Source organism: Ambystoma mexicanum, chromosome 13 (genome assembly GCF_040938575.1).
Source record: "Ambystoma mexicanum isolate Mex_15411 chromosome 13, UKY_AmexF1_1, whole genome shotgun sequence".
Taxonomy (NCBI): Eukaryota; Metazoa; Chordata; class Amphibia; order Caudata; family Ambystomatidae; genus Ambystoma; species Ambystoma mexicanum.
In genome coordinates, this window is record NC_090938.1 from 532,791,768 (window position 1) to 532,863,856 (window position 72,089).

The following is a 72,089-nucleotide window of genomic DNA, read 5'->3' on the forward strand; positions in this document are numbered from 1 at the left end:
ACCAGGTGCAGTCTCCCTAGGAAACATCCATATTGCTCATCTGTAGTCATCTCAGCCAGTAGTGTGCTGCACAGATTTATCATGCACTGTTAATACAAAAAGAGAGCCTACTGACACACTAATCAACATTTACGATGTGCATCTGTAATTGCTAAGATACACCAACAGTATTCGGAAAAGTAAGGGGTAGGGCAAATGGATACATACACCAGACAATTTGCCCTTTCCACATGTTTATCATGAGGGCAGCCAAGGAATCAGTAACAAACCGTTGTTAACGGGACGTTATGGTTATGTTGCCGTACCAAATACCTAGCCTCTTTACAGAAAACGGTATGCTAAAGGAACGTTGTGCTTACAGTGCCCTACTAAAAACCTATGAAATTCACTAACAAAAACACTGTTAAAGGAACGTTATGGTTAAGTTGCACTAACCAAAACCTATGAAATTCAATGGAAAAACGTTGTAACAGGGACGCTATGGGTATGGGTACAGGTAAAACTGAAAAAAACCCGAAATTTGACAGTCATGATAAGCTAAGCAAACATAACTCTTGCCATCAGTGTGCACTGCAAGGACTCACATCCATGACATCAAAGATGCCATCACAAAACTCTCTGTGTAGGCATTTGGACAAGAAGGGCAGAGTTACCCAAACTCTGAGGTGCAAGGGCTAGCTAGCCGAAGAAACTCCCTGATCTGGTCCCAGGTGAGTCAAACAGCCCTGGTTTTAGAAGTCTTACCATGACCAAATGCAGAAACAGACAAAGCCTCATATCCTGGTCAACAGCTGTGCAAATTGGTATATATGTGTTGCAATTTACAGAATGATTTTGTTAGGGTGAGTATAGTGACCAACTAAAAGAGCAGAATCCAAAGTACTTTACACGCTTAAAAGAGTTTCTTGCTAAATCACTATTACAGACATGATTGAAATTTAAAATTGTGGCAATTCGTATATCTTAAAAAGTTCTTTGCTTTTATGCAAATCATCAGCGCTGGGTTACATGAAGAGAAACTGATTTGCTGACCTGGCCTTTCCATTTCCAGCACTGAGTGAGGGTATTCCTTATTTGGTTCCATTGAATTAGTTGGTGTTGAAATTACTGCAGGGATATGTGCTTGGCGCCACCAGGTGCACCCAGCACAACCATTAGAAAAGTGTGGGAAGCCCCCCGAGAGCCAGCTGCCATCGAAGGGGTTTCAGGTACAGTAGTGGGGGGCAGCTCCAACAAGTTCTTTAGCTCTGCAGAACCAGACAGTTTTCAGGGCAACCGGGGTGCAATTCCTGTCTTATAAAGGGGGGGCAACCCCACTGACAGACCTATGAGGGCAGCAGCCTGCCCACCAGTCTGGGGGATTAGCGAGAACAACCGCTGTTGTTAGCACTGTGGAGGAAGAGATAGGTCAGGTTGCCCCCCAATCATAGCAATAGCACCTGCGCAGCAGCCCGCTCAGCAGTCTGGGGGAGTAGCGGGGGTAACTAGCATGGTTAGCAATGCAGTGGGAGGTGAAGTTGCCCTCCCTCTGGTAACAATTGCACCCTTATTATCTGGCAGATCCACCATAACATGGCATATCTGGATGCATATTAAAGAAAGTATCTGGGCGAGGGAGTATTTTGATATATTCTCACTGTTAGAGACAGGAACAGTGGGCCCTGACATTAATGTTATCAAGGAGGAGGAAAAGAAGAGGCACAGACGGAGCAAGCCTGAGGAGAACATACACAATTGGGAGTTAGCGTTTGGTCTGTTGTCAGCAGTCTGGATGGAAAAGAAATCAAGCCAGGGTCCGGCTTTGTGGAAATATAGCGGGGTGATCATAAGAGAACATAAGAAGTACAGCTCCACGGGATGGATCGATTAAGACAGGGAGTTTAGGACCAAAATGGCCCTGGTACCTGAGATGACATGGGATCAAAAAGATATGGAAGGTTGGGTGTCATCCATGGGAGGTAAGGATAGGGTCAGTAGGCCAAATGGCAAGGTGTACAGAGGTGCAAGGAGACCATGGTATGGTAAGAATGAGCAGAACTAAGAGAGTGATTGGCTGCCCTTTCAGTCAGCACCCTCAGGACAGAGGGAGAATGGCAGAGCACAAAGGTGCTCCATGGCAGGTAAGACATGTAGATCTTTTCACAAAGAGTCATGTATGTGGGGGCCTAGGTGTAGGTTCCCACATCAATGCTCCAAGTGTGGGGGGGGCACCTCATTACAACGTGTTATAAAACTGAAGGGGGCTCTAGGGGCAGAGGCCAGCACAAAGGGGGCCAGTGATGGAGCATGGCCGAAAGGCCCTTCCCTAGTGGACAAGGTAGTGTTGCTGGAGTTCCTGCAGGATTACCCAAGGTTGAAGGATAGGGATTTGTTGTGGGAGGGCTTTAGTGGGGGGTTCAAGATCCCCTACGGGGGGCCACTGACAGGTCGGATGGCCAGGAACCTCCCTTCAGCCCTCCAGCAGCCTCAGGTTGTGAGACAGAAGATAGACAAAGAGGTAGAGCTTGGCAGGGTGGAGGGCCCCTTCCCCTACCCCCTTCCCAATTGCATAGTCTTCCCCCTTGGGGATCGTGCTCAAGAAGGAGAAGGGCACGTTTAGGTTGATTCACCACCTGTCTTACCCTAAAGGTGACTCTGTTAATGATTGCCTGGACCAGGACCGCTGCGCATTATGCCTCATTTGACCAGGCCATGTTGATGATCACTGACACTGGAAGACGGGCTCTCGTGGCTAAAGTGGACATAGAGTCTGCATTCCGACTCTTACCAGTACACCTTGACAGTTTTCACCTTTTGGGGTTTCATTGGGAGGGCAGTTTCTACATTGACAAATGCATGCCAATGGGTTGCTCAGTGTCTTGTGCACTGTTTGAGGCGTTTAGCACATTCTTGGAGTGGGCTGCTCGCAAAGTGGAGCTTCAGGGGGACATCATTCATTATCTGAATGACTTTATGTTCATGGGCCAGGAGGGGTCGAGGGACTGCAGTCTTATGCTGTCTTCCTTTATGAACTTGAGGGCCAGAATGGGTATCCCCCTGGCACCAGAAAAAACTCAAGGACCTACTGAGGTGTTGCCGTTTCTAGGTATTGAGATAGATACTATAAAGGGGACTTGCAGGTTGCCACGAGAGAAGGTGTCTGAATTGATTGGGTAGATAGAGAGTACTCTGTCTTAAGAAAGGACAACGTTGGAAGGAGTGCAACAATTGTTGGGAAAATTGAATTTTGCGGCCAAAGTCATCCGGCCGGCCGGGTGTTCACTCGCAAATTGGCGAGGACAACAGACGGGTTGTCACAGGGCCACCACCACATTCACCTGGGGGTGGGTTTAAGGGATGATTTGCGCATGTGACGGGCATTTCTCTGTGAGTTTAATGGGGTGCTTTTATGGAGAAGCCTGTTGCAGACCAGTGGGGAATTGCAGTTATACTCGTCGCTTCAGGGAGTGAAGGTTTTGAGGTAATACTGGGACAGTGGCATAAGAAGGGCAGGACAAAGAATATCATGGCATTAGAACTGTTTCCTATTGTCTTGGCACTCACATTGTGGCCCGAGGAACTGGGGAACAAGAGGGTGCACCTCTGGTGTAACAACAAGGCTGTTAGTCAGGCCATGAACAGTCAGCCTCATGCCCGGCGGTTCTGAGCCTTTTAAGGAGATTGGTTGCGGTATGCTTGCGAGGGAATTTCAAGTTGCGGGCACATCATTTACAGGGTGTGGAGAATGTGGCCGCTGATGCTCTTTCTCGTTTTCAGTGGTGCAAGTTTCGGGAGCCCATCCGACTGCAAGGAAGGAAGGGGCTTTGTTCAGGATCGAGTGGTGGCATGCGCTCTGGAACTTGGGGGAGCAATCGCTGACACCTGGTGTTAGATCCAGGTACCGGCAGGGCTACGGTAAGTTTTTTGAGCATGACTGAAACACTGCAAATAAAGGGCTGTTCACTTGAAGAGCAGGTAGGTGCATTTGTGGTATGGGCACATGCTATTGGTAAGAGCAGGAGCTGGGCGATGGGACACCTTGCGGCCATAGCATTTCATTGCAAATTGAAGGGGTTGAGGGACCCAACGAAAGAGTTCCTGGTACGCATGGCTTTGAAGGGTTGGGGCCGGGCCGAGGGACCCAAGGGAGACGGCCGGAAACCCATCAGCTTTGAATTATTGTAGAAACTGCTAGGCGCCTTGCCCGGTGTATACTTTAATGGTTGTGAGGTGGCACTATTCGGTGTGGCATTCTCACTTGCATCATTTGGGGCTTTCAGGATCAGTGAATTGGTGGCAGCGGGTAAAGAGGACCTCTTCAGTAGGGCTCTTGCCTTGAGGGATGTGCAGTTCTGTTCAAAAGTCGACAGGAAGGTGTTGACCATTAAACTGTGTCAGTGCAAAACTGATCAAGTGGGCAAAGGGAAGTGGGTGGTGCATCGCCAGTCCACCCACAGTGACCGGTGTCCAGTTGCATTGTTAAAGGTTTAGTTGGCCTTGAGGTCCCAGCAGCCGGACACCCTCCTTATGCATTCTAGCAGAGCCCCACCTACCAACTATCAGTTTATGAAGATTCTGTCAACCACGCTGGGTGTAGTAGGGGTTCAGGGCAGGGGGTGGCCCTACCACAGTTTCCGGATTGGTGCTGCCACATGGGCCTTTTTTGCAGAGAATGCCAGCTCCTGCAATTCAAATAATAGGGAAATGGCAGTCAAACCGCTTTCAACTGTATGCTAGATTACAGAGACCGCCTGAGTCCGGCACAGGGTGTACCTAGTGAGGGATCTCTGCATGTCAAAACGGACGGAATTGATGGTGATGGCGGCTTATGTTTTTTCAATCTGTTTCTCAACCATACCTTTTCTATCAACAGATGAAGCAGATGAATCAGTATGGATTGTGGGCCATTCCTTTATTACTCGGGCTGAGTCCGCGGCTCGCCAATGTCCCCCTGGCCCATGATCTAGGATTGGTTGAAAACAGGGTGGTCTGGATCAGGGCATCAGGTATGAGGTGGCACTCCTTGTTACCAGCAGTGCACAGGCAGCTGCACTGGAGGCCTGTGCCCAGGGTACTTGTGTTACATTTAGGTGGTAACGATCTCGCCATCCTGGGGAGGGGCCGACTATGAGCCCCGATTCAAGTAGGCCTGCGCGCACTTGCGCAAGAGTTACCTGGCATTGACATTATCTGGTCAGAGGTGGTGTCCAGATTACAATCGCGGGACAGCGTCTCATATGGGAATGGAGAAGTCCAGGCGCAGGCTCAACAGAGGGATTGAGAAATTTGATTTGTAAGCGACGCTCCCATCCCATTTTGTGGCAGATTGGGTGCATTTATCGGATAAAAGGAACAACCTGTTGCTCACAGCTATGTTGGGTGCCCTCATTAAGAACGGTTGCAGCTAGAGCAATGGTAAGTCTGAAATGTTGTGTGGGGGCATTGGGGGCAACAGGGGGGCCTCCCCAAAGCATGGCGGAGTTCAGGGCAGTCCTAGCCGGGGAGGAGTTTGATGCAGCGGTCTTGACCCTGGCCGGTTTTCCGATGGCCACATTCGGGCGATGGGCACAGAGTCCCTTAGGGACAGTTGAGACCCCTCGTCAACAAGATTCAGTGGTCCAGAGGAGGAAGTACTGCGTGCAGTTACATTCAGAAGTGTATGTCTGCTACCTTGCTAAGCCGATGCGACAAGTGTCCACTGGAACATTCAGAACTTTGACATTTCCCTGCTCATGGGCAGCCTTAGAAGTCTAAGGTCGTGAACTATGAAGTTGCTTAGGGCTGGGACTGCCCCCATATTGTGGTTATGCTCCAATAAATGTGACCTTTTTGTTTCCAAATGTAAACACTTGTTTGTGTGTATTACTAGGGTAGTAATGGGTAGGATCTGTTGTCCCTCCCACCTCCGCACACCTCTGCCCGGAAAGGGAGAAGGGGGGGGTGCAATAGGGATGGCACCGCTATGCATAAACTGCATCCCGAGTTTACAGACTCTCCACATACCACAACATACCTCTCAAAAGACACAAGAGGGCACGTTCAACAGCCTCACACACAGACCACCACTAGTTCGCTTTGGGAGGAATACTAATTGCCGCAGTTTGCCACTATTTACTCTCCTAATTAGTTCGTTTCTTTGGCAGGTTGAAAACCCGCTGTGGGCCGCGGTGCTGCCCCCACGTTACTTCAGACCTGGCGCACAATATGGCGCAGGCGAGCCACGGCTCGCGAGACCAAGGCAAAGAAAGGGGCCGAGAGTGTGCTGGAATGCGGGGCCTTCCGCGTGGTTACCGATCCGCACGACGCCACAGGCTGCAAGGGGAGCCTGCCCCTCACCCTCAGTACAAAAGTGAGGGGTGATGTGTAGCCTCCCCCTCGCAGCATGGCCGGGGGGAGCTTGGTCCTGAAGTGCCGTCACGCATAGCAATGAATCCCACACACAAAGGACCCGTTTCCTTTCAGCTGGGCCTAGCGGGGGCAGTCCGTCACTCTTATTTTCTTCTACAGAATTGAACGGGACACTGTGAATGGGGGTCGGGGGGGGGCGGGCAATGTCACAAAGGCCTGTGCCCACCCTTCCCTTCCCCCCACACGCTCTCCTCGAAGGGGGTGGGCCCCCCTGTATAAAGAAAAGCTGCAGGAAGGCTGGCAGTTCTCTAACGGCCCTCCTCAAAAGTGGACAGACGGAGTCTTGCGAGGCTGAAGTTGGGAAACTCTGAAAATGTCTTCCTACCGGCGCAGGTTTGGTGGCGAAACCAGCACCACCATATTCGCCAACCAGAGTCCGGCCTACACGCCACGGAGACACCTACGTTCCACTAACCCTAGTCCCCGGGTCTCTCTGACCCGGGTACAGGGCACCACGATGAGCCCCCTGTCCGTCCGCCGCCTGGGGCAGGACAAGGTGGACTTCTCACTGGCCGATGCCCTCAACGCCGACTACAAGGAGACGCGCACGAACGAGAAGGTGGAGATGATGGAGCTAAACGACCGCTTTGCCAGCTATATCGAGAAGGTGCGCTTCTTGGAGCAGCAGAACAAGGTACTGGTGACGGAGCTCAACCAAATCCGTGAGAAGGAGCCCAACCACCTTGGCGACATCTACCAGGAGGAGCTGAGGGACCTACGGCGGCAGCTGGACCAACTGGCCAACACCAAGGCTCGGACGGAGATTGAGAGGGACAACCTGACAGAGGACATAGACAAGCTGAGGCGTAGGTAAGAGATGGGCAGTAGCAGAGGGTGGTCCCATGTAGCTGAATTCGAAATATGGCCAAACTAGGCCGGAACCAAAAGTATCCCAATGGTCCACCCAACCAACCTATGAATAAACTAGGCCAAAGAATTTGTGAACGAGATAATCCCTTCTTCTGGCCTAGCCTGTGCAATGCGTAGGCAGTGTGGTCAGTAAGAGATCCAGAAGAGGTGTCAAGTAGGGATCAGAGTGGGATTAGAGTGGGATATCTGGAGCAGGAGTCTGTCGCTCAAGTTTTAGGCCATTCCTTGACGCTTGACGCGGTGTCTGATTGCGAGTCCCTGTGTCATCCCTTAATTCACCCAAGGAACTGTACATTGAGACCACGTGTACAAGCTTCTCTGTATGATCTGTACACATATATCTACTCACAGACTAGGGCTGTGGAGAGTGTGTTATGGAACAATGTATTTGCTGCTGATACTCCATGTTCTGTATTGTTGAAGTCATTTGTAGAGAAATCGTGGCTCTCAGAGGCAGCTTCATAGCGTTATAAGGAAGGGGGGAGGGGGCTACTTGGTATGTGTTGCCAGTTACTGATGGGTTAAGTTTAATAACTTCATATCTATTTGCTGCTTAATTTCTCAACGGAGGCGCACACAACTCTCAACCTGTTGAGTGAACGTGTTGGGTGAAGTCAGAGGATTTTCAGGGATGTTCCCGTTGAAGTCAATGGGGACGAACATGTTGTTGCTGGGGTTGTCCCGTTGAAGTCATTGGATTTTTGGGAAGGCTGAAATGGACCCAGGAAAGTGGACATCATACACATGAGGTTGAGTTAAGTGGCATAGATGGGCAAAACAGATTCTTAAGATGCGTCTTGTCTGAAAGCCACAACATTTCAAAGAACTTGCCATTACAAAAATATCACCACTTTGAAGCCCCCAATGTGAACAAAAATATGAACCAGGCCTCGGTTTTAGAGCACACCACAGAGAAGGTCGGGCAGGAGGCTGGAACTGGGGTGGGCTCCCTCGGGAGGTAGCGAGCACCCACGTGGGTTCCACAATGATGAATGCAGAACGGAGTTTCAGCATTGCCCCCTGGGCATGGCACGGGAGCTGGCATACGCTTTCTCCATTACTTGGTGCAGACTGCACCAAGAGAGAGCCAGGCCCTGCACTGACATCACTGTTCAGTGCCTTTACTCCTCAGTGTGTGAGCTCAATGCACGGCTTCCTTTCTGCAGGTTTGGGGGCTTCATCTGTGCAAGGGTTCCACAGATTAGAGGGTTCTGTAGCTCCAGCCTGTGGGGTTCGTTTTGTTCGTGTGTGAAACGTATGGGCGTTCTTCGGGGATCTGAAGTTGTGTGTTGGTAGTGCAGCTAGGTGCTGTGCAGTTTTGGGCGTTCGGGGGCTGTAGACTTTGGTGTTAGTGCAAGAAGCCTTTGCGGGTTCTGTGTGGGTATCATTTGCCATTCTATAGGTTCAGTGTTCATGTGCCCAGCTTTTGGGGTTCCGATTTCGAAGTCATTGGGGTTCTATGTGGGTGCATGTGCGTGTGTCTAGTTTGGGGTTTTGAGCTGCAGTCTGTGGAGTTCCACCTGTGCAGACGTTGGGGTCCAGATAATGTAAAGTGCTCTTGCATGGTGCACTTCAGCCTTTTCGAAAGCCTGTTGGTGGATGATTCTGGGTTAGTGGGGTCGCGAGGAAGTTTCGTCAAGTTCCGCGGGAGCAGCCCTGTTGTGCCGGTAGTTGCACTGTTTGTGGTTTGGGGTTCCAAGTCTTCGACTCCGTGTGTGCATTCTTTGGGTGTTTCGAGTTTCCGTCTATGGGGGTTCTGTGTTGCAGTCTTTCGAGTTGCTGCTGCGCATGCTTTGGGGATTACTGTGGGTGCAATCTTTGGGGGTTTTGATTTGCAGTCTTTGGGGTTCTGTGTTGCAGTCTTTCGAGTTGCTGCTGCGCATTCTTTGGGGATTACTGTGGGTGCAATCTTTGGGGTTCTGTGTTGCAGTCTTTCGGGCTCCTGGTGTGCATGCTTTATGGGCATCGCGCCTTGAAACACTTGTGTATAGGCGCTTTACAAATGCCATATCATATCATATTGTGGGTACAATCTTTGTGGGGTTCGAAGTGCAGTCTTTGGGGATTCTGTGTTGCAGTATTTGAGGCTGCTGGTGTGCATGCTTTGGGGTATTTTGGGTGCACTCCTTGGGGGTTTCGAGTTGCAGTCTTTTGGGGGTTCTGTGATGCAGTGTTTGGACTGCTGGTGTGCATGCTTTGGGGTATTGTGGGTGCAATCTTTGGGGGTTTCGAGTTTCAGTCTTTGGGGGTTCTGTGTTGTGGTCTTTGGGGCTGCTGATGTGCATGCTTTGGGGTGTAGTGTGTGCAATCCTTGGGGGTTTCGAGTTGCAGTCTTTTGGGGGTTCTGTGATGCAGTGTTTGGACTGCTGGTGTGCATGCTTTGGGGTATTGTGGGTGCAATCTTTGGGAGTTTTGAGTTGCAGTCTTTTGGGGGTTCTGTGATGCAGTGTTTGGACTGCTGGTGTGCATGCTTTGGGGTATTGTGGGTGCAATCTTTGGGGGTTTCGAGTTTCAGTCTTTGGGGGTTCTGTGTTGTGGTCTTTGGGGCTGCTGATGTGCATGCTTTGGGGTGTAGTGTGTGCAATCCTTGGTGGTTTCGATTTGCAGTCTTTGGGGGTTCTGTGTTGCAGTATTTCGGGGTTCTGTGTTGTAGCTTTCAGGCTGCTGGTGTGCATGCTCAGGGGTAATGTGGGTGCAATCTTTGGGTGTTTCGAGTTGCAGTCTTTGGGGGTTCTGTTTTGTGGTCTTTGGGGCTGCTGGTGTGCATGCTTTGGGGCGTAGTGTGTGCAATCTTTGGTGGTTTCAATTTGCAGTCTTTGGGGGTTCTGTGTTGCAATCTATCGGGCTGCTGGTGTGCATGCTTAGGGGTATTGTGGGTGCAATCTTTGGGAGTTTCGAGGTGTAATTTTTGGGGGTTCTATGTTGCAGTCTTTGGGTCTGATGGTGTGCATGTTTGGGGGATTTGTGTTGCAGTCTTTAGGGGTTGCTGGTGTGCATGCACTGCGGTATTGTGGCTGCATCTTTGGGGGGTTTGAGTTGCAGTCTTTGGGGGTTCTGTGTTGCAGTCTTTGGTGGTTCTGTGTTGCAGTCTTTGGGGGTTCTGTGTTGTAGTATTTGGGGGTTCTGTGTTGCAGTCTTTGGGGGTTCTGTGTTGCAATCTATCGGGCTGCTGGTGTGCATGCTTAGGGGTATTGTGGGTGCAATCTTTGGGTGTTTCGAGGTGTAATTTTTGGGGGTTCTATGTTGCAGTCTTTAGGTCTGATGGTGTGCATGTTTGGGGGATTTGTGTTGCAGTCTTTAGGGGTTGCTGGTGTGCATGCACTGCGGTATTGTGGGTGCATCTTTGGGGGGTTTGAGTTGCAGTCTTTGGGGGTTTGTGTTGCAGTCTTGGTGGCTGCTGTTGTGCATTCTTTGGGGGTTGTGGGTGCATCTTTGGGGTTTTATGTTGCAGTCTTTGCGGTTTGTGTTGCAATCTTTTGGGGCCGCTGGTGAGCATGGTTCGGGGTATTGTGGGTATATCCTTGGGGGTTTTAAGTTGCAGTCTTTGGGGTTCTGTGCTGCAGTCCTTAGGTGCTGCTAGTGTGCGTGCATTGGGGTATTGTGGGTGCATCTTTAGGGGTGTTGAGTTGCAGTCTTTAGGGTTTTGTGTTGCAGTATTTTGGGCTGATCATATGCATGCTTTGGGGTACTGGACGCAATCTCTGGGATTCTGGGTATGAATGCAGTCTTTTGTTCCTTGTTTGCGATCTTTGGGGTAAAGTGTGTCAGAGACGCACTGGGGCATACATTGACTAGGGCACTAATGGAAACATACTTTTCCAGGAGTACTCAATGCGGATTTGTTTTGGTAAAATATGTTACAAACTGTACATTTGACATTGGTCAAAACCAACAGCTGCACAGTGATGTCATTCCTCAACCTGTCCTACTGTGACAAAAAAGGCCTATTTTTTCGATTTAAAAAAGTGACACACACTAGTTTGGAGAGGTCTGCACTTCTGCACTGGCAATCCTTCCCTGCCGGCCAGTCCGAGGCTGCCTTGTGCACAGGTGAACACGGGGCGGTGGTGTATTCGCAGCCCTTGGACCAAGCCTTCACTGCTGCACTGGTTTTCCTGTCACTGCTGGAATCGCTTTCTACCATCTCAGCTGCTTTTCATTGAAACATTGATTTTCAGGTCCAAGCTGTGCTCTACTTCCTGCTCGCGACAAACAACTAATTAGACGACGGGAGCCGGAAAGAAAGCGAGACAGAAAAGGGGGAGGTGGGAGTGGGGGTGCAGAGCGAGAACATTAGGAGAAAGTGTGGGAAAAGGCAAGAGACAGGGATCGAAAGTGAGGGAGGCGGAGGGCGGATCGCCAGAAGGGAGGAGATAGACGGGGGTAGAGGGGGAGGATGGATGGGTGGGTGGGTGGATCGGTGTATGATGGATGGTTGGATGATGGATGAGTAGGTTCAGCTGGATGGATGGATAGGTGTGTGGTGGATAGAAGAATGGTTGGATGGATGATGAATGGGATGATGGATGAATGGATGGGTGGATGGATGAATGATGGATGGGTGGGTGCAGCTGGATGTGTGGGTTGGTTCAGATGGATGGATGGATGTGTGCTGGATGCATGTGTGCTGGATGGATGCTGGAGGATGGATGGATGGATGGATGGATGGATGATGGATGAGTAGGTTAAGCTGGATGGATGGATAGGTGTGTGGTGGATAGAAGAATGGCTGGATGGATGATGAATGGGAGGATGGATGAATGGATGAATGGATGGTGGATGGATGGATGATGGATGGGTGGGTGCAGCTGGATGTGTGGGTGTGTGGGTTGGTTCAGATGGATGGATGGATGTGTGCTGGATGCATGTGTGCTGGATGGATGGATGCTAGATGGATGGATGGATGGATGGGTGGATGGATGTATGCTAGATGGGTGGGTGGATGGATGGATGGATGGATGATGGATGGATGGATGCTAGATGGATGGATGGATGGATGGATGGATGGATGGATGGATGATGGATGGATGGATGCTAGATGGATGGATGGATGGATGGATGGATGGATGGATGGATGGATGGATGTGTGGATGGATGAATGATGGATGGGTGGGTGCAGCTGGATGGGTGGGTGTGTGCTGGATGAATGTGTGCTGGATAGATGGATGATAGATGGGTGGGTGGATGGATGGATGGATGGATGGATGGATGGATGGATGGATGGATGGATGGATGGATGGATGGGTGTATGATGGATGGTTGGATGATGGATGAGTAGGTTCAGCTGGATGGATGGATATGTGTGTGGTGGATAGAAGAATGGCTGGATGGATGATGAATGGGAGGATGGATGAATGGATGGGTGGATGGATGAATGATAGATGGGTGGGTGCAGCTGGATGTGTGGGTGTGTGGGTTGGTTCAGATGGATGGATGGATGTGTGCTGGATGCATGTGTGCTGGATGGATGGATGCTAGATGGATGGATGGATGGATGGATGGATGGATGGATGGATTGGTGGATGGGTGGATGGATGTATGCTAGATGGGTGGGTGGATGGATGGATGATGGATGGGTGGATGGGTGGATGGATGGATAGATGATGGATGAGTAGGTTAAGCTGGACGGATGGATAGGTGTGTGGTGGATAGACGAATGGGTGGATGGATGATGAATGGGAGAATGGATGAATATGGGTGGGTGGATGAATGATGGATGGGTGGGTGCAGCTGGATGGGTGGGTGTGTGGTGGATGGATGAGTCATTTGTCATGTGTTGTGTCGTGAGTATAGAAGGATGGGTCATCGGTGAATAGATGATTAGGTAGGTGTGCCAAGACATATTAGGCCTCATTACAAGTTTGGTAGTATTTTGGTGATAAATCTGCCGAAATACCACCAAATTTGCTGTTACCACCACTTGGTCAGGTGTATTTACAGCCAGATTACAAGTGGTGGTAGGCGGTGTCAGTCCCCATTCATTAGGGTCCATAGGACTCCACGGGGATTTTGGCAGAATTACCACTGGGGGTAATTCCACCGATTGTGCCGATTATTGGCAGTAAGGTGGTGTATTTACCTCCAGCGTGCTGGCAATTGTAGCACGGCGGGGCAGTAATGTGGCAGTAACAGAATTACTACTCCCTTACTGTCGTGTTTTACTGCTACACCGTCCTTGTAATGAGGTGACAGTGTTTGATTGGTTAGTGTTCAGGTATGCTAATCTGGAAATACAGAGAGCAGATCATGCGGGGCACACCCTTCCTCTGTGGCCCGCACTCTTCCCACTGCCTACTCACCGCTAGATTTCCCTGGCATACCTGCCACTTCCACCCTAGAAGTCCCCTTTAAGGTCCACTCAGCTCTACTTTCGTGATACAAAAAGTGCTCAAACTCCACTCATCTCCCACTTTGCCTTTATTGTGGATGTGTGGATACCACTTTCGCCCGTGTCTCCGCCTCTGGCTTGCCATTTGTGCCCAGAGGAGGTACATCCCCGCCCCCCCCTCACTAGACTCCGGTCAGGTGGAGATGGACACCAGGGAAGAAAGGGTGCCTTTTTTTACTCCTGTCCAGCCCCCCAGCCTGGATGGAAATTTTCTTTGATAGTGACGGATGCTTTCTAGTCCATCCAGTTGCGCAAGACAGTGTTTGTATTTTCATGTGTCTTTGCCCAGCAAAAAATAAGGACAGTTGTACTGGCTAAATGGAAAGACCAATGTAGACCAAGGTAACCAATAGCTGCAAGTAGCCAGATACAAGAGGCAACCAGAATCAACAGGAGGTTTCCCCAGAACTCTTGGGGTGATGTGCAAAATCCCATATGCCCACAAATGGATGCAGTGGAAAACATATGAAAGGAGTCCCCTGGCACTCCCGCCAGCTGGCCAAGGGAGCATCTTCTGCAGTCAGGTGATGAACTGCCATGGGCCTGGACCCTTCCCCAGATTCTAGTCCCCCCCATGTATGTTTCCTCTCCCCTCTCGCGGGGTCCTCCCATTGCCGGGTCTCTCAAAACTCAGTCTCAAGATTTATGGGTCTGATTTTTATTTTAATGTTTTTTTTATTTGTTTATAACGCACCGGAGCCCGCAGGCATCAGAGCACACATGTACACAAAAGACACAGGAAGAGAAGGGACAAGGCAGGCCAGAACAGATCAGGGTGGACTAAGCAAAAAGACAGGCTTTCAGTGCCTTCTTAAATGACTTTATGTTTGAGTCAGAGCGCAACGACAAAGGGAGGTCATTCCAGAATCTGGAAGTGCAGTTTGCAAAAGATCTTCCCGATCCTTTCATTTTCTTGAAGGAAGGGCGAGCAACTAGATTGGATACCTTAATGGGTAACTGCTGGACCACAATGGCTTGCTCCATGAAGGCAGCTTGCCCCGGGAGCACGGCCCCGGCAGCAGACGTCTTCATCCACATCTTCATTCTCCATGGCCACCGCCAACCCTAGACTGCTCAGACCCCAACAGCGCTTTCAGGGGTTACATGTGATAATGTCACCCGAAAAAAGACGGCAGCTCAGTGACTTTTTTTCCTGCACACCTAAAAGCCTTCCCCCAACATATTCCAGGGTGGGTATAATATTGTATTATATGCCCCAGTCGTAGAATATTCGGGGAAAGTGCTTGATTTTCTTTGGACTGCACATTTGGGGAAATGTCGCCACCCTGGCAGCCATTTCCCAGGCAACTTTATCACTGGATACCCTTCCAGGCTGCACCTGACACAAGAAGGGTTGATCTCTAATACTTTTGGTCAGAGGCGTAGCCAGGATTGTCTAGCAAATGGGGCCTGATGCTAATGTAGTTGGGCCCACTGCACTGACAAAAATATCTGTAAATTCCCACACAGTGCTGCTGAGTGGGCATTTACAGATTTTGGGTGGGCCTTGCCCCTCAGGCCCAACCCTGCCCCTCAGGCCCTACCCTGCCTACGCCTCTGCTTTTGGTACTGATGGTTCATCCTACCCACCCACTTTCACGTCCTTCTCCATAGTGCTCTGATGCCGCAGCAAAAAAAAGTTTGTGAATTAGATGCCTCTTCCGGAGCTACCTTTAAAAAGCTATTTTAAAGGATCTTTTACAAAATGTGAGCAGATCTTTAAGGATAGGTTTTACACCCCCAAATGGAAATCCACTAGAATGGTCATCACATAAACAAGCTTTGGCAAAGCCAATAAGTGTGGTCTCATAAATGTAGACTATCTTTGCCATGCAGTCCCATTTTTAGATTAAAAAAAACTAAAAGCATAACGATGTAATCCAGCACAAAAGTGAGAACAGCCTGTGTACCAAGCAGCAGGAAAACAAAGCATCTGTAAAAGCATCATTCCGAAATCTCTCTCCCACACTTAACCAACCTTCTACAAAAGGGGTCCCACTAAAACAGACCTTTCACCTGGAAGCAATCATTCTCCATCAAGAAGCAGCTGACTGGCACCAGGACCTCTCTATAATATGTATCTTCACGGGCGGTGGTGGAGAACTAAAGCGCTTCCTGGCCAGACCTAAAACAATTTGGCCCAAATCAGGGATCCATTTTGTTCATATAGAGATCCAATTTCCTCCAAATTACTGACCAGTTGTGTATCACACTATGCGCAATACCAGATCCTCTGCTGAGCTGGTCCTTGAACTATTACGGGTATGTGATATAGCACAGAATGAGCTCTGAGGAGTAGCGGAACCCTACTGCAGCACTACTGTCTCGACCATGAGATGATGTACAGAGAATCTAGGATCTGATGTGAAGGGTGGAAACATGTAATTGGGCCAGTACTGCACAGGTGCTTTCACATTACACATATTTAAAATGTGTCTCATTAAGATTGTGATTTGCCCTGGATCACACAATTTTAGTTTTGGCTAATAGTTGGCATTGTAAGTATTGCCTATAGGCTGACACTATTGCCATGGAAAGTGAAGGTACCAGAGAGATGGGATGTGAGGTGAGACGCAAAGCCTGTGGGATTTTTTTTGTTTAGCTTTTGCTTTTTTACCCATCCATTGACCAGCCGTGGCCATACTAGTTTCACTGGTCATTCCCATCCACCATCTGCCTGCCCAAATACCCCACCCCATGTGATCTCTTTGAGCTAGCTTCGTGCTATTAACGGGATACCAATGTAATGGCTAAAACCTTCTTCTGAAACGTAATGTCTTTATGGCAGCTGTGAACGAGTGCATAGCATATTACAGATATCTTTAACAAGGGTGCCGTCAGCCAGTTGATTTCCAGGCCATATGTGTGACCTTACACCTGTTCCATGCACTGAATTCCTGTTTAAAACATGCATTTGCAAAGCCAACAGTTTTGGATTTTGATATATGCATGTGATGGCAATTTTCAGGCACTGTCATAATATTTGTCAGCTGGTGCCATCTTATGGCCAGGTAGTACTGTTTAAATTTCGACCCCATGCAGTGCATATTTTAATTTACTGCCAAAGCCAGGATTAAAACAAAAATTCCAGACCTGCAATTTAGCCACTAGACCACCTCTTCTAGTATTGTACAAAGCGATAGAGGGCGCAAATCAGAGTCAGCCTTAGGGGGGGCGAGCCGGGCAACCGCCTGGGGTGCCACGCCCCCCAGAGCGCCATTACCCCCCCGCCACGCCAGATCGGGGGAGTCCTTCAAGGGCTTCCCCGAGCTGGCGTAGTGGCAGAAGGCGTGGCAGGCGCCTCATTGTCATTAAATGCACCCGCAGCGGGGGGGGGGGCTCATTTAATGACAATAGGGTGCTGACATGCCCTATTCATATCATTACCTGCTCCCTGAGCGAGGAGGTTAAAAAAAAGTGGCGCATCCTGGCCCCACACCTCATCCACCCCGCCCCCTGTTAACCAGGTGCGCGAGGGGGGACGCCAAGGACAGCCTGTCGCAAATGATATGTGTTTAATCATACAGTTATTTGCATTTTGGCCCTGATTCGTGGAAGTATTTCTGTGAAAAGCGGGGACTTGCGTGCCATTCTGCCCACAAGTCCCTGTTTGCGAATGGGGGTTTGCGGGCAGAATGATAAGCAAATAATTCCATGCATCGAATTCAAACGCGGCGTTCCACGCAGAAAAACTAGAATAACAAGTTCCATTAAAAGTGTCTCTCTTGCGCCCTCTTCAGGTCTACTATTTGCTAACTCTTGGCATTAGTTGCTTGTCCCACATCACTATAGGGTGTACATCTCTGTCTGCGCGGGAAACGGCGGAAGCAATCCTTGCTCAGCAGCGCCGACACGTGGACAGTGTCCGCATTATTAGATGGCAGGGAAATGGAAAGTGTCCAATATACTAAAAACATATCATACAAGGACACATATATGTTCTCCCATGCATTGTTGGGCTTATTATTCTATAACACACGGAGAATGTTTATGAAGCGAAATCCACCATGCATTTATTATTTTATAAACCTCCATTTATTATTACATAAATATTATTACAAATTAAAGGTGAAACTTAATGTAAATGGGCCTGTCGAACGCAACGTATGTTTTGAACTGGAGGCGTGCGCCCCTCCCTTCTGACCCCTCTAACATCACTACTCTGGTCTTTTCGTTTATTATGCCACTGGAAGAAGCCAATTAAAAATAATTGAGAGCATGAAGCCTCCATATTTATTTAGGCGGGGCTTCCGGATTACAGGCGGAAGCTGCCGTTTTGAAGCGGGCATCATGTATCAGTGCAGGCCACGGGATCAGCCCATGTTACATACGCGTTACTATTTTACAGGGAACGTTTGGTTGATCCGCCAAAACCTGCACTGACACCGAATGCCAGCAGCAAAACAAGAGCGCTACAGTAATAAAGACGGTTGCTTCATGCTGATGTCTTTTTTAGGCGCCAACAACAAAGCTGTTGTTGTCACTTTTGAAATGATATCACCTTTTGAAATGGTAGCGGCTAATTTCGTGCTGAAGATTTGAAAAGCATTGTCGCTGTGAAAGCTCTGAACCCCACAGGCCTCGTTCTGGGGGAGCTATAACCCCGGGTCTTTTGGTTGTAGCCCCGGATAGAGGCTCAGGGGCTACAACCAAAAGGCTAGCTAGCCCCGAGTCCCAACTGTCTCAACATTAGTGCAGCCCGGGATCTTTTCCAGAGCTACCAACACCCCTGCTGAACCCCCCAAGGGCATCTTGCTCTCTGTGGTATTTTTCAGGGCAGTGGGCAGGGATTGTGTGCAGTGGGAACTTCCAGTAAAGTCAAGCTTACTGGGAATGCCAAACTGGCAGCTCACTGGGAATGTCGTGACAAGGGAAGGGCCACAACATATGGCACGCGATATGCGCAACACATGACACAGCATATTTCACGACATATGTCACAAAGGGACCTAGCAGATCAAGTAACAAATGAAACTTTTTCCCTATAAGAAATCGCACAGATGCCTTTGGGCTTGGCACGCTATATAAGCACCACATAAAATAAATAAAAACAAATCTGTGCAGACCCCTTTGGGACAACATCATCTCCTAATTTGCATATGGCTTGTCCCCTTCTGTAATGACATGGCAGGGTGAAGGTGATGTGAAGGGTTGCTCAAAGCAATGCCAGAGGTTACGATTCAAATCTTTCATTCATTACTCTTCTGTTTTGCACAGCATATTACATAGTGATATGTCGCCACATATGACATGAAATATCACGACATATACGCCTGTCATGACATGACATAAGTCATACCATATGAGATGACACGTCACCATCTATGACATATGACACGCTTCCTACTGTATTAACCCTCCCTCTTCCCTTCTTCCTCTTTTTCTGCACCTTCTACTTTGTTTTATTTCTGCCCCCCAGTCCCTCACCCTCACCACACCTGTGGAGCTGACTCCAATCAGCAGTGCGGCCAACCCATCCCACACACATGTGAACCACTTTGTAGCATAGACATTCACAGGTCTTTCACCGCCGAACTGATCCTATTGCCACTGCAATCGTCCCTGCCTGCTTTAATTTATCAGCTGCCCACCCTGTCCTCAGAAAACACTCTGACGACACCAACAGCCACCGCCAACGACTGCCCAGTCTCCCTCCTCCCCCATTACCCTCAGACCCACGGCATCCCACTGCCACAAATATTTCCCTACATGTTTTGCTCCATTGTTATAGGTGGCTTGGCCTCCATGGCCCCCATTCTGCCCTCCTCTATAGCCCCAATCCTATACTTCCCAATTCTATACCCCTTTAACAGCTACCCCTTATAAAAATACCACACAAAATGAGGTGAAATGCCCCCCGCCCCACCCTCGGTGAAAAAGATGCATTGGGATGGGTGGATCCCCTTACCCTCAGATCCTGGAACTGGACGTGTTGAACGGAATTACTAACACCCTGGTCATTAATGGCTCATAGCCCCCCTCTCCAATTTGGCCTTCAAAGCTGTCCCTCCAAGGAGACTGCCCTCACGTGTGCCTCCAACCTCCTGACTCCTGCCCTCCACTCAAGACCATCTTCTATTTCCTTCCTACTTGATCTTTCTGCAGCCTTTCATAATAGTGAGCGCTCCTCCCCATCTTCCCCCTCTCCGATGTAGACATCCATGACCCTAGCCCTTAACGTGACAGCTTCGTATCTATCAAACCGCATGTTCTCCACCTAATGTACCGCTAGACCATAGAATCCCACCCCCTGATGGTGGAATCCCCCAATGGTCTGGGTTTGGACTGCTCTTTGCACACTTACACCTCTTCACACGGCAAGTCTACCGCCACCGGCAGTTTCTCCTGCCGCCTACATGCCGACGATACACAAATCTTTTCCTTTCTGTCTGTCACCTTTGAAAGACCGTCCGGCATATCTGACAGTCTCCTTACACCTGCGACTGGGTGACAGTTCCATGCCTCATGCTTACTTCCACCAAAACTGAAGTCACCTACTTCCCTGCCTCAACTGTCCCATTCCTCCCCCCTATCTCATTTCCTTTCCCCTAGACCTCCTTACCCAAGGCTCACCATCCCCGGGTCATCTTTGTCAGCGACCTCAAACTCCAGCCTTTCATTAACTCAACAGTCACAGAAGCTAGAAACAACCTCTAAAAGTCTGGGTAAGCCGGCTCCACCCAAACCTGCTGTCACCTGCTGTAACTCTACCCTTGTTCTCACACGTCCTGATGACCTCTTTGGCTTGCTTTTGAGCCTACACTTCTTCTGTTTGTACTCTCGAACCAAGTACTGTGTTTGGCTACTCATACTCTCAACAAAGTCCGCCGAGCCTCACCCAACGCCATCCACCATCTCCATGTTGGATGACCGTCCATACACCATCAATCCGTTTTCAAATTCCTCCTCTTGGCTGAAAAATATATCCATGTACTTGCCCCCAACTCCACGTGGCCCTTTCCACCACCAGCTGCACTCCCAGTTGCAATCTCATCTCTCAAGCACTACTGAACATTTGTGTCCCTCTTCCACTCTGCTCTGCCTCCTGTTTACTTTACTTTTCACTCCCGGCATCCTTTCCCTTGAGCCTCTTAGCCATTGAAATGAAAGAAAAAGGTAGCCACTGTGCAGGGTTCTAGGATCACACCCAAGCAACACGTCCTTGACATGGATTGTGCAACCCTGCGTCATGCAGCGTCATCATGACAGTATGGGGAATCCAGTGATAATGTTGCGCTGGAAATGGCCGCCAGGTGGCGACATTACCCTTAAAATGCACCTTACAGACAATCAAACTCTTAATATTCTAAGAATGGAGGTAATAATATATAATACACTAACTTTACTCAGCTTTGGCCATAAAGTCAAAAACAGTTGAACAATGCATCCAAATCTATCACAAATGTATAACAAAGCATGGTAAAAATTACAAATAGAATACATATTTTAAAACACAAATATAAATTGGTTTGGAGGATGAGCATACAATTGATTAAAAAAAAAGAAACATCATGGGACAGATACCCCGCTGCCCCTCTTTAAATATATAATCATAACCCTCCTAGAATATTTGGGGAAGGAATTGTAGGCCTCAGTGGAGAAAACAAAAAGTCGCCTACCTGGAGACTTTTTCCCGGCAACATTATCGCATGGAACAAACAGTGGGTCAATGTAAATCGCCCATTTACTGGATTGAAATGTTCTGTAGAACTACCTACATAAAGTTGAAAAGGAGTGTGGGGGCCCCTCTGCTGAGAACAACCATGGGCCAAACACCAGGTTCTATGGAATTTCCTCTACTCAGCAGGGTCTAAGCACTCCACCAGATATGTCACGCGATATGTCACGAGATATGACACAAAACATATGAGAGCGCATAGGGCACAGCGTGATACAAGGTAATTCAGGACAAACTACAGCTTCCATGTTTTTATGGACCATAAGAGGAAAAACAATATACTGTTTTCAATTCGTATGAACAAACCATTCACGTGTTCCAGGCAGCATGCGTTAAGCATGTAGAGAATGTCAACATCTGCTTAATGCTTGCTGGTACTTCATCAGGACTAGCCAATCGGAATCTGCTTCTCAGCAGTTGCTTGGTTCTGCCCTGTCTCTTCGGCAGCCATGAAATCCAAGCAGCAATGGGGATCATTTGCAGGCGGCTAGGATGCTTCTTTCAACACCTGTAATTTAATCAATCCAATCTGACAACCGACCTGCTAACAGTGAGAACATTTATCTTTTCTGGTCCTAGTGTCTGTACATGTCACTAATCACATTTTATCAACAAGCTACAGAACCACATTTTCAATTAAGATTGTTTTAAAAAAAAATATAATGGGTTTTCATCAGGGATAAAACGTCATGGGCCTCATCACGAGTTGGGCGGTTTCCACGGTGGTAAATCCGCGGGGACACCGCCCAACGCAATTTGCGTTACCACAACTTGGTCCGGCGCTATTAGCGCCAGATCTCAAGTTGCGGTAACGCAGTAAATCCCCATTTATTTTGAGCCCTTAGCACTCTGAGGCATTTTCGGCACAATTACCATGGCGCAAATGGTAATTGTGCCAAAAATGGGCAGAAACTCGGCACATCCCCCCCCCCAGCTCAGAGCTGGGGGTTACCACTGCATTTTTACCGCTCTGCCCAACCCCTGTTGAGGCCCCATGTGTTCTCACTTCCTGTGATGTGACTGAAAGGTCAAGGGTCATGTTATGTCACTTGAACTGACCCTATGGTGTTGGTAAATTGACGCCACTGCTTTTGCTAAGTCCCACCAACACCACTGCCTTCTGCCAACGTCTTTAAATGTTAAGTCCTCCTTCAGGATTGTAGTTTGGAAGGGAGTTGACCAGGCGTGGAGCGAATTGTGCTCTCCAGACCTGGTCTTCTCTCTGGGCCACTTTGAAGTTGGACACAATCTTTGAGAATGGTGATAGTCTTTGCACACTTTGCACACTACCACCTCACCTCCACCAGAAGAGACGAGGAGCTGGAGCAAGGCCGGAGAATGTGGGGGATGTAAATGGGTGAAGAGGGAGAGGGTACTCCAAACCAGCACACATTGTTGATGGAGATGAAAACTCAGAGGCTCCCATGCGCAGCGGTTGGATAGAGTTGATTTTGTGGAGAAGGTGGTGTTGCATGTGGAACACATCAGTTTCTCCTGGATACAAGTGGAGTTCCAAGTTTACCAAGGGAAGCCTGCATCAAAGGGTGAGGTAGAGCAGGAGAAGGATGAAGCAGAGACCAGGGCAAACAAGTCCCCAATTCCATGGAGCCGCGCAAGCTCAAAGGAAGGTGTGGGCGCAGGAGGGTGGGTCAAGCTATGCCAGACCCAGACCAGACTCCTTTCAGAGAAGCTGGGCCTGCTAAGGGTTTGAGGGAAGGAGTCGAAGGAGAATCAAAATGGAAATATCTTCAGCCACTTCAAAGGAGCCCAACCCTCGGGGTTGTGAGGGGTGACGCGGGGGCATGAAAAAGGGCTGGTCTTCCACATGGGGGAAGTACAAGAAGGAAACACCATGGCGCATGTAGAGTCGGAACGAAGTACCCGTGAAGCAGGGCAGTCAAGGCTCAGGGTAGGTAGGAGGAGATTATCTGGGAGACCCTTCAGCATCCCTTCAAGAAAAGCTATTGCAGAGCCCTAAGGTTCACTCTGGCTCAGCCGCTCTTTCCCTGACTCTTTTCCCATGTTACTTAACTCCTCAGTTAACATGTAATCAAGGCAGCAGAGTTCCAAACACTGAGAGTTCTTTAAAGGGAGATGCCGGTGTGGACCATAAGGGAAGCCAAGACATAGGCAACCGAGGATCTGCCACCGCTGAGAGAGGAAACTTCAGGTGAGGGAGTCTTTGAGGGATCAGAACTTAGAAATAGGACTTTGGGCAGGCGAGAGATGGGAAGGACCCAAACGGGGGCAGCCTCTCAGTTGTGGCATCCTTCTCCATTGCCCGCACCCCTACGTCCCCAGGCCCCTGCTACCTTACCACAAACCAAAATAAGAGGTGAGAAGCAGGTCAACCCATCTCTCAAATCATGAGACTAGTTCTCTACCACTGGTGGTGGCAGAGTGTAGGAGACAGGGTTAAAGTACTGCATTGGGCCAATGTATCCACACAAAGTGAAGACACCGGCCAAGTCCAATCTCCTGTTTCACTGCTAAAGTGGTGTGTATGTGCAACAGCTGCCCCTCCCAAGCAGCGGGTTCAGACTCCAGCCTCCCAATGAGCCTAAGAAATCACAGAGCAGGTAACAGGGTCCCACTCCTGTGTAGCTGAACTGTGTGCAGCATAGGATAGGCCCAGTTGCCGTCAGCACTCCACAGTGTCCTCTGTCCTTCCCCCTGCCCCATCAGTCAGAATAACTTTATCTAAGGTCCTCTGTGGATGTAGGACTGGTCGGGGGCAGCCAGTGCTTCCACGTGCTTCTAGTCTGACAACGGCGGTGCATAGTTTACCCATTTTAGGATTGCAGTGCTTAGAAGAGACTGTCACTGCACACGTGCATGATGCGATACACCCAGTTTTCTGAATTTCTCAGAGAATACAGTAGCACTAGGCCTAGCCCTTGCACACCTCAACATTGATGGGCATCATCACATCAGCACCGACTACCATCCTTGGGTCTGGACCAATACTGCAGTGCTTCCCTCTACTGCACCTCCATGTTGATGGCCAGCGAGATGCCAATAGGGGGAACCTCTAGATATGGGGATGCAAACCTGTTGTGGTCTTCTCATTTCGGTCCCATGGCACGAGAGTCCTATCTGCTCCTTCGCGCCCACATTCATTTTAGTATGTTTTTTTCTTCTAAGTTGAAATTATTTTTTTATTTGGAACTTTTGTAGAGCACTTCATGTTGCCTTTCAACCACTTCTAAGCATTTGTTGAGCCCTGTGGTCATTGTTATGGTGGATTTAAAAGAAGTATGAAAACATCCAGCTACCTGAAATGTGAGAGAAAAATAAGCCACTTCAGCCCACAAGCAACATCACCATGAAGCAGCCGGTCCTGGAAATGTATCTCCAGTTTAGAGTCGGTATTACCCAAATTCACCTGTTACAATGGACCTTTTGCACAATTTACCTAATTATAGTGGTCCTAATTAACCTTCTGCACCATTGACCTTTATATTATTTTCAGTTATTTTATATATGTATTGGGTTGGTTTTGTATTATAAATAATATAAGGGGATTGGGTGGGGTGTTGCAGTGGGTTTTGGATTGGGTGGGGGGATTGCGGGGGGTTTCCCCCCGCATATATGTCCTAATTGACCTTCTAAATTAGGTCAATTCTCCCAAGGTACATTTTTCCGAGGTCAATTGTGAAAAGGTCAATTAGTGTACAACCTTAGAGTCACTGATACATTGTCACAATACATTGCAAATAATTGGGGGTATGTAAATTAACCAAAAATCATGCAATTGTGCATCAGAAAAGTGTCTTTACCAGGGTAATAGGGCAGTGCTATCATGTTTGTGTGTGTGTATATATATATATATATATATATATATATATATATATATATATATATACTTATATATTACAGGGCAGCAATAACCACCCTACAGTTAAGGTGAGTCAGACTCCCATACTAACCACTCAAAGTTCTATTGTTAATAAGTTTTGATTCGACTAACAATTGTGACTGAAATTTTGAAAGTGATTAGGGACTCGCGCCCCACCCCCCGGCTGCAAAGTTTCATGAAGATACATAAAAAAATAACATTGTTATTAACAAGACAAAAAACATTTTTTTCCAAAAGTGCAGTCTACTTCCCATTCATTTTCCATAGAGAAACGAGGTCAATTTTTGCCAAAGCGCACAGCCCAAACCACTGGACGGATTTGGACCAGGTCCGAAACAACTTGGGCACGAAGCGTTGTCTCGCAATGCATGCATGGTTTGGAGTTATTCTGTGCAGTCGTTTTTTAAATATTTGACAGAGAACGGAATGTGACCGAAGACCATGCTAGTGTTCTGGAACCATTCCGAAAATCTATGGAATAACAAAACCCTTTAAATTCAAGGAGCACACTTTAGTTGCAGGGACATTAAGGTGAGCAATACATTGTAACAAAACCTTTGAAATTCAAGGAAAAAACTTTAGTTACAGGGACATTAAGGCATTAAGGTGAGAACTTAACACAACAAAACACCTGAAATTCAGCTAAAGCCACCTAAACCTCACGCCCCCTGTTGCGCAGCCCATGACCACAGTGATGACATCACAGATCACATCACTGATGACATCACTAATTACATGTGTATGAGAACACTGTAACCGATTACATCAATAATGGAATTATACATAACAGCATTTATAAGTTAGCTCATGAAAACTTTGATTATCTTAAAAACAATTTAGGCCATGGACTTGGCCCTGACAAAGGCTGGGGTCACTGGCCAGCACCAACGGCCATAGCTAGTGGTCGCTTAGTGTTCATAAATACCAATGTGCATGGTTAAAAGCTATGCCTAGTAGCCTGTCACTGTTTTAAAATATGCAGTGGGCAACGTTGAAAGCTGTAATCAATGGCCATGACTAAAGGCCATAGCTAATACCCATTAATATGTCAGAATGTACAGTGGCAACGCCAAAGGCCGTGGCCACTGGCTAGTATTGTGTTGAAGACCATGGCCACTGGCTGGTTAGTGTATATGATATACAGCTCCTCTCACCTCCTCAGCACCTCGATACCTTACAGTCTTTGTGCGCTTTTTAAGTAAGAATATATAGTGGGCACTGCCAAAGATTGTGGCCACTGGCCAGTAATGTGCTAAAGTCCATGGCTAGTGCCTGATGAGTGTATATAATATACAGTGGACATGGTTGAAAGCTGTATCCACTGGTAAAGGCCAAAATCTATGGTTGGTAGCCTGTTAGTGTTTTAAAATATTGAGTGAACATGGGTGAAGGCTGTGCTCACTGTCCATAACTGAAGACCATGATTAGTACCCATTAATGTGTTAAAATATATTTGGCCATGCACACTGACCATGGCGGAACGCTATCCTTAATGTCAGTTACTGGTGTCATGTAATTAGTGATGTCATCAGTGATGTGATCTGTGATGTCATCATTGTGGTCATAATCTGCGCAACAGGGGGTGAGAAGATAAGGTGGCGTTAGGTGAATTTCAGAGGTTTTGTTGCATTACGTTCTCACCTTAGCGTCCGTGCAACTAAGGTTTTTTCCTTGAAAATAGAAATAAATAAATGAATATATATATATATATATATATATATATATATATATATATATATATATATATATATATATATATACACAAAAACAATTTCCTGGAGAAAAAATGTGTAGGACTTTCCTACTCTCACATTTCAGGTGAAAGGGTTTTTTTTCAAACCTTTTCAAACCAACCATAACTTTCTTGGTGTTGCTAAAACATGGCAAATGCTACAACCACAAAGCTGTCAGGACTACACTGCACTGATGATCCCTAATTAGGGTGAAACCAGGTATGTATTTGTCCTTGCAGCCTTAATGTATTAAAAATGTACTCACCTAAACAAAACATTATATTGGAGTGTTGTTAATACTGGAACCTAATCATAGATAGACATAGGAAATGGCTGCAGCATGCACCAAAGAAGTACAATAATTTTAATCTGGAAATGTTGGACAGTAAAATAATGAATGCTACCGTATCGGAGTTTTATGTAATGTTAAACATGGAATAAATAGCTAATAATTCAAGACTTACTACATACTTGTGTTACTACAAACAATACATATGAAAACCCACAATGCATACAAATCAGAGGCAAATACCCCCTCCCACCCTTCTTGGCGAAACAGCACCAGACTTTGCTCAACCATTTAGGGTCAGGTCTAAAATGATATTGCAAAATTGCATGCAGTTTCATTGAGTGGTGCCAAAGTTATAAGCCATCCAAAAACTGCTTTTCACTGACCCTGTAATGCAGAAATATGCATCGATGTCCCCAAACATCTAAGATGTTCGCGAACATCTCAGGAAGGTCACCGAACATCTGAGCTGTTTGCAGACATCACAGAAGAGAAAACACCAGATTTTTGGCTTTTTATGGCCATATCCCATCCCATCCTCATCGCTCCTCAAGTGCAATGTTGTGTTTTTTAATATGTTTTTTCCATGATGTCCGCGGACTACAGGCGCAACATGGAGTCCATTTCAAACATTTTGATGCACCTCACATTTTTAACCGACCAATCAGCAGGCGCGTATGATGTCTGCGAATGTCACGCTGCTCTCTGATTGGTCAAGAGGCATCCGCGGATGCCGAATGAGGAAGTGAGTCCCTGGACCGGACCCAGATATCACACATATTTTGTAACCTACCTTTTGGCAATTTATGAAAAGCTACTGGTCAGATTTACACCAAATTTACAAAAGCACTCTTTCAGGACCAAGCCGCCACTCCTGGTGCAAATTTGGTGAACAACCGTCCAGCGGTTTCGGTTGTAGGTGCAAGCAATTTATTTTTTTCCATTGCGTCTATGAGTATTTCCACAAATTGTTGGACCCCCCTATAACTTTTCCCCTCCTGGACAAAACCGCACCAAACATCACAAAATCATTCCGAGAGGGCCAAATACTTGTTTTGCAAAGTTTGGTGATGATTTGTCCAGGGAGGGGCAAAGTTATAAGTCGCCCAAAAAGTGCTCTTTCTATGAGTTGAGAAACTTAACCATAAGTACAGGGCCGCTACCACAGGCCCTGTTATATGGATATATTTGTTTTTATAAAGAGCAATTTAAAAAATGAGAGAAGATTCTAGCCTAACTTGCATGGCCTGTAGTAAAGATCTTGCCCTTCCATCCTTTCAGTAACACCCACGTCTAATACACTGCATGGCAGTTGTTTATTTGGCTGTTGAGTGGTGAGTTGATGGTTTGTGACTTCAAAAAAAAGTGAGTGAAGACAAATATTCTGTGGTGGGAAAATGCCCTTGATAAACATGCTAGAGACAGCACGTAGATTGATATTTAAAACTAAACAACAATCATATATAAGTAAAAGTGAGATTTCTGGCACGCGCGCATGCACCCACCACGCGCGACTGGAGTTTTAGAGATGCGCCACTGTCTCCTGTGGGAGCAGCCGAGGGAAAAACCTCCCAGCTTGTCTGGATAATGAAACAGAAAATCGTTAGTGAAACCTTCCCCAGACTCACGCTTAGCTCTTTCTTCTCTCTGTTATTTGTAAGGTTACAAGACGAGATTAATCTTCGGCTGGAAGCTGAAAACAATTTGTCTTCATACAGACAGGTGAGCAATGTGAGGAGAATGGGAGAAGCTGAGCTGGCGGTGTGATTGGAAGGGAAAGGGGAGGAGGTATGAGAGAGGGGAGCAAAGGGACACGAAGAAGTTTTTGGGTTTTGAATTTGAGAGACAAAGGACCATTTTATGTGCAATTTGGAGCTATACAAAAAAAAACAGAGCCAACCCATTGTGAACCATTTCTGGTGCTTTTCTTTATAGGAAATGAAGGAAGGAAGTTTTACCCCAATCCATAATACATGTATATTTTTGCAATAGGACAAAATGGGTCAAATGAATTTAGCTCTTTGTTTGCTGCTTATGGAATAAGAAATGAGGCTAACTCATTTTGGCGTAAACATGGTTCCATATTTTGAATTTAAAAAGTGGGGTAAAACATATATTTGATCAATCCTTATTACATATTCAGTAAAAATACTGCAAAATATTTTTGCTACAATGAAGTAGCCCCTGCTCACTCATAAACATGATAAAAAAAATAGATTAAAAATGTAAATTGGAGCCCTCCTGTAAGCTCCATTTCCTATCAAGCAAGCATTGGCCTTAACAGAAGTAAGGCTGAACCAAGAATCCCTGGCTCTGCCAGCCCCAAGGGTCCATCCTTCACCGGGTCCACTTCTGTGAACTGCCCTCTATACCAGTAGAATTCGCAAGGAAAGGAAATGGAGTCTTCAACTCAAGCTTGTCCATCAGATCCCAACTGAATACGGTAGCCAGGAACACCCAGTTCCCTATACACTGCCTCATAGAATTCTGCCCCAAAATGGAGGTGATGTTAGTGCAAGCTATGTCCATACTGGATTACTGCAACCATGCATATGCCGAGCTTCCCAACTATGGCCTTAAAGATTTTCACCCGCTCCATAATTGATAAGACCCAATTGCACTGGTTGTGAGAAGAACCGGACACGTCACACCTTGTCTGAAATCCCTCCGTTGTCCCTCCACATTGCAAAGAGTTGGGTTCAAAATCCTATGTCGAACTCAGAGTCGTGTGAGATACTGGCCCAAGCTACCGTACCAATGAAATTGACTAGTAAAAACCATCTAAGAATGCCAGAACGGCAAGATCAAGATGCTGCGTCACTCCTATGCTGAAAAGGACACATAGAGGCAGCGAAAGACTGTCTGTACTTGGCTCCAAACTCTGGAGCAGCCTCCCTGAAAACCGCACAGCCCAGGACAGGGACTGCCCACTCAGGGAAGCACTTGAGACGTCGTTATTCCATAGATCCTGCACAGTTTGGAATGACGCCCCTGCCCAAGACTAGGGATACTTGGAAACAATCACCCACCCGCTAAGGCATGAACCCTCCTCTTAAGGTTTACTATAGCCTATCATAGATCACGTTATTACTTCCAACCATGTCTAACGCGGCAAGGACGGCTACTGGATATGACACATACTTTACAGACATTGGGTCTCTTGCAGACGGTGACTTGGCTTGCTTTGAATGATGTCTCCCCTGCATATTCCCCATCCACTTCTAGTTTCCTTTCCTCACCCCAGGACGCAATCTTGGTCCTATCTTGCCTCCCTGCCCATTTACCGCATAGGCCCTCCAAAGCGGATTCTTCTGCACGCAGTATTCTACGAACCACCATTCCTCATTCAATACCATTTTGCTTCAGCTTGTCCTAGTGCAAAAGTAATATGACCTGGAGAAAAACCTGCTTCTTTACATTTCTTCTTCCTTAAGTAGCAAACATGGTGTCAAATGGGTTTGCACCATTTATTTGCACTGGTCCAAACTTTATTACTTGATATGACCAAGAGTGGGATAACGGAAGTGGGAGAATCCTTAATGTATGGATGCAGGATTAGCATGAGAGGGAAAGATTAGAACAATTAAATGGAGGGAGTAAGGGAAGTAAGGGAAATGTTATGGGAAATGAGCGAGTGTAAAGTGTCAGATAGGTTGAGTTAAAGTAAATAATTAGAGAGAAACAGAGAGTGAAATAGAATGAAAACTCAACATTGGAAATTGAAAGGGCAGGAATAGAAGGGGGAAGTCGAAAATGAGAAGGAAAGAGAGTTTGAGTTTGCAAATGGATGCGATTGAGGGTGAACCAGGCGGAAAAAGAAAACATGAAAGCAAAAGCTGGTGAAAGAAACTGGGGTAAGTCTTGGCGGGGAGCGATTTTGACAGGTCATGGATTACTGTAGATAGAATGCATAAGGTTGGTTAAGAGCAGGAAAGGTACAGGAGCAAGACTGATGGGTAAGCAGAATGGTGAAGAGATGCTCAGCTTAAGGGGTGAGTTTTGAGGGCCGGCACGGTTGGAGTCCCTCTCATCTATGTTCTGCCACTTTTCTTCTTCAGGATGTGGATGACGCTGCTTTGGTCCGCGTAGATCTGGAGAGGAAGATTGAATCTTTGCAGGACGAGATCAACTTTCTGAAGAAAGTCCATGATGAGGCAAGACTAGTCGAGCGAAATACACCATTCCTCGCACTGCCATTTCTTTGCAATTGCTCTCCTTTTGTTGAACATTGTCTTTTCTTATGTTCTCAATACGGATCCTAAGAATACCATTTCCCAGGATCTCTCATGCCCACTGCGTGCTATACACGTGTTTCGCACACTCGGTCCGATCAACTCACCCACCTTCCCCCTCTAAGCGATGACAAGGTTGGTGGAATGGTTGCCTTGGGGTACACAGACACAAAGTGACATTAGAAATGACTCTCTACTAAGGGAAGGGCCTGTTCAATGCCTGGGCATTGCTGGGATGTAGCCTAGAGGGACACCAACAGGAAGTGCCATGTGGCACCCAATTGATGAGGAGAGAGCACCAAAATGTCACTTTTCCCACTGAAGCATAAACTCTTGCAACTGCACTGCCAATGGGGTCTTCTAGAGGGGCTACCCGTTCCTTCCCCTCCCATCAGCACTGAGGCAAGACTCCCCAGAGCCTGTTCCATGGGGGATTCTCGGTTCTGAAAGCATGCATTTCTTTTTTTGTCCTCAGGAGCTGCGAGAGCTGCATGACCAGCTCGCCCATCAACAGGTCAATATTGAGAAGGACATGGTGAAGCCAGACTTGACGGCCGCGCTGCGTGAGATCCGTGTCCAGTACGAGTCTCTGGCCACCTCCAACCTGCAGGAGACCGAGGAGTGGTATAGGACCAAGGTAAGGCTGCATGAGCTGGTCTCCATTCTTAGTCTGTGTGTTTCCTTTTCTCTGGAGTTGGGTGCGTACAGTTAAGCATAGCTCTGTTAATATGCTTTAGTTATCTCTATATCCACAGGTTATAGCATCTCAAGAGATAGGTGAGATGCCCAGGTGCCAGAAGTGAGTTAGGAACAGAGGCAAGCTGCTCTGGTCTATCAGGAAATAAGGGCCTTTCCAGACAAAATAGTACCTCTGAACAACAAGGAGGTTAGCATCATATCTAACCGGTCAGGTGCTCCTACACAACCCTATGAAGCCAGTGGTCTGTCAAGAAAACCAGATTGCCAATATCGACAAGTTTGCTTCTTTTTCCCAGACCTGTATCATCTGCACAGGACATTATTCACTTCTTCCAGCACACTCATCTCATCAGGGTCCTTCGAGTATCATAGTGCACCCTCATTCTGAAGCACTACACAGCGTATGAAGGTCGTCTATTCCACCTACTGAAGCTCAACTGAGCCAAAGCTTGGTTACACAGCAGTCTCCACTAAAACAAACGGAGCCGCAGAAAGTATTTATGTAGCAAATGTCACAGATGGCTCAAGAATCACTCCACGCCACAATGATGGTTCCGTGCTTTGTATTTGAATTTGTGTGGACCCTAGGGCCTCCCTCTCGTCTGATGTAGAACTTCCCCTGTAACCCATGCGTCCCTGACCCCAGGTTAATAGGTATAGAAGGTTGACTCACTAGTGTCTTGGACTGCCTTGAGTTAGAGGCGAAGACCTAAAGGCAGCTTACCTTCTATATCTAAAGCTCCCGCAGAAACATCTTAACTGTTCCTACTCTATTTTTTTATTTTGTTGTATTGTGAATTTGTAAGACGCTTATACATCAAGAAATTATGTTTCAAAGCACCCACAGGGCAAAGGGAAGGAGCATGGGACAAAGGGCAATAGAATACAATAATGAACATGATAGAGGTGACCTACTAGGCCTTGTGGGCATTTTGGATCGTGGAAGTGCAGAGAGAGAAGGGACAAGGGAGGGGGCTAAGGGCTGGGAATTCCACTGAGGGGTAAGTGCCAGGGGGTACGTTGCAGAGGAGCCGGTAAGTGCTTGGCAGAGGTCACATAGTAAAGGAGTGGTCACCTGCTGATGCAATAAGAGCAGTCCTCTGAGGGAGCACAGGCCAGTGGGTGCGAAGGGCAAGTGCCGTGAGCGGGAGGGCCTGAATGTGAATGGGAGGAAGGCTGGACCCAGAAGGACACATAAGGGTGCGGGCCACCAATCTCAGCGACTGAGGGGTTTAGCACTGGAGGGGGAGGGGGAAGGAGGAGATGAAGTTGAAAGTCTTGAGGTGCTATGGAATTTGAGGAGATCTGGCTCAAGATGGAGAGGAAGGGGGAGGCCGTTCTATAGGAGGGAGCCAGCCGAGGAAAGAGGCGGCCTCCAGCTCGCTGCTTAGAGAAGCGCTTGACACACAGAGAGTTGGAGCCGGAGGAACGTAAAGATCTGGAGGGAGAGTATTTGGTGATCCAAATGTTAGCCTTCTAAAGGGAGTTTTGGGAACTATGACTTGCAAATACCCTGTTAGATTCAATCCTTCCTCCACCAGACTCACTCCCTCCTCTCCCTTTCCTGCTCTCTCTTCTACTCTCCTTCAACTCTCCCTACTTCTCTGTGCTGCTCCCCACCCCCATCTTCTGTCCCTCTGATGTCTCATACTTCTAGGCCACACCTCCACACTTTGATATTACTCTTCCCTGAAATACACTACTACACCTTCCTCCCCTACTACTACTCTCTCCTACCTTATTACTTCTCTTTCCTCCACACCACTATTGCCCTCTCTGCCTGCACTACTACTCCCTCCTCCACAATACTACTGCCTCCTCACACCTGCTACTCCTCCCTCCAACTAATACTCTGCCACCCTCCTTTCACCCATTACCACATACTTCAAACTCACTTCTTACACTAATGTGTCTAATAACACTCACCACACAAACATGCACACTCACACTTTAGTACCACTTCCACTCACTAGCCAAAAACGTTGCTGCTCCTAATAATGCCTCCACAATCCACTGCTCCTTCCTCTCTCCTGCTGGTCTCTTGGTCGTACACCGTCGCCTTCTCTGACCTCACCTAAATAACCCACACTTCCAGTTTCCTGCTGGGTTTCTTTTAGCCCACTCCTGCAGCCTGCATTGTGCCTCTGTCCCTGGCCCTCTCTTCCCCTCCAAGGATGAGATGTAAGCAGCAAATGTGATAAATAATGGGATAAGCCCCGCCCACTTCCTCCACATCGGTCTGCCATGGAACTGCTCAGGACTTCTCTATGGTAGGCCTCAAACCCCCAGCTAAGGGGGGTTCCAATCTCCTCTTGACAAGTCCAACGTTCTGGCCTTGTCACACAAAGCAGACGCACTGGCAATGCACTGCACATCCATGGAGAAGCTCTTATTATACAAGCACATTCAACTCAATGAAAGCATACCAACGTCCGTCATGGAGAAACACGAGCATGTCAGTCAGTACTTTCAGCCAACAGAATGTGCCAGTCAGTCCTCTCTATGGACACAGCATGTCAGCCTATATCAAAGTGAACCCTATTGGCTCGCATTTGTCAAGGATTCAGTGCCTCCTTGGCGGGGAGCTTAGACATGCTAGATTCCATTCAGTCCTAGATCTCTAGGACTGAATGGAACCACATCTTCTACGGAGCTACCAATAGTCAAAGTCCTCGGAAGCTGAGCATCGGATGCCATAGTTGAATGCGCTCCGGGGCAGACTCTAAGAAAGCTTCCAAGGCGATCGACTCCGACAGACGTCAGACCTTGACAGCGCGGCTTCCTGAGCTGATCCGCTCACCGAAGCAATGGTGGCGGAATGCGTTCTCACCTATGGAACCAACAGCAAAGCACCAATAAAGTGGTGGAAAGGAGTCTCTCACATCAATATTAAGACGTCTCCTATGGATTTGATAGAGTCTGAAGCTAGTGCTCCAAGGAGCAGCAGACACTATACAGAGAACAGTGGCAGCAGCTGGAGCATCTCACTCAAGAAGTGTTGCACATAGACCAGAGTGGTGTCTAGGATCCAGTGCAGCCAGACTACATGAACTAGGGTGAGACTCAAGAGGGGGTGGTTGAAACATATAACGAGTATACTACTGGCACAACCATATGCATTTCGTTTTACATAATTACATTTTACATTTTTGAACATTTGAGACACCGGGACGAAAAAGAGATTTGCCCAGATTGACAGAATTATTTTCACAGGTATGAAGCCAGAGTTCCCTGATTAGCCGTAGACCACTTTGCCCCCTTATATAGCGGGTATGTTTGGGGTTTGCAAAGTGCATGGAGATGCTATTATATCATCTCTGATTTCCCCCTAGACAGTGTGGCGGCTCAGAGAAATTGGTTTCTGAAATCATCAGAGCTAGGCTTTCAAGGAATTTGGGGGATACCTCGGCAGATGCCACCTTTCAGACGATAGAGTTCCAGGGTAATGTAAATAAGTCTATCCCGCAGGCCTCCTGACCCCCACCACATTCCCCAGAGACACACTCTACTGAGAGACACTCAGGAGACTCATGAAAAAATGATGAGAGTTGCCGAGTCTGCTTCGGGGTTTGTGTCAGACCTCTTCTCCACACCTGTAGGCAGATCAATGTAATTGCCAGGTCTAGGTGCCACTCAGTCGCGGCATCGTACAGGGACAGCGTTATGAATTTGGTAGCAACAATAAAAACATTGGTATTTCAACCGAATTATTGAAAAAAGCGCAGCAGTGAGGCCCCGCAACTACAGTAGGTATGTTTTGGCAAGGACATGAATCTTCATACCCTCTGCATTTAAGGGGCTCATTATAAGTTCCCCTGAATCCTGCCGGTAATTCCGTCGGGATACCGGGGAACTACGGTACCATCTCTGCCGCCTGATATCCCAGTGTTACCGGGATAGTACGGGTGGCGGAGACGCCGGTAACTCCTTGTTCCCATGGAGTCCTATAGGATGGGGATGCTGCAATCACAGGCACCGGTGATACCAGTGCCTGTGATAGTGGCAATTGTCTGCCGGTAGGGGCCTGAACTACCAGCAGGTCAGGCCAGCCGGTAGGTCACAACCCCTACAAGCAGACTTAGAGTTTGCCGGTCCGGAAAGGTGTTGGTACACGTTGTTACCAACAAACACATAATGAGGGCCTAAGTGGTTAAACATCTCCAGTTTTTTAAATGCCACCTAATTTTGAGCTGGGATTTCATGGAATATTTATGACATGATATACATAAAAAGCACTGCAGTGAGCAAAAGTTAGTCTATGCGTTAATTTCTTCGGCATTCATTTTGTCGGTGCAGCAGACTGGTGAAAATGGCAGTAAAAGTGACGGTATATTATGAATGCCATTTTTACACTCCATCTGACGAATCCACCTGCATTACCCCCAGAATGTACTTTTGTGCTGGCAGTAATGCAATTGCTTCCTATGGAATCCCTATGAAATTAACAGCTGCTAAAAGCAGGCATATTCCATAGGAATACATTGTGAATACCTCCCGCAGTTGGCAATGTACACCTCTTCACATAAACAGTGGAAAGGTAAAGTATAAAGGCAATTTTGCCTTTGTTTTGCTCTTTACTTTTCCACTCCATGGGGGAAAGTGTTAAATTGCACACAGGGGACCGTCAGCACTCAAGTGCAAAAGGACATGGTCCTCTCTGTGCAGTTGAGGGTTTGAATTCAAATGAGACCCCCTGTGCAGACCATGCCATTAACATTTCATGCAATACAACTCATAATTCATAATTCATAGTCGTCATGGAGGTGCTGTGTTGGACACACAAAGAACTGGACTCCGGAAGTGTGATTTCAATCTTTAATTCTCACAGAGCACAAACATAAAATACCAAAAACCAGTTTTTCACCCTCTTGTTCCAGGGTAGTCGCCGCACTGTGGCTAACTACCTTGATGCAGGCTTTCCCAGTTCTCATACCCACAGCTACCAAACAAAAGAGTGTCCATCAAGTCCCTCCACTCTCCAACTCTTCTCCTTGACTCCACTCCGCTGCACTCTTCAGATGTTCTTTTTAACTCCACCTTTCTGCTGCCTGCTCCTCACACCTCCGTTGGTCCTTATTTATCTCACAATGTTCCAGCTCTCCCATATTGCAGCTGTGCACTCCAAAACTCCCTTTCACTGCTGCTTTCCTTTATATATGGCTTAACCCGAATAGCTTTTGACTGTGCGTCTGCAAAGGTCAGGTGACCTGTCTGAGCATGCTCACTGGCAGGAATGCTTTGTAGCCCCAGTCTGGGAGAGAAATCTTTAAATAGGCCAGCCGCCATTTTGATCTCTTTTTTGTATGTGGCTGTGAGCAGCTGGGATTTTGTTGCTGACTTGACTCTACCCACCTGGGCCCCTTCTTAGGACCCATTCTGGCAGTCCCTACAGACCTCGTTGTACCCTCTATGAGGTTTAGGGTTTCTGGGAAATGTTGTCCTTATTTTGCGGGACTTTTCAAACGGCCTTGTTTTGGGGATGTCTTCTTAAGAGTCCTTTCTGGCTTCAAGACTACCGGGATATCACTCCCAATTCCTTGTGATGATGACCAGAAGCTCACTTTGTCAATCGCCACATACATCACAGCCTGGATGTCCACCCCAAGCTTCCCCTGATCTTGCAGCCTGCTGAGACTTCTGCAGGCCTCTGGCTCAGTCAGCAACCAAGGTTTCAGCTCTCAGACAGGCCAGTGCCTTTTCACTGTGCTGTCTCTTTTCTGACCAGGAGGCAGTCAGAGGAGATGGGATTCTTTGTTACCACTGCAGAAGAAGAGATGAGCACCACACCAGTGGCCTTACCCTGAAAGAGATCCTGCCAAAGGTACTCAAGGTCCTTCCGATCTTCGCCATCTGGGTTCTCCGGAGCTTCTCCGTGAATGCTCCCCTGCCTCGAGTGGTTACTGGATGACTAGCTACGATGCGTGCCGGTGTCAGGCCCCAGTAAGAGGGTATATTCTTTCAAACACAGGACGCTGGCTAACCAGAACAAGGCATCACCTCTCAAACTGGTTTCTTGGCTTCCATAGGTTTAAGTTTAGAGGAGGGTGTCTGATAAGCATCCCCACCAGCTGTAGCCGCATCGGCACCATCACAACTAATACTGCCACAAACTAAGCACCCATACAGCCAGCCAACAGGGTAGGGAAATGGACTACGTGGTGCAGCCCTGGTCCAGAAAGCCCGCTGACCTCTGGGAGCACAGATCATGAATGATATACATTTTGATACATGGTTGATTGAGAAAATGGAACCAGTGCAAATTGCAGAAATGCTGTGATTGGCATCACAGTGTAGGACTTCCAGGCTCATGCGTTGTCTCTCAGCTCTCTGCACACTGCCCCTCTCTATATTACCTCCACTCCCCCTCTCTTCTCCCACGCTCCTACCCTTTTCTATAGTCTTCCCTCTACTCGCCCTCTCTCTCACGCCTCCTCCCTTTCACGTCTGACCGTTGTTTGGCTCATTATCTTCACTTCCACTCTCATTGCTTTCCTCCTTCTCCAGCTCATTCCATGTTGTCTTGTTCCTTTGCTTCCACCTCTTCCCTCTTATTCCTTCAATCTTTTCATTTTTGTTACTCGCCCTTTTTTCTATCATCTATGTTTTCTATAATTTCTCTCCCCAGACTTTCTTTCACCCTCCTTCTCTCTGCACCTATTGTTTCCTTTCCAAATCTCCATTTGCCCCCTTTAAACCTCCTCTCTCTGCCTACCTTTTACTTTGTTCTTTTCCTGCCTTTCCCTCCTTCTATCCGTCTCATTTGTTTCTCTTGCCCCGTTCCCTAACTCTCTTCTCTCCAGCCTTCCTTGCGTCTCCTGCACACTCTTTTCTCCTTTTTTACTCTCTTTCTCCCCACGTTTCCTTCCTTTTGTTCATCTCTTTTTATTTTATATCTTTGCACACCTAGAGATGGTAACTGTTCGTAATGTGTTGAAACCACTAACTTAACAGTCTATTCTCAGTTGGATAAGGATAAACTCTTGACACCAACAGGGTGACAACAGCACTTTCATTCAGGGATAGTCTACACCCTAAGGGCACCTGGAAAAACATTACACAATTGTACATCAATAACCCAACTTCAAACACCCACCTAACATCGCTGACCCCCTTTTAACAAGAACACCAGATCTTTGTTAATCTATATGCCAGTCTGATAGAACAGTGAGTAGAGCACTCGCTTTGACATCTGTGCAGAGTTCGCTGACACAGGTTTGAATCAATAAATGAGCACCACACACCGTGAATAATAATAAGCAGCGCTCAGATGCCTGAGGGTTCATAGCGCTATATAAATGCAGAATTATTATTATTAATTTATATCAAGCTACGTAAACGCTGATGTGTATTATAACCTTGCATGTCCCCAAAAGTAATTTCATTGTACCCCCTCATCCCATATAAAGTATTATGCTACAACAACCACACACCTCCTGCCCCTAACCCCGCCCACCCCACCCCAACCTGCTCCACTTCCCACGGGTCCAAATACCCCCAATACAATTCAGATGAAACTGTGGGCCTGCTTCAAAAAGAACTGAACTGGAGCACATCTGGCGAGCATTTCAGGCTTGCACCTGCTCCTGTATTCCCGATCCACAAAGCCTAAAACCTGAGGCAATCAGGACGTGCCTTAATCCTCTCTGAGATGCACATGTTCAGCTGTGATTCACAAATATTGTCACGGGCATCTTGGAGATGTTCCAGGAATCTCCACATTGCTCCAGTGTGAGGCTTTGTGACTACGGTATAAAGTTGAAGGCGGAGCGATAAGATACTCATGGGATCCCCCTATTTGCTTCAGTGCAAATCTTTGTGAGCCAGGCCCATAGGCTCTATTTTCGACTGAATTTAATGGGAAATCTACCACTTCAGCGTCAATCTCTCCTGAGCAGTTGTCTGCGGGTTGTGGGATCATGTGCTATTCACCAGTATGAGGATCAGTGAGGCAGCTTCTTAAACCCCAGGGGATTACACCTGCAGCTCCTCTGCTGTTTTGGACTACCGCTTTGATGATCCTCACCATTGATAATGCTGGCTAGGGCGGATGGGAGTTGTAGTCCAAAACATATGGAGAGCCAAAGTTTTACAGGCCCCTGTTCTAAGGAAAGGGGAGGCATAAAGGACCAAAGGAGCAAAAAGGAACACGCTGATTGATAAGATTTGGTAAATCCCTAAGCGGGACCAGCTGACAGGTGCTGGAGTTGCAACCCCTGCATCATTTACATGTGGTCATTGATGAAGCCATGACAACTTTCCCGAAGATCCCTTTTGGTGGCGGCAGGGAGGTATCCCAAATCCATGTGCATGAAAGTACCCAGGATGTGAGGACTACATGTTTCAACAGTACTGCATGGACAGCAGTAGCACACACTTTTTCCAATAAAACCTGAATTTTAGTCGCGGTCTACTGAATAATGTCACAGAAGAGCTCAATCCTGAGCCAGACATCATTCGTCAAATGGGCACTCTGCAACCTAGAGTGTTGGGGATCTGGAATTTTTCTCTTCTCTACATATGCCCTCTACATTTATTTGTTAGTATATGAGTTTTACATAGCGCTGAATGTATTTCCTGGCAGTTCAGAACACTGCGTAGGGTCTAAAGCAAAAAAACAGTGACCTAAGTGGGATTCCAAAATTCTTCTTCTGAGTTCCTGGTTAATATCCTACACCCAGAAGCACCTCTATGACTCTTCTTGGACCTGCAAGTTTAATAGGACAAGCAGAGATAAAGCTGTATGGGTCCTGTGGTGGTAATAAGGTCTTGGGCCTACATAAGTAATGAGGTCTCTCTCCCTACAGGGGGAATATGATCCTCAATTTGGCAGAGGAAATAAGGCCATTGGTTCTGCAGAGGTAATAAGGTTGTGAGTCCTGCAGCCTTAGTAAGGTCTTTGATCCTTATGAGGAGATACGGCCCTGGTTCCTGCAGCGGGAATGAAGTCTTGGATCACCTTGAGGTAACAAGATCTTGGTTGCTGCAGAGGTAATTAGGTCTTGTGTCCTCCGGAGGACCTATGGTCTTGGGACCTGCAGAAGTGATACACATTTGAGTCCTGCAAAGTTAATAAGGTCCTGGATCCTGGAGAGGTAATATGTTCTGAGGTCCTGCAGCAGTATTAAAAGCTTGGTTCTGTGTCCAGATCCCGCCCATTATAAGGCTGCATACCAAATTGCCACATTTGTTTAGGCCGTTTTGGTGCGGCATTCTACGGGCTGCAAATGGTTATTTCAGGGAGTTATATACCCCAAACGCCCCATCCCCAACTTCTCCCACATTGACGGGATTTACTTTTATAGACTACAAGCAAAGAAAATCTTTTTCCCTGCCAAGGTACAAGGTCTTAGGTCCTGAAAGGGTAAGAATCTCTTGGGCCCTGCACAGGTAGTAAGGTCTTGGGTACTGTGGAGGTAATACGTTCATGAGTCCCACAGAGCTAATACAGTCGCAGGTCCTGTTGAGATAATGGGATATTGGGTCCTGCAGAGTTAATAAGTTCTGGGATTCTGGGGTTGTAATATGGTTGTAAAGTTTAGGACATTTAAGAAAGTGCGAGAAGCCAGGCCACCTACTGTGAATCTCTTTTTAGTGTGTGTTCTGTTGGGCGAGACGACCAAGTATTTTTGTTTTTATGTTTTTGGAAAATGTTAGAAAAGATTGTTCTATCTGCAGCTTTCCATAACTTTCAATGGGACCCCCAGCATATCTGCTGACTGTTTTGTGATCCTGGCCTATTTTTAGTGAGCAAGGTCTGTGTTAATTTTAATCACTAGCTTACCTGTTTTCATTTGGGGAACACTGGTTCGTCCTTGAGACTTCCAGTGCAGTGGGACCCATTCCCTCAATGAGGTCTGTTGTGAAGTACTACAGCCAACCTTTCAGATATTATTGCAGGGAAACCTTGTTTCCCTGGTTGGACTTGAAGGGCATCTTTACTCGATGTAGCCCAGGCAGGCTGGTGCCAGTGACCTTACTTGATGTAGCCCAGGCGGGCTGGTGCCAGTGATACATTATTTCCCTTACTCGATGTAGCCCAGGCAGGCTGGTGCCATTGATACATTATGTACCTTACTCGATATAGCCCAGGCAGGCTGGTGCCAGTGATACATTATTTCCCTTACTCGATGAAGCCCAGGCAGGCTGGTGCCAGTGATACATTATTTCCCTTACTCGATGTAGCCCGGGCAGGCTGGTGCCAGTGATACATTATTTCCCTTACTCGATGTAGCCCAGGCAGGCTGGTGCCAGTGATATGTTATTTACCTTACTTGATGTAGCCCAGGCAGGCTGGTGCCAGTGATACATTATTTACCTTACTCGATGTAGCCCAGGCAAGCTGGTGCCAGTGATACGTTATGTAACTTACTCGATGTAGCCCAGGCAGGCTGGTGCCAGTGATACGTTATTTACCTTACTCGATGTAGCCCAGGCAGGCTGGTGCCAGTGATACGTTATGTACCTTACTCGATGTAGCCCAGGCAGGGTGATGCCAGTGATACATTATTTACCTTACTCGATGTAGCCCAGGCAGGCTGGTGCCAGTGATACATTATTTACCTTACTCAATGTAGCCCTGGCAGGCTGGTGCCAGTGATACGTTATGTATCTTACTCGATGTAGCCCAGGCAGGCTGGTGCCAGTGATACCTTATTTACCTTACTCAATGTACCCCAGGCAGGCTGGTGCCAGTGATACATTATTTACCTTACTCGATGTAGCCCAGGCAGGCTGGTGCCAGTGATACATTATTTACCTTACTCGATGTAGCCCAGGCAGGCTGGTGCCAGTGATACGTTATTTACCTTACTCGATGTAGCCCAGGCGGGCTGTTGTCAGTGATACATTATTTACCTTACTCGATGTAGCCCAGGCAGGCTGGTGTCAATGATACATTATTTACCTTACTCGATGGAGCCCAGGCAGGCTGGTGCCAGTGATACATTATTTTCCTTACTCCATGCGGCTCAAGCAGGCTGGTGCCAATGAAACATTATTTGTATGCTTTCTGAGTGCACTCCTATGCGCCTTTTTGCAACCCAAGGCAGCCACTTCACCAGTATATTGGCCAAAATGGCTAACCTTGTTGTTGAATCCCTGCCTTTGTGGTTCCCTATCTTTGTGGTTCACTGTCTTTGTCGGCCATCTTCCTCCTGGGCAGGGATAGGAAATGGCCATATATGGCTGTACTCTTCATGGGCTCTAGCCAGAGCACGGGAAGGAGACTTTGTGTGCCTGAGAGCTTGTTTGGACTGGTTATGCAGTCCTAGACATACTAATATACACCTAAATTGAACTCATGAATGTGGCGTAGCTGACTATCCTTGATTGGGCTGTCATTCATAGTTTGAATTTTGCAGGCCCACTGACAGGTGGTCTTGGACCTCCCCAGCTCAGGTTTTGGTTTATCAGGAGGGGTTCTGGTGCCAATCGGGGGGTTGACCTCTAGAACTTGGAACCCGAGAAGCCACAAAAGGACGCAAGGTTACTAATGCTGTGACAAATGCTTCCAAAGCTAACTGCGGACGGCAAAGCTATGCTCTGTAGCGACCAAGGGAGGGCAGCATGGCATCTCCCTCCTTGATCTAGTGAGGATAACCAGTTCATAGACCTGACCCTCATCGTATGTCCTCTCCAAGCTTGCGGAAGGTGTAGGTCCATAGCTGGCTTGCATCATCTGGGGACGGGACTCCTTTGTGCTCTGTGACTTTGTCTCGGAGTGATTTGTGTGCCATCTGTGACACAAGCTTCTCATCTGTTTAATGTAAGTCTTGTTTCCCACTCACACTGCTATGTGTGTTGGATTAGGCTCTGTGCAACCGTAGGAGGTCTAGTATGGTTGGCATCTCAGAACGCTATGCCCATACTGGTTCTAAAACTCCCTCCTAGCAGCTCACCTAGATGGAGTACCGACACGAGAGCCCAAAGCATTGCTATAGATAATGAGGGTCGACGAGTCATAGTCAGATGTAGATCCTGGGTGTTGATTGGCTGCACTGCATCTAAGTGGGCAGCTATTTTACTGTCAGGAACACCCCTATTAATAGTATTGGCCTGGCCTTGTTAGGGTAGGGAAGTTGGTTATACGTGGCCTACTATATAAACACAAGAGATACCCTCACTGAAGGGCATATGCAAAGAAGGTCTACTGTCTAGCTCCACTGCTACATGTAAATCACCTACAATCTGTGAACGTCTAATATATATATATCTTTATTTGTTACTCATTAAAATAATCATAGTTTCCTTATTTGTACACCCCATAAGAAAATGGTTTGGCTTATATAATAGGCCACGACAATATAACATAAAATCAATATAAATCCATACCAATATCCAGCACCTCACCAAGTGACACTGTTCAAAACGCTGCACTAGTCAAAAATAAGACTAGTTGAGGCCCTGTTGCATTGAGCAGTATTACAACACCTAATATAAACTACCGGTCTCTATACAACCCAACATGTTTCTGTTCTAATAATTGAGAACATTCTTCAGGGGAACAATCATCAATCAAGATCATTCATGATATCAATGCTTGAAGCTTTGCAGTGTCTGTGGCGTGTTCGACAACCATGACCTGTAGATAATGTATGAAAAAATGATCAGTGGACATGATACCTTCCAATAGCACTGCCCGTCATTGACTCTATAAATTAACTGACTCTAAGTGTCATTAATTACCTGCATACCCCTCTAAGCTCACTTGGGTATGAGCAGCCAGGACAGGTTTTATCATGAAAATGCAAGTACCTGTGAAAGAACCAGAATATAGGTGTGTGAGGTGTGTGAGGTTGAGCTTGAGGAAGGAAGTTCAGCAGGAGGAGGAGAGTTCTGTCCAAGAGTGATCCCCCTCTTTTGCTAAAGTGCTCACATCCCCCCCAGTGTTTGCAGAACCACTGCATCTCAACATCCCACCCCAACATCTCCCAGCATTCCAAGCCCACCATAGCAAATTCACTCTAGTTCCCCCAGGACAACCATGACCTCCCCATCTTAGCTCATAGCAGCATCTCCTTCCCGCCACACCTCACCCAAGCATATATAGCTCACCCCAGAACACCACTCACCCACCGAAACTAACCCTGGTACCCCCTCAAACATTCTCGCACCCCAATTTACCCCATCACCCTCACACTGCAGCAGCACACCAAACCACCCACCTGCACTCCCTCCTCCAGCATTCCAATAGCTCCCACCATAGCATTGCACCCACCTACCCAAACCTACCCCAGCAAACCACTCCAAGCACAAGCTCACCTCCATTATACCCCACCAACTCCAGCTTACCCTGGAAAACCCCACCTAGCACACACCAACTTCCCACCTTAGCTCTCGCGAGCACACTCTATCAATCCACCCAAGCTCACTCCAGCACCCCACCCACTGTATTTATCTCCTGCATTCCTGACACTCACCTCAGCACCCCACATTAGCTCACAACACTTTCTTCCTTATTCCTTTCATGAGCTCCCTTCCCTCCCTCTTCCTCTTCCTTATAATCGCTCACTCTCTCTCCCCTCTCTCCTCTCTGTCCGGTCTCATTCTCTCCCGTCTCTTCCATCACCCTTCTCTTGTCCACCCCCTTCCTTTAGTCTATCTATTCTACCGTTACCCTTCTTCTTACTACTTACCCTTAACCCCCATCTCTCTCTGGTCTCCCGCTCTCTCTCTCTCACACACACACACACACACACACGCATATGATATGATATGATATGATATGATATGATATGATATGGTATTTAGAACGCGCCTATACACAAGTGTTATCTCTTTCTCTTTTCTCTGTCCCATCTCGTTCTCTCCCCTCTCTCCTCACTAGTCTCCTCCCTCCAGTCGTTATGGGCTCTAGAATTTAACCTGTTAGCCTTAACACTTTTCTTTCACTCTTTCCCCCTCTTGCTTTTCCATCACCTAAATGTCTCTCCCCTTTCACTTTCTCTCTCGTCTTTCATTTACCTCTACCATCCTCTCACGCGCTGTTGCCTCGCTCTCGTTTTCTGCTTCCATCGCACTTCCTTTCCCATTCACTTCTCTCGCGCTGTTCCTCTTTGCTCGCCTCTTTCCCCTCCCTGGATTTTTCCCTGGTGTAATCATTGTGGCCATGTTTTTTCAGTTTGCTGAGTTGACCGACGCAGCGTCTCGGAACAATGAAGCTCTACGGCAGGCCAAGCAAGAGGCCAACGAGTACCGACGTCAGCTACAGAGCCTAAACAGTGATGCAGAGGCGCTCAGAGGAACGGTAGGTGGGCGGAATGATGGGTTAGTGCCACTCTCCCTCCTTAGCCTCATTACAACTTTGCTGGTCCGGAAACAACGGTGCCGGTAAGCTTACTGACGGAAACAACGGTGCCTGTAAGATTTCCGGACCGGCAAAGTACAAGTCTGCGGGCGTAACGGCACCCACCCGCAGACTTTCATGGAGGAATCCTGAGGTGAAATGCACTGCAGAAGGTTTCTCGCTCGAAGCTGGGAATCTGCATGCCTTTTCATCTTCTGATACCTGTGGAGAGGGAGAGAACCCCCTTTCCAGCACGTGCAAGAAGCAGGCAGAGTCTGTACTAACGTACTCTAATGAGGGTTGTTCTGTTCTTTCATGCAGCCCACCATTACTGGCCCCAGCTCAGCTCACAAGGCAGCAATCAAAGTGAATTCCCCAAATGTAAAGGGTCCCTTGCCTTTTGTTGCTGCATGTGGTGAAGGTTTTCATCGTGCAGTAACTGCACAACATATATAATCAGATGCTGTAAATCCCGGGCGATTCACCTGCGGCCTTCAGAATGCGTATCAGTGTATGTTGGCTCTAAGGGGTGTCCACGCACAGTGTGGGTTTCCTGTAGATTTGGGGGTGGAAAACACACCTACCACAGTGCAGAGCGAATGTGGGGCATTGCGTCCTGCGCAATTCTTGTTGGTGTATAGGAACGGAATGGAGAGGATGAACATTGAAAATATGCCTCAGACGCTTGGGTTTTTGAAGGGCCTTAGTTAATGAGAGTGGGGATGGGCCTATTTGGTCAAAAGATATTGGTGGGCTAGAATGTGTGTATGTGGGTGTGATTGTGGAGTTTCACCATAGCCACTGACCGTCTGATTTTTCTTGCCTAGAACGAGTCGATGGAGAGGCAGATGCGAGAGATGGAAGATCGCTTTGCTCAGGAGTCCTCCAACTACCAGGACACCGTGAACCGGCTTGAGGATGACATCCGGAACCTTAAAGACCAGATGGCCCGGCATGTGCAAGAGTATCAGGACCTTCTGAATGTCAAGCTGGCTCTGGACATCGAGATCGCCACCTATCGCAAACTCCTAGAGGGAGAGGAGAGCAGGTGAGTCTCCCTGGTGGAACAGGCAGCTCTAGAGTTACAAATAACCACAGCTAATGTATTGATTGATATATAATCATTTACACAGCTTAATGCAGCTGCAGAGTGTCAAGCTTGGAGGACGGGAGGGTATTAACAGTGGTGGGGGACATCCAACTTCACAGCTGGAGGCAAGTGTGCAGTCCAGATGTTGAGTAGATCGCCTGTGGGACCATAGGTCCTGCAATGAGTTCATGTTAAAAGGATTGGCTTAGGAAATCATTGGTTCCTTCCTGGTGACGGTAAAAGGTATTGATTACCATCATGTGTTGCTAGAAGGCTTGATGGAACCAATCAGTGTTTGGTGCCTACCTGAATTTCAGGTGATTTTGCTGCACTGTTGGGTCGGGGGAGATGTTCTTTTATACCTTAGGAGCCTACTGTAGCCTTATTCTTGTATTTTTAATAGGGACATTTTTCTTCTATTCAAAGATCCGGGGTTCGTGCTGAAGGAGGGCATCATTTTGGGTCATATTTCGTAGCTAATTTAGATGTTTAGGTCCAGTTGAATAGTAGGCTTTGTGGGTCACACAAAGTGGTTTCATGGATGTTATTTTGCCCACTGGGGGCTAATGGAGTGTTACTGGTGCAACGTGGTCAGGGTTTTCTAAGTTCTATGATGTTTCCCCACGGGCAGATTTCATTGAAGACTGGTTGCCCAGGCCCAGTTTCGCCACTGCCAGGCAATATCTTTCCCTTTGCTCATGCCTTTTCCCGGCCGTTTCCCATGCAGGGGACACCACTGCAAACCCGTCCCCTCCACCCAGGCCCAGTCGCTGCTCGGCGGGGACACCCCGCTCCCATGACACGCTCCTGTTATACACACACAGGTACCTCCCATACACAAACACACAGGCATACACATACACCCCTACCCAAAACCCCTCCTTACCTGGCACCGCCGCCACGATCAGCCCACCTTCTCCATGCGTAGTAAACACAAGCGCAGTTCCCCGACAGGCCGCATTACGACGAAAGCAGCCTTATGGGGAAATATCTGTGAGGAAAATGGCCTGATCGGTTTTCTAGACTCACTGTTTTGCTGCATGGATTTATACCAGTTGTAGCAGCCTTCTTTACATCTATGGAAGCCAATGCTATGACAAGGAGTACTTTCTCCCATAAGTCTAACAGGTGTAGGATTTTCTTGTGTCGATGCAGCTGAAGGTGGGCACTCTTCGTTCCCGTGTTTGAAAATGATCCTCAATTTCCTAACTTTGTGTTGGGAGGGCATGGGGGTAAAGGGGATTCCAATTGATGCTACCCGGCTGAAAAGTATGCTTTTTGGGGGACAGTCTTCTAGAATAGCATATCGTTTTTGAACAGCTGAAGCATGGGCTACTAGCTGCCATCGACTGCTTGATTTGTGTTCCAGTCCAGTGTGAGGTTTTCATAGTAATTGGTGCTTATGTCAACAAGTAGCATTGCAAAGCATTGAAAAGAGTCGGTGAAAGTGTTGAGTCATATCGGAACCAGAGCGTTGTTTTCCATGGATCGTTGATACATGGACTGATCGGGACTTAGAATGAACCAATTTGAAGGAAGGAATGATTTTATCCAAGTGAGGAGCTAGCAGGATTGATATATCATATGCCGAAGAGGGCTCACGTAGAATCGAGACTGCGGTTGGTCAACATTGGGGACCTTCGGAGCTCCTTGCGGATGTCATAGGGTGGATTCTGTTCCTCTGGTTGACCTTAAGCCTGAATGAAAATAATTAGAAAGAGAATGTTTCTGAACATATGTTTGCACTTGACCGTTCACCCGCTTCTCTCGGATTGTAACTTCAAATTGGAGTGTAATGACAGGTTGTAGTTGTGCAGGTCAATGATATCAGCGTATGCTTTCTTTCATGAGGGGGTGCTGATTGATGAGTTGGGCTTGTCCAGCTCCTGGTCAAGTTCTAAGGAGCAAATGCATAACATGTGGCCCAGCTCTTAATGGTGACCATATAAAGTATTCTGGTTCTTGGAGTCATACCTTCTACTGACTGCATACCTACAAATAACTGAATGCATTAGGTCGTACTATAGGATGAATTAGGAACTCTAGATAATGGTTAGGGGCCTGTGCATTCCTTAGGGACCAGAATTCAAAAATCAGTGGAAGCAGGGCACCCATGTTGTAATATCTGATATGACCCAGAGACCTTAACTTCACCTGTGTCCAGCAAGTAGATATGCCAGAGAACCTGAGATTCAGAGGTAGGTCTTAGAGACCTGGGAAGTGCTATGGCGTGCTTATATGGTGTGGCCGACTATTTCCTGCTTACAGCGCTCCCTCTTTTTCCCATATTCTTCTTCTGCAGGATCACCATCCCTGTGCAGACCTTCTCCAATATGCAGATCCGAGGTAAGGACCTGATGGGAGAGTGAGCGGAGAAGGGCCAAGGAGGTGGGCATAGGTGGCAAAGTCTGTGGTCGAGTTCTGATCAAGGCAGCCATTGCAGTGATCAATGCAGATCCAAGAAACATGTGGTTCAGATCGAAACTGCTGAAAGCGTCCATGAAAGGGAAGCATCATTAAGTGCCCTTCATTTCAGGACATGGTGGGACTAATTACAAAGTTCTACAGCAAGAAAATGGAAGTTATGCGGCACAAATCTTCACATTTTGTGGCATTTATTAATCAAAATAGTAACATACTTTCTGAACCTGACGTATCATAATGTCGATCTAGTGGTCCCTACCCACCTCTCTCTCTCTCTCTCTCTCTCTCTCTCTCTCTCTCTCTCTCTCTCTCTCTCTCTCTCCCTCTCTCTCTCTCTCTCTCTCTGCACTCTCTTTCGTTCTCTCTTTCCTATGTCACTCAATGTCTCTGTCTCTTTCTATAAGGCTGAGAGCCATGTTGTCAGATGCTCGTTTGCTAAAACCTCCCCAGCTGTTGCTGACCTCAGAGAGAAAACATTATCGTACTAACATTGTAAATTGGCTCTTTTTAAAATGTTACAGTGTTCATTTCTAATGGTCAAGTCCAGTGCATTCTTGAGGCGTGTATGAACATTATACTTTTCTTACTGAGCAAAGCCCATTATCAAAAATTAGAATGACCATGTACATTATTTTCTGATAGGTAAGCATTGCAAGATGGGCACTCTGGAACACTACCATTGTACTTTTTTTAAATGCTCCTATTAAAAAGGGGAAGAGGGCAAATAACACCAGTGAGGATTGCAGCCTGCTTTCCATACAATCAGAGAGCATTTCGGGAACTTGAAAATGACCACAAATCTTTAGATTTGACAAACATGTCTGTGATAAAAAAAAAGGTTAGATGCTTGACTCTCTAAGTGCATAATGTACCCTGTGCTTGGTGCTCATTTAATTGTCACTTGCACTCTGGACATCCCCTACCAGAAATCAGCATGGGTTTGCCTTTCAGGCTCATGTAATTGATTGGCAGATGGATAAAATAGTAACTATTGTGGCATTTCAGAAATGTTGCACACACTTGAAAGTGGAATATTTGACGAAGTTGTTACAAGAAGAAAATCACCATAACGTTTTCACGGAAATTGTGTCAGGGTGCGACCAGCAGTGGACACGGTGAACACTCCTCTGAAACTCTGGGTAGCCTTGCTTCCCTCGTTGCTGCTCGGGGATGAAGGAAGGATGAAGGCACAGCCTGCCAGGGTTGGTGGGCAGGGAGAGGCCGACCACCGCTGACCTGTTGCAATTTCGTTTCTGTGTCATTTAGTGATTGGTTTCCGGACACACCTGGTCTGCAAGACATGTGTGCGATCAATGTGAGTTAATCACAGAGCTCCACGCAGCAGTGAAAGGGATGAAAGATGCAACCCAAGAAAGGGGCCTCACCATTATGGGGGTGGTGGGAGGGGGTGAGTTTGGATGCTCTGGTAATCACAGTGACCAGGGAGCCTTCGATTTGTCCAGATAACACGGTTGGTTTCTAATGCCAAAAAACGAAGTTCACAAGTACAGAAATGAGTTTGGACTGCTTCTTTTCTTTCATCACAATTTTTGGCACCTGGTACAAAGGTTCTCTTTTCATTTCCATTGAGCTCTGGGCAAGTTCAAGGGTTCTTGCCACCGAACTCCAGAAGGAAGGATTGGGTATTATTGCTACCAGTGCAAGGGATAAGCATACATTTGGCAACCCTCAAGCAAAAGTTAAAGAACAGACGAAAGTATCCAGGGGTGGACTAGCCCATAGGGAACTCTGGAGATTTCGCAGTAGGCTTCTGCACCTTCATAGCCTCATAGTAAAAGCATTGGGCTTGCTGAAAATGTGTAATGTGGGGCCACTTTGAAAATTATTTCCAGGGCCTCTTTTGGTTTCCAGTAATTATTCACAAGGCATCTTTTGGTTCCCAGTAATTAATGTGTGAAATTATTCAGTCAAAATGAATAACTGTCCAATTAAGTGTCCAAGCCAGTAATCAATGGCTTGGACACTTTATTTTTTATCAATAATGGGCTTGGGTCATGTAGCCAATGCCCCCAATACAATTCATGACACGGCTTAAGGCCAGAAATAAGTTTGTACATTATTGTGTCACTTAATAATGGTTTAAACTTTAAAACAAAACAATCACACATGTAAAAAAAAAAACAAATAGAGAAAAAAACCCTGTTCTGTCAAGCCTTTGGTATCAGGACTCTTTCCAGTAAATTCCCAGCAAAGGCAACCAATTGAAACTGAGGTTCATATAATGCTTACATTTTAGTAAATCAAAATGCCAGAGGTTTTCCAAAAGAGGGAATAATGTCTCATCACTGAGGCAGTTTGTACCTATGGGCATTTACCATCCACCACTATCCATTACTAATCATTTTTGCTTCATGAGGTGTTGCTAAAGTGACACCTATGATCCAAAACCTAAAATGGCCCAACCCATCTGGTGAAAGACAAACAAAGCATTTTGGAAGCGGGATCCATCCTCTGCGTTGTCGAGGCACACCAAATTAGCTAATGTTTCTTGCATGTGAAGATGTGAGTCAGTCCAAGCTCTTGCCTGTAGTATTCTTGCTCACAGGCTCTTTACACTCGTAAAAAACAGGAAGTACAATTCCAGAACCTTTGGGACCTCTTTTTGCACTGATGAAAGCCGGAGAGTGGGCAGGGGTATTGTGTCCAGGCTTTCCAAGTGAAAAGTGATCATTCATCCCAAAAAGGCAGCCAAACAATCTTTTTGACTGAATAATTTCACACATGTAATGTAATATAATTTATAATTTATATAGCGCCTTTATCCCATTGGTATGGCCTCAAAGCCCTGTAGCTGAACACCCTCGGAGGACCGTAGTCCAAGGATTGGGAAAATTGATCAGAGGAGTTTAGAATGCGTGTGTGTAATTTGGCCAAAGCAAAGTTGGGTAGGGGTGGCCAGGTCCCTACTGGCTACCCATAGCGAAGCGGATGGCTGCTTTGAAGTTGATGAGAGCGTATGCAAGAGTAGTTGACCTCATTATGTTTCAAGCTAGACTGAAATTCTGTCATGGCGGATAGATGCATTCTAACCGCAGTGGTGTTGTGTGATGTATGGTTGCAGATGTGTGCGGGTGGGTGGCCTTGCCATCAACATGGATTGTGATACGTACCTGTGTTTTCTGGCTGGCTTCTTGGTTTTGTAGGTGTGACATGGACTCTCTCCTGTGTTCTGCTGGAGATTGTTAGATTATTCTTAATGTCATTCAGTGATTTCATAGAAGTTGGTTGCTCCCCCGGTCTACCTGAAGTGGGTGACTAGCTCAAGAGGGCAGTGTTTGTCAGGGTTGTAGGGGGAATAGCCATGTCTTGAGGGCCCAGCGGAAGGCCAGGTGGTCCTCTATGGATCGGATGTTAAGCAGCATTGAAATCTGGATAGTGGGGGCTTGGAAGGAGGAGGATCCTCCTATTCTAGTCAATTTGAAGATGGGGATCATAAGGTGGAGTGCAGTGTCTGAACGCAGGTTTCTGTTGGGTTGGTAGCGGGTGATTTTCTGTTGAAGGTATTCTTGGCCTGTGTTGTGGATGTTGCAGTGTGTGATGCACATGGTTTTGAAAGTGGGCCGTCGTCCGACCGGTAGCAGGTGAGGCTACGGAGGGCAGGGGTGATGTCCTCTCTGGGGGCGTGGACAAGGCGGAGAATTTTGCACATCAAAATATATATGTGGCATTACATTATTTTTCAATGCAAAGGGCATCATGTTAGAAACACAAAGGCATTGGTTGAGATGAAGCAGAAGGCAGAAGTAGAAACAGACGTGAAAGAGGAGGGGGTAGGGGAATAACTGGACTCATGTGTAGTAGCGCAGGAAAGTAGGTTCATGGGATGGTGCGGGGAAGCGGACTCTGTGGAAACAGGAGTTGTATGTGATGAGATGGAGCATGCATGAGGCCTGCGAAAGATTACTCAGCAACTTTAACTTTAAAGTACAAACGGGCAACTGGAATTTAAAACAATCCTCCAAACATGACTTTTAAAATGAACTAATATTCAAAACAACACAAAACCAGATACAGTACATCAGTGATATCCATATTATCAACAGGGAACTTTCACTGATGCAACTACTCCAGGCAGGAAAGAAATTACACAGGGAGCTGAGTTTCCAGCCTTGGAACTCCAAAAGGAGCAGCGTTAATAAACTAAAGAAGGTCTGACATGTTCCCTGGATCACAGGGTATTCTTGTGTAGGTATTCAATTGTGAGTAATAGCCTGAATTAGTCATCAGAGTGGCCCAATTTATCTTTTGCTTTTTGTTTTTCTTTTCTCTAGAGACCAGTCTTGATGGCAAGTTTTTGGCAGAGACTCAAAGGAAGAGAACCATTGTCGTCAAAACAGTAGAGACCAGAGATGGAGAGGTATTTGGCAATTCCCAATATTCTACACAGAACCAGGAATCCATCCGGTCAATTTTACTGGTTGTGTGTTCAAAAGATGAGGAGGATAGAACTCGAGAGGTAGTGAAAGAGATCAGTACTTTGGGTGACCACCGTCATTCTCTATAGGTCCAGGAAACCCAAAGCGTTAGTCTAATATCCCCATCTTTGATACCTGGCAATCACATGTACTGTAAATTTCCATTTAAGAACCAATGTATCAAAAGGTAATGCCTAAAGATGTATTGATCTGTCAGGCCTTGCACATTCTTTAAACTCCCGCTAGACCTGCAGCTTAAGTATCATAGTTTACCTACTCACCCTAACAGAAATGCGCTTGACCCAAGGAAGCGGATGACAATTCTGTCCAGTGTTCTCTTTAAAATGGTGCATGTCACCATTAGCCCACTTCATGTTTGGTGCACATCTGCCAACCAGAGCCCAGTCATGCACAGTGAACACCTTATTTGACATTTACTGCAAAGTTTGTTTCTTCAGTAAATATCAAATAAAAGTTTCAAACATTCATGTACTTGTCAGCAAGGTTGAATACCACTGAAGTGGTACTAGACCTTCATGAAAACTACTAAACTATGCAAGTAGTTGAGTAGATTGATGTCCGTCATTGATCTAAAGCCTTGGTCTTCAAACACAAGGGGCTAGGGGGATTAAGGGGCACTCCTATTGGAGGGACCAGAGGCATAACCCACACTGCAAAGCAATCACCTTTTCTTTTATTGCATTCTGTTATCTGCCCTGCACAGCTCCACAGCCATGATCGCTGTGCTCCTATCAGTGCAGATGCGCAGAATCTTGAGTCAAACCTGCAGAGCAGGAAGATGGTGAACAATCTAAGGACCTTCAAGCCCTAGGGCTATCCAAACATCAATGTAACAAAGAGAGAGGTCTATACGTCTTTGTTCTTTTTGAGCTAAAGTGTCCTTTGATAATACCCTGATCCAAAGACAGGCAGCATATCCCCTGTATGCATCCTCTTCTATGGCTTCGCTGCACATAGAGGAGCAGCAAGCAGGGGGCAACACTCTCACGTTTTTCTCCATCTTCAAATATCTCAAGCTAATGTCTCTGGGACTTCCCCATTGCACTTGGATCTCCTCTCTTCAGTAATAAAGAGGATGACTGGTCTTTACCCAGGATCGCTCATACTGTATCCCTGGCTACAAAAGCCCATTGTACGGGCTTGCAAGAACGAGTGTGCAATATACGGAGACGTTTTAATGATATGGACATTCTGCATTTTGCAGTGTATGCTTTCATGTTCCCCCCATTTGAGCCTATGGATTCATTTATTTTGAAACCTTAATCTTTGAAGGATACATATTTTTTTATATTACTTCTAAAATGGAAAGTCAGTGAAAATGCAGGGTTTTGACACTAAGCACTTCTTTTTACCTAAGAAAGATGATTAACTGGTTTTGTTTGTTCATCTCTGCTGCCCAGCCCTCTTTGCGTTTTTTTCCACTGGTTTCACAATCCTACTTAGAATGAAAAATGTTGAATTTGAGGCGAGAAAAGCTTTGAATTATCCTTCAAAGAATAGGTTATTAATGCAGACAAAACAGTTTTTGTGGCCTTAACAAGTACAGGCTAAGCAAAGACTTTTTATTTATTTATTTCATCTTTATTTTGTTATGGTTTCGAAATAGAAACCTTTCACAAAACACACAAAATTTCTCATAGAAAAGGAAACAATTCCATCAAATTTAAAAGGAGCATAAGAAAAGTAGTAAGATTCGTATATACAATAAATTTGCCAAACAAGAGCAACAGAGCCCCGGCTCAACAATCATTCAGAATCAACAGATCTTTGGCAAGGGACGGGATGTCGCCAAGGAGGGTAGTGATCTCAGTTAACAAAGCTAAAAGTGCAATAGAATATGATCAATGTAAGGTACTGATCAGTCTTTGTCATAGATTTTCGGAAAACACAGCACCAGTGGAATGAACAAACTGGCTTAAATAAAACATTCTCCTAGGCTGTAAAGCACTACATTTTAAAATCAGATGGTACAACGACGATTCAGGCTCTTCTGAATTTACAGAGTCTGCAGGACCGGTTCATAAGTCTTGGGAGGATAGCGCAGGGGCAACGTGCTCACCTTGGAAGCAAGACGACGTGGAGCAGCACAGGTCTGATCCCCCGGTCTGCGATTAGAATCCACTGGGTAGCAAACGTGTTATAAATGACCAATTAATTTAATAAGCTCCAATCCGATTCATGGGCCTATTACCTCAAGAGAGGGATAACACTTAAATCTAAATCTCAGCAAGCTCCATCTAAATGAATGAGTTGGTGCCTTAACTATGTAGGGTTGTGGGGGTAGGCTAAGAGAGACGCGCCCATGCTCTCAACATAGACACTGTATAATCCCAGTTTTTTAAGATGCTCCAGAGTTTCAATTCTATCCAGGGCTCACAGTTTTTTTCTTTACCACAGAGGGGTCCCTCTGAAGCAGCATCTCAATCTCACCAAGATATTGCTTGCAATCTCGCGAGAACTCTAACAGTGCCTTGTCTGATTTTGATCTGTGGGGCTCCTCTAGTTTGGATAACAACGTTATGCTGCGCTCTTCGAGAGTTTACGGTGTACATGTATGTACTCCATTCATAGAGAAACCACCAAGACTGGAGACCTAGTTCCAATGAAATTGCTTTGATCGGAACAAACCAGGGGAGGAGGGGGGCGGGTTCAGTACCTTATGCCAGATATTTCCCTTATAGGTGCCCAATCAATTTCTATTGGAGGGGGAATTAATTCATAACCACATGAAATAGCAGGAGTCACTTTGGCCTTTTAGAATTGAATAGCAGGTAATAGAGAGAAAAAACAAAACTTCCTCTGAATTACCCTGATTTGCACAATGAAGGCATCCACTTTGGCATCAAGATGGCTCTTCACAAGGAGCAGGTGATTTTTAGGGGCGAAAAGGAACCCCAAATAAACTAATCGTTCTACTAATGGAATCTTCTTACCATAACTAGAACAAACAAACCTCTTTGATTCATTTTTGATGGCTTGTAACACATAATGCAGGATTTTTCCAAGATTGATTAAAATATTATTATCACCAACAAAACCCGACATTAGCTCAAGCCTTTTTTGTAATCCAATCGGATTAGCATCCATTAAAATAATGTTGTTTGTGTGTGCTAACCAGCCCACTTCCAGCAACCCTATCTTGGAGGAAGGAGAGAGGATTGAGAAATACACGGGGTACATCTAAGACATATAAATTAAGTCAGTGCCAACACACGCCCCTGTCTGAAGCCAGTATCAACCAGCACTTCCCTCGATAAGAGTCCATCTGAATTAAGTCTCACTCTTTGCTTGTTATTTGAATGAAACAGAATGTGCATAGTTAGCAAACCTGGTGGTATACCCCAATTTCTTAATTTACTCCACAAACAACCTCTATTGACCTTATCAAAGGTGAAGGACATATCAAGGCTCAGCAAATATAAAGGATTCTGCCTGTCCAGGTTATCTTTCCTCTGCAAAAGAGATAGAATGAATCCATTTGCAGAGGTACCCATACCCTCTCTAAAACCATTCTGAAAAATGCTTAACCGGACGGTCCCCTCTGCCCATTTCACTAAGTCTTTCAAAATGCAGCTTTCTAAAACCTTTGAAGAGGAGTCAATTAGGAATATCGGCCTATAATTATAAGGGGACGCCCAATCATCCGTTTTATATATGAGTACAGTAGAAACAGCCCAGGATTCTGGTTACTCCACGGTACAAGTAATTTGAGAAAAAAGCCTCCAGAGAATCTTCGACCATAATTCAATGTAGCTCTTCAAAACATGTTAGAGAGTCCATCTGGGCCGTAAGCCCCTAAGATCTTTAACTTTGATAGAGCTATTTTCAAATCTTCATGGTCGAAGTTCGTTTTCCAGGGGGCCTTCGGCAATATTATTGAAGACTCCCCACGCTCTATGCCCTTACAAACGAGATTAGAATAAAATGCTACCCATTCCAATTCCAGTATACAATTTATCTGGGAACATCTCTGGTGATTGACCGTCCCATTCAGCAGCCTGCGTATTCCCTTGCAGTCATAGGTAATTAATTTGCACATGACTGATTAGTTCTGTCGCTGATTAGACTTCAGTCAGTTTTTAAAGAACAGTCTTTCTAGCAAAGACTAAGCAAATACATTTAGAAAGGACAGAGCAGTTCAATTAGCTTTTGTCATTCTCAACAAGTTTAAATTCTGGTGCCTCCACAACCACGAAAAAGTAATCCTGCCTTTTTCCCTTTAGAAACAGCATCTATAACATTCATCAGAAAAATTCATTTAGTAGTAATCTGTAAAGGTGAAACGTAGACGTCATGTGAAATTCATATCTGACCGTTGCCGGAGGTAGTCTTCTTCATGGGGCGCGGTACACCCTGAGGTGGGATGCTAGGTCACAAAGGGCAAAATGTCTGTGTCGTTGCTGGTGTCCTTGTGCAGTTGGAGTCTAGCCTGCCTGTTTGAGCAGAAATACACATTTCTGGTGCAGGTTCAAAACTAAATTGCATATGGTGAGATTAACTAGAGAGTAAGCAAACAGAAGCCCAGAGACTAAGATGTGTTGGATCAATTATTTGCATCCAGCACATCTTAGTTTTTCCATCCCTGTGTGCACACTGGGGCTGTTGCTGTATTTATCAGAAAGTTCCTGCTGGAGCACTTCCTATGGCATCCTTGTGTACACTTTATAAACCAGACCAACAGTTTCTGGTCTGGTGTCCTGGAGATATAATCCAGCCAGATGAGGATTGGAGGAGACAGTTCACTGACTTTTGAAAGGTGGGAGAAGCTATCTCAGAGCCCCTGCAGCATTTCGAAGCACCCAGCCCACATTCCTGTCTCCTGCTAGAGATGGAAATAAGCTTTCTTGTTGGCTGTCTCATTGGATGCAGAACGGTTCTACGTGATTGACGATTTCTTTTTAATTCAAATTCGTTGATTTTATTTTCTACTCATATTCAGTTTGGTCGCAAATATATGCAGGGGGAGACCCCATGTAGCCCCCCCCCCACTACCCAATATATTTACTATCACAATTACCCACCCCCGCCTATATTTGCGGGCACATTCGGCCCAACAAATTCAACAAATTCTACTGTGAGCAAACCTCCCCTTCCCTGCAGAACTATATAAAATAGCAGTTCAGGCTATGCACATGTGTGTCTTGGATGGGATTGGGCTGCTGGCATGTGACTAGACTCACTACGTTTTAAATTCAAACATATTACATATGTATATAAATGTGACCTGAGATTGGTGAATATTCAACGAGAACTTTTTCAGAACAATGTAGGGACTTCAGTAACAAAATCTTGCATTGTCATATGATAAATGAAACTGTTGTGTTTGGTCATTGAAAGCTTGGCTTATTGTACCTCACTTTTCTGCATGATTCCTCTAAAAGAGCTCTCAAATGTTCTTTAAGAACCTTTTTGAAGCCACACACTCCGGTTGAACGCCCCCAGTCACTTCTCCAACTTTCCTCCCATGTTTCTCCCCAGATAATCAAGGAATCGTCCCAGGAGCAGCGCGACGTGGAGTAGGCATCCTGCAGGGGAACGGTGGAAGCAGAATCCAGTAGCTGTAGTGTGATAGCAGTCTTAGATCCTCAAGGACACTCTGCAGGACGGGAGACTCCACTCCGAAATTGAAGTCCAGTACAGTTCCTCCAGCAGTAGCAGTGACACAGCAGGTGTACATCGAGACTGCTCAATGTGCGCGACTCACAGTCCGTTCCTCAGCCTTAACTGCTGGAGAGTCACAAGAATTATTCCTATTACCGTCTAACCAAACTAACTCTAAAGGCTAGAATTAGTGTATCCCACATGCTGGGAGCGGGGCATTTGGTGAATGCTCAGTAGATGTGATCCCGTCTCGGGTTCTCTCATTTTATAACTAATTCAAGGTACTTGTGTGCAAATAGGTCAAATTGAATACATATATGTATTTGAGTATGTGGAATGGTTCCAGCCATTATGTGAATTATGTGAATAAACCCAGACTATTTTACCATTTGTCCTTTTACGTGTGGTCTTGCATTTGTGGTCTCAGAATTAGTTGATGGAGATAAGGTAGTAGAGATGAGGAGGGATGATGATATACGCTGCATTATGAGTCACAGCAATGAGTGTTTCCTGCATGAGTACGAGGGAAGTCTAATAAGTTACTCAGTGGTGCCTGTACGAGCTTCAGTGGTAGACATGCTCACGCCATCTAAAGGGTCAGCAGCTCTGGAAGTGAACCTCACCCCAAAAGAGTTCGATTTGAAGCACGCCTCTGGCAGGCCTCATAGTGAGTCCGTTCTCTTGGACATCACTTTGTAATGTGCTGCGTAAGGTGCTAAAGAGAACACCACGAAATACATTAAATCCAAATGTGTGTCCCTCTGTTGCACGCTCTTCTCTTATATCTCAGAGAGTGGGCCCTTCCCCATGAAATACTCACTAAGTCCTCTCCCGTTCCTCACTCCATCTTTCATGAAACCACCTTAACCCCTTTAATGTTACTTTTTTAATATAGTTTTTATTAACAATTTTTAATCAGACAGTACGGCAGTGATACGGGTGATCCAAATGAGTGAGATGACACCACGAGAGAAATGGATCTTACCAGTGAATGTTCAGAGGTTTACAGCAATTTCACCATTATTAAGCTTTCACACATAGGTCCTGTCAAGTGGTTCACATAGATATGCAAAAATGCCAGGCATGGGACTATGCACAACAAAGGTTCTATTTACAAATGTGTACAGGTTGGGGCCAAAATAACAAACTGATACTGTCTGAGTTCAACTAAAAGTTGTCAGGACGATTTTTCTATGGGACAAATTAACAGAAGAAAGTGTCTCTCTGTGAAGTAAATACGTTTCAAACAGAGGTTCTCAATAAGTCTGAGGCAGAACCTCTCCTGTTTGTTTAATACCAATGCCAGTAAGCAGAGGTAGTACCGAGCTTCAGGGTCCTGCAAACCCTTCTTCTAGTCCCTCTCATGGCAAGTTGCTATGTGGTTTCTGAACCCGTCTTCTAGTCCATCTCATTGGCCCTCATTACGACCCTGGCGGAAATCGCGGTGCTAAATGCACCGCGGAGCACGGCGGAAAGCTGCCGATAGCGCCATGGAGGGTGGCGGATTTTCCACCCCATGCCGACCTTGGCGGGGCGGTAAATCCCCAATCCCCATTTTACCCTTCCCCATTCCCATTTTTGCCCCATAGGGTATAATGGAGTGGGGAAGGCGTTAATTGCGCCACCGTAAAATACAGTGGCGTAATTAACATCAAGGTCCCGTAGCGCCATGGATTTCTCCGCCCGGAAAAACCAGGCGGAAAACGTTCCATGGCGCTACGGGAACTCGTAGTAGGGCGGACGGGTCCGCCGCGAATACCGCTGGCGTAAACCCACTCCGCCAGGGTCGTAATGAGGGCCATTGTGTGTTAAAAGGGGTTCCTGAAACCCTTTCCTAGTCCATCTCTTTGCAGGTCACTAAGGGGTTCTGCTGAACCCTTCTTCTAGTGCATCTCGTTACAGATTTTGAAGGGGTTGTAGAACCCGTTTCCCACAGTTCTCACGTCTCTTCTCCTTGGTCCTCCTTCTCAGGATTCACCTCTGGATCTGAAGCCTGTAGGTGGACCCTCTAAGTGGGATCATGAGCAGCAGGGCTTCCACCAAGGATCAGAGCCAAAGGTTGACACAAAGCTGCCTAAAGTCTGGACCGGATTCTCAGTATGCCCCTCTCCAGGGCCTCTGGCTTTGGTTCTCCAGCCACCTGACTGACTCTCGCTCTCTCTTCCACCGGCATCTCACCTCAAGTCTTGTTCTTCCAACCCACCTATGTGTAACCATTTGTATCTTTGGGTCCACCACGTCATCGTTTTCACTCCTGATTTCCCACCTCTTTTCCGATTTTCCACCTCCTCTTTAACAATGTACCATGCTTTCTCAACACCTCTCTTTGCTAGCCATCCTCCCAAGACCTTAGATGCTCCTCCACATTCCCTCTTCATAGCCTCCTACCATCTGCTCCTTCACATCCTTGCTGTTGTACACTTCCCCTTCACTTCTTTTAATCACCTTCGCTATCCCGTTCTCAATATTTCAGCATGACCGAACTTCTTTCAACAACTCAACTCTGTGTCCCTTTCCTGTGTCTCCTGTTTTTTTCTTATAGACCCCTCATCAGTGTTTTCTCACACCAGCCACCAACTCTGCTTCCTGACTTCTTCACCCTTTTGGGCACCTCTTCTATGAGTACTTTTCTCCAATTCTCTTCTAAATCGCCCACCTTTTTCACCCCACTGGGCATCATTCTCCTTACAATACTCTGGATTTTTCCTCCCAGCCCAATGGGTCTTCCTTCTCACAGCCTTCTGTGTTTACCTGATCCAAACCCTCTGGCACAATCTCCTCCCAAATGCTTTGGCCTTTATATCTGCAACCCTCTGGATCTTGTTACTCCCTATCTGCTGGGCCAAGCTCCTCCTAACCAGCTTGGCCTCTCCTTCCCCAGCTGCCTGGCCCTCCCCTGCAGTCTGCTGGTTCCTCTGTTTCTCAGCTTTCTGGGTTTCTTTTCCAGACACTTGTCTCCTTCGGTCACTCTCCTCCAGTCTCCAGCTCTTGCTCCTTCTCCAGCTTCTTCTGTTCCCTTTTCCCAACCATCTCCAATTAATTAGCTTTTCCTCCTAATTCCACCACCTGACTGGCCCCGCCTTCCGGGCTCTCTCTGAGTTAAGGGGACTCAGTATTCTCTATTCTTGTGAATGGCTTATAGCCCTGATGCGAGACTTGCAATTGGCTCTTCCCACCCCTTGGATGATCATGTTTCTACCTGCTCCAACCTGGCCCTGCCTTCCAGCCTCTCATTGGTGTAAACAAACTCACAAGTGCAGGATTGATACCGGAAATGGGGGAATGGTAGTTTTTGGGTTGGGAGTTGGGATCTAGTTTCTGCTGTATAGAAGCTTTAAGAACAACATCTGCATCATGAATTTTTTAACTACTTCCTCATTAGGTCCCTATAATAGGTACTCACTGGTGGGTCCCATCACTGAGGATGGATTCTAGTTCTGAGCTGGGATGCGGAGGCTGGCTAGTTCCTCTTATTGGGTGATAAACACTCTGGTTGTCTCACTCTGGCCATTCGCTTGGGGTGGGCATCCTTCACCTATTTCTACTAAATGTATAAATAATAATAATGTTGCATTTATATAGCACTACGAACCCTCAGGTATCTGAGTGCTGCTTATTACCCACGGTGTGTGGTGCTCATTTATCGACCTCGGAAGGACGAAAGGTTGAGTTTGGTGCTGCCGGGATTCAAACCTGCGACTGCAGGCTCTGCACCGAATCAAAGCGAGCGCTCTGCTCACTGTGCTATCTGACCAGCCTATGAAAGTAGAGGACTTAAAGGAATGGTTCGGTCAGAAAATATTATTGTCCCTATGGTTCGGCCATGTGTTTTTAACCATAAGTCGATAGATCGTACAAACATTTCCTATGCACCGTACCCAAGTTTTCGTCTCTTGAACACAAGCGAAATCAGGCAGCAGGACGTGGCCATCTTGTGATAATCTTATGACTTGCCGCATCGCCCTGGGTGACCTGCGTTTGAGGCACTAAATCATATCCCCCACCCCTGAGCCTGACATCACCAAATCATTGATATTCTCTGCCTCTCTCTGTGACGTTACTGGGCAGCGTAGCCAAACGCACCCAGTCGTCACCTATGCGACTAGACGTGGAACCCGGAAAACAACACACATCGTCTCACAGCACAGCGCGTCACAATTAGGAATATGAAACTGTACTTTAAAAGGAAACAGCAAGACTGTACAATTGGTAAAGTACATTTATTTCACATTAAATGTTTCGATACCATTTGGCGAATGACATATTCAATCAAAATGGGACTTTTTTTCTTTGCTCTCGATCTGCAAATCTGCAAATGTTTATCGTGAGTCACGCGCTGTTCCTTTTTGGTACACAGGGTGTTTGTCTTGTCTAAATGAAACGCTTCGATCGCACGGTGAATTGCAAAGCTGGTGCATCAACTTGGCACTAGACCACCGTAAAGGTTGTTATGTTGTTCCTAATCACTGGTACCGCGTATGGGCATATTGGCCCTTGTCTGTCGTCCCAAAAAATGGTTAAGTAGATCCAGTGATTGACATGTAGCAGCAGCTGGCGATTGAAGAATACATCGGTCGGGGTCTGGAATAGATGACAATCGCAGAATGGCATGATGTACCTGTTTGCAAAACATAAAAATAGAAATGTGTCTCAGTAGCCGATCTTTATTACAATTAATCATTTTCTTTATTAGCGCAGAGGTGACACAATGTGAACCGAGAGAATACAACGTGGAATATTAAAGTACTCCGCTATTTGCTTCCGAGGATAATGCAATGGAGTATGTTGAGCTCTAAACGTAATGCGTAAACTGGCGCAACAATTTGAGGTGCACAAACAATGTGATGATTTATTAGCATAGAACCAGGGAGAAACCAGTGGTGGTCTACATGCGTCTCGATGCTGCCCTGCCCATGTGCCCGGTAGATAGCCCAGCACACAAAGGTTGTACTAGCACTTCATTGCAATATGCCACACAGAACGAACAAGTACAATGTGGCCCAGCAATAACGGTCAGCTATTCGTATTTCGACTAGTTCTGGTATAAAATTATCTAAAGAGAAACTTACATTATATTCAGCATTTCCATTCTCTTGGCGTAATGCAGACCGTAATGCAGACCGTAATGCATACTCCTCAGTTCGTGTCAATGATTTTTCATAAACTGAACTTATATGTAACTAAGTCCAGTTTCGGAATGGACAACCTTATCATATCATACGTTATTACACCCCCCCTTCAATTCAATCTATTTCGGAATGGTCCCTGTCTCTCAGGGTCAAAAAACAATAGAACCTTATACTGTGCGCGGGACGCGTGGGCCTCCCAGCTCCGAAGCAAAAAATCAAAGCTGGTGACCTTCACTCACAATGAACATACTTTCTTAATTTGCAACATTCAATGTCAACGCATCCATGAGAACATGAATTTTGAAGCACGGGCACAGGATGAAAAAATTGGGGGCTGTCACTGCTCGTTGTTCGTGGTGCTGCATAGTCGATGTAACACAAAAAACTGAGTCAAAATGTGTCTAGTAATAGGGCCACCTCTGCTTATCTCATGGCCTCCTACCCCATGGCATGTTTTCACAGTCAGTACTTCTTGCGTGCCTAGAATGTTTTGTAGCCTAGATCTAATCCCTTTTGTGTGACAAGCAGATATTCAGCTGTTTGAGGCACTTTATGGCAAGGCAACTGCCAAAACCCAAAGATTCTTACACACTGTTCTCCATTGGTCATTAACACGAAAAATGAAGGTCCCACAGTAGCTCGACTAAACTGTGAAATGTGAAAGCAATCGTAATAATTGTACTATTTTTTAAGAGGATAGATTTCAAAAGACAAATTGCATACTTTATTTGGACACTTTATAAAAACATTTTTGGCAAAAATAAAAACAGATGGTAATCATTTGTACTGGGATTTGAACGATTGAACAAGCTCTGCTTTGGGTGGACATGGCACGTTGGCAATGTTTTTTGGCATTGTATGTGTGCTCTGAACAGATTTGTGTGCAATTCCATGAGTATGCATCTCTACGACATTAATAATAAGATCTTTCACAAAATCGAATTCCATTTTCTCATATACTGGTTTGACAACCCATTTTTTGCTTCTTTTCGTAAAGGCCATAGTGTAGCGAAGCATCCCTAAGTTTCCCGCAGTCCTAGATTGTTCCCGGCCTACATTCTTGTTATGCGCTAATACCGCTAGTAAAGTCCTAGATTTCATCCCTTGGATGCCGAAATGCAATCTCTTTGGCCTGTACTTTAGGTACATATTGTGGAACACCTCCAAATCTCGTGTGTGACAGAATTCTGTGAGTCCCTTCAGATCTCTTGCTAGAGTTTTATCAAACACAATCTTCTCAAGGGCTTTGTGTGGAGGTGAAGATGGGATCAACCACTTCATCTTCCGTGCCTGCTCTGGGGACAAAGGGCCATGTTTACATTGGTGGAAATGTTGGTTTTCTGTCCAGTGGTGAACGTTGGAACAGTGGTGCATTAGTGACCGCCATTTTTCCAGTAGAATTTCCACAGAACCATCACATGTTTTGGAGCTCCACCAAAGATGGTTGCTGAAAGACTGGGACCATTGTGAAATACTTTCAAAACCTTTTTTTTTCTCTGCCGCCGAGATTTTTTTATTGATTGATTTGGCAACATGCCATACATCAAATTGATGTTTAATATTTGGATACTGCTCTCTCATTGTCTTGGCTATTAAAACGTCCTCTGTCTGTGGCCATGGGGTCGATTTGCATTCCACTCAATTGTAGATCTTCCAGTGATTTTATAAAACCAAGTTTCTCCATGGCCACTGAGGATTTACATTGGGCGACCTGCACGACCACCAAACTCTCAATTTTCTTACTTTCCATGTCCTGAAAATGGTAGGTGCAGTACTTAGCAGAAAATCCGGGGCTGTCAAACTGTCCATCGCCGGCTAGCCTGAACCGTTTGTCTGAGAATGTACTTTGAATAGCCAATTGTTCAATTTTCAAAGCTTCACTTATGGCAGGGAATAGATAATCACGTTGGTATTTGTAGTACTGCATTTTAGAAATAAAATGGAGTCTCACAAACTGAAAGAAACTGGATAACTTTGTGAAACTAGAGCCACTGAAAAGTAAAGCTGATGCACACAGTAGATTGCCAGCTGGCAGTTTCCCCAGCATCGGTTGAGTGGACCATGAAAATGTTTTATGTAACTTTTCACAGGTGGCATGTATTCTGAGGTTACTCCTTGTGTTAGACGAGTCACGTTCACCAATGGCTTCCCACATACTTCCCCTCCCACTGAATGCACACATTTCAGCATCTTTATAATCTCCATGAAGCTGCTGTCAAATACTATGTATTTGGCCTCTTTTATTAGACTGTCATCCGGCAACACTGTTGTTTCAGACTGAACCGTTGTGGACATATCAGCCAAACTGGACATACTATAGTCGATCTCTTTGTCTAGTCCGTCGTTCAATAGTGTTGATGCTTCAGTCTCTGTCATTTCAACATCTGTTACTTGACCATGGATAGGAGAAAACATCAATGTCGACTGTTTTTTGGGGGGCATTTTTTTGGCGGGTGTCGATTGTGTCAAGTGCTCATCAAGTAATGTAAAACTATCTTCTATAAATTCACTTTCACCTTCATCTGGTGGAGCAGGCGCATTGTAGCAATGGTCCAAAACACTTTGCTGGATTCGCCGGTCAAATTAAATTCATTTTCTGGCCAGTGGACATAGGCATCTCGAGTGTGAACACGCCGCGCCTCAAATAATAGTTCCTCCATGTTGAAAACAGTTTGGCAAGCAGCATCTGTCATTTGTATTGCTGTCTGTGTCTGCATAGTCCGTACTCCATCGGGCAACTACAGGACAGATAGGAAAAGGGATGTTCAGTGTAAATCCAACATACAGTGTTGTAAAATGTACATTAAAAGAAATCATATAATGAAGGCCTCAGCACAAAACAATTGCCAAAAATATAAACTGTTTATAACTAACCTTATTTCTCTTTCTTTTCTTTGAAACCTTCTTTACTCTAACATCACCATCAGCAAGCTGGCACACAGACTCAGATCCACTTGACTCCCGTTCTATACATGGATCTTGTATACGTCCCTAGAAAAGAGTTTCCATTTAAAATAAGTCATTTGCATTACACATATAATTAGACCGACTTTCTTTCATTAGAGGGTACTGTCAGTACGCATAACTCTGGCTCCGGATCAACTACAATGTCTGGTTCCAGAACAACTACAAGGGATAATGTAATTGTAGAGGACGCTCCAACATCTCCCTGAAACACAGCACTTGCATTAGTATGGATTAAAATATTGGAAACTGGACACACAATTTGGAAAGACGACAAAGGTACATATAAATATCAAACCACGATAAACATTGTGTAAAGCAATGATACGTTGCGGAAATATGATCACATTATCTAAAATTCCGTGCATAAACCAGTCTGGAACAGAATAGCTAGGTAATATTACCTGATACGTGCTCGAAGTGGTTGATGACTCCAGGCAAGACATGGATGTTGAATCTTGTTGCTTCATTTTCGGTGGATAGTCATGGAGTTGTAAAGGGAAAGTATTATTCGATTTAGAAATGCCAACATTAAAAAGTGGCATGTAAGGCGACTGAACACGAGAAAATTATGCTTATGTAAATGCATAATATAGCATAGTTATCTGTGCCATAAATCAATTTTCTATGAGGGTTCCCAAAAACAAGGACTGATGTTTACCAAAATAGTCATTATTTAAACAGCTATTCAATCATATAAATATCGAAAGTGTTATAAGTGACATTTACACCGAAAAAACAGGCGTAAAGCTAAATCCGTAAGCGTGACTCACCTGTGGCGGCATTTTCACGAATAAAGTCGCAATAGCGTTTGGGAGCAATTTTTGAGTTGTTCTCAGTTGATTCCTCTTTGTGTACAAGGATGTGTCGTACATTTTCGGGGTAAAGTGCAGGCTGCAGATGCGGTATCGATGACCCCTCTTGTCCTCCAAGACTTGTTTGACTCTACTTTCAAGCTCTTCCGGTGGATATCTGCAATATCTGACCCATTCTCTTATTCGATCAACAGTGCTAGGGAATACATGCATTGTAATGCCTTCAGATTTGTCATGGGTCTTCGAAGGGCAACTGAAAATAGAACATGCAGGCATTGTTGTAAATTCTGCAAAATAAAGGTCAACATTATTCAAAAATGATTTAGCCTAAAAATGTGAGAAAGAAGGAATTGGACCATACATTGTTCATTGCACGCTTTCTTTTGGGCACCACATCAAAACCAGTGCAGCGTGGGCAGCTGTATTATAGGATAACTTTCACAAACAATTCATTGATGTGTTGAAAATCAGAACATGGTACTCGTCCCTTGAATGTTCTATCGTGCATGAAAAGTAAACATGCTTATACTATAGACACGGTCCGCGAAGGATGCAATTCGATGCCAATTGACACTGATAAAAATTGATATATCGATAACATAGCAAAAGAAACTCTACTGAGTATGTTACTTCGAAATAGATATAAATTTACAAATGAAGGAGATATGAATAGGATACATGCCCTTACCTTGACCAACAAACAGTTAGATTCAGCAAGCAGAGTAGTTAGTGGCAGGAGAACAGGGAGACGTTCACAGGTAGGACGAGTTCACTCGAAGCGGTCACAGAGTAGCACGTTCACGAGTTGACTTGCAGTGCTCAAAGATGTTCTCATGATAAATATCAAGTGGTTTATAAAGAATAACAAAAAGGGGTGTGTTTGTGAATGAATGACGTCTATATGTTGTGGTATTATGTGTGTTGCAGGGGCGCGGCCTGCTTCAAGGGGAGCCTGCCTGGAGACACATGGTGTGAGGAGGCCATGTGAACAATGACCCCTGCCATTCGCGCCCCTGACAGCACCCCTTGCCAGCGCACATCCACTCGTGCAAACTGCCTTTGATAGTGGAGGGGGGGATGGATTGGCCTGGGGCGTGCAGACAAGGCACCGGAACACTGCTGAATGGAGACACACTTATGTGTATTGCAGGGGCGTGGCCTGCTTCAAGGGCAGCCTGCATGGAGACACGGGGTCTGAGGAGGCCATGTGAACAATGGCCCCTGTGCGTAAGATAGGTTTTGAAGTGTACATGGTGTTTGGCACCTTGGCCGGTCGCGCCCCTGACAGAACCCCTCCCAGCGCACATCCACTGGTGCGAACTGCTTTTGATAGTGGAGGGGGGATGGATTGGCCTGGGACATGCAGACAAGGCACCGGAACACTGCTGAATGGAGACACACTTATGTGTATTGCAGGGGAGCTGCCTGCTTCAAGGGGAGCCTGCATGGAGACATGGGGTCTAAGGAAGCCATGTGAACAATGACCCCTGCGCGAAAGATAGCTTTGAGGTGTACATGGTGTTTGGCACGTTGGCCATTCGCGCCCCCGACAGCACCCCTTGCCAGCACACATCCACTGGTGAGAACTGCACTGGTGGAGGGGGGATGGATTGGCCTGGGGCGGGCAGACAAGGCACCGGAACACTGCTGAATGGGAACACACTTGATCCACTTAAAAACTGAAACAACCATTGATAAAAAATATGTTGTGTTTTATTTGGTTTCTTATTTTGATGGCACAAAACTACTAGACATTGTAAAGGTCTGGTTGCAGCACAGCGAGGGAAAATCCCCTGTGCTGACCGCTGTCACTGGGGAATGTTTCTCTAATGGCACCAGCGACACAGGCGGGTATTACTCGTCGAACGCGGTGTCCAAGCCTCCCATGAAGCCACCATGTGTATGAACGATAGGCCACCAGTCTGTACCACCTGTGAAAAAGAAAGATAGAAATTGTTTTTAAATGACCAAGATAAGTGTATTAAACCTTAGTTGTCAATGACAATTCTTGTATCCAATGGCATTTTTGTCAGGACAAATGCTAACTAGACACTGCACAATATTGAACAACTTTTATGCGACTATTACTAGAGAATTGCAAGACTAAACTGATATGACAATGATATATTGAAGTTACGAGAATGTAGGAGACAACCATGAAATAGTAGTGGCCTAACTGACATCACAACCAGACTATACTTACTCGTTACTTGGATTACGAGGGCAAACAGTTGCGCGAAGTTCGTGCATAAGCACCATCAAAACCCTCAACACGGACCGTGTGAGGCAGGCTGCCCTGAAGTCTGGCAGCTTGGTAACGCATTGCGGCTGTGGATCGCCTTGCGATATGTAGGACAAGCATCCAGAGTTTTCTCGGCAGCAGTAGTTCTCCTCCTCGGTTGGCATTAGCGCACACTGATTGCAGGTACACCAGGTGGAAACACCGTCTATGCGACTAGGCCCAGGCTCTTGATCTGTTGAATCATCCTCCCAACTGTCGTCCAAAGCCCCATCATTTCTGCATCTTTCTCTTTCCAGTAATTCCTCCTCGGAATACTCGGGCTCGTACAGGTAGGGCATTATTGTTGGCATTGTGTGGTAAATAAACGAAAATAATTTATAGCGGTGGTACTCGTATCTGTTCACACGGGCTACAAGCAACGAAGGTAGCTGACCAGAGCACAGAAACGAGTCACAGAATACTCAAAGAAATACAGTGAGAGGAATGGAAAAGAAAATCTGCTGTTGTGTGTTGTGAAACAGTCTGTTTATACTTATCGAGCAAAGTGGCTTCCTGCCGTTTCCATGGCGACACGTCATTAGCTGAAGCGCAGAGAATGTTGACATGGGACGTGCTTTGGCGTTGTGAAATGAGCGTACGCATCTAGTGATGTCAGGCTCAGGGGTGGGGGATGTGATTTAGTGCCGCAAACGCAGGTCACCCAGGGCGATGCGGCAAGTGATAAGATTATCACAAGATGGCCGTGCCCTGCTGCCTGATTTCGCTTGTGTTCAAGAGACGAAAACTCGGGTAAGGTGCATAGGAAATGTTTGTACGATCGATCGACTTATGGTTAAAAACACATGGCCAAACCATAGGGACAATAATATTTTCTGACCGAACCATTCCTTTAAACAGTACAGGATGACTGCCTCTCGAGTTTCCTGTCCTATCCCAGGTCATTCTCTT

The 72,089-nt window shown here is 46.3% G+C and overlaps 1 protein-coding gene across 1 annotated transcript; it reads left to right on the forward strand.

The window, feature by feature from the left end:
- The first annotated feature begins 6,607 nt into the window (after positions 1-6,607).
- GFAP (glial fibrillary acidic protein) lies at positions 6,608-60,381 on the forward strand. The gene is made up of 9 exons (XM_069634242.1): positions 6,608-7,197; positions 28,866-28,926; positions 31,263-31,358; positions 31,912-32,073; positions 46,255-46,380; positions 47,247-47,467; positions 49,812-49,855; positions 54,226-54,311; positions 59,869-60,381. The coding sequence occupies exons 1-9, from the start codon at positions 6,701-6,703 to the stop codon at positions 59,908-59,910; spliced, it is 1,335 nt and encodes a 444-aa protein (XP_069490343.1). The 5' UTR covers positions 6,608-6,700; the 3' UTR covers positions 59,911-60,381.
- The last annotated feature ends 11,708 nt before the right edge of the window (positions 60,382-72,089 follow it).

Excerpts from the sequence above, each read along its gene's own strand:
- GFAP (XM_069634242.1), top strand. The coding sequence starts at position 6,701 with ATGTCTTCCTACCGGCGCAGGTTTGGTGGCGAAACCAGCACCACCATA. Across the intron at positions 32,074-46,254 it reads AGGAGTGGTATAGGACCAAG|TTTGCTGAGTTGACCGACGC; the intron begins GTAAGGCTGCAT and ends ATGTTTTTTCAG. Across the intron at positions 49,856-54,225 it reads CTCCAATATGCAGATCCGAG|AGACCAGTCTTGATGGCAAG; the intron begins GTAAGGACCTGA and ends TCTTTTCTCTAG.